This window comes from Colletes latitarsis, unplaced genomic scaffold (genome assembly GCF_051014445.1).
Source record: "Colletes latitarsis isolate SP2378_abdomen unplaced genomic scaffold, iyColLati1 scaffold0018, whole genome shotgun sequence".
Lineage (NCBI taxonomy): Eukaryota > Metazoa > Arthropoda > Insecta > Hymenoptera > Colletidae > Colletes > Colletes latitarsis.
The window spans coordinates 14,126,408-14,198,496 of record NW_027488369.1 but is presented as its reverse complement, the minus strand read 5'-3'; positions in this window follow the sequence as shown (position 1 = coordinate 14,198,496).

Genomic DNA, 72,089 nt, shown 5'->3' with positions numbered 1-72,089 from the left:
CTAAGATATTGATGGAAACCAGGTTTAATTGACTGTTTCAGTGTTGTACTTCATTACTACGTGATGCAATCCAGAAATAGCCCAGTATCTAGCCATGAAGTATGAGAAATATGCGAAAGTATGAGCCTGATGAGGGTAAATCCTAGACCTATCCCAGACCTAACTTGCGTTATCCTCCAAAATATTGATCGAAACCAGGTTTAATTGACTGTTTCAGTGTGGTCCCACATTACTACGTGATCCAAACCTGAAAAAACCCAGGATCCGTTCAACAAGAATGTGAAGAATGCGAAAGTATGAGTCTGATGAGGTCAAATCTTAGACCTAACCCAGACCTAAGATGCGTTAACCTCTAAAATATTTATCCAGACCAGGTTTAATTGAATGTTTCAGTGTGGTACCACGTTACTACGTGATCCAAACTAGAAGAAACCCAGGATCCGTTCAACAAGTATGTGAAGAATGCGATAGTATGAGTCTGATGAGTGAAAATCCCAGGCCTAACCTAGACCTAACATGCGTTATCCTCCAAAATATTGATCGAAACCTGGTTTAATCGACTGTTTCAGTGTGGTACCACATTACTACGTGATCCAAACCAGAAAAAACCCAGGATCCGTTCAACAAGTATGTGAAGAATGCGAAAGTATGAGTCTGATGAGTGAAAATCCCAGGCCTAACCTAGACCTAACATGCGTTATCCTCTAAATTATTGATCCAAACCAAGTTTAATGGACTGTTTCAGTGTGGTACTACACTACTACGTGATGCAATCCAGAAAAAGTCCAGGATCTAGCCATCAAGTATGAGAAATATGCGAAAGAATGAGCCTGATGAGAGCAAATCCCAGACCTAACCTAGACCTAACTTGCGTTGTCCTCTAAGATATTGATCGAAACCAGGTTTAATTGACTGTTTCAGTGTGGTCCCACATTACTACGTGATCCAAACCAGAAAAAACCCAGGATCCGTTCAACAAGAATGTGAAGAATGCGAAAGTATGAGTCTGATGAGGTCAAAACCCAGACATATCCCAGACCTAACTTGCGTTGTCCTCTAAGATATTGATGGAAACCAGGTTTAATTGACTGTTTCAGTGTGGTCCCACATTACTACGTGATCCAAACCAGAAATAACCCAGGATCCGTTCAACAAGTATGTGAAGAATGCGAAAGTATGAGTCTGATGAGTGAAAATCTCAGGCCTTACCTAGACCTAACTTGCGCTGTCGTCTAAAATATTGATTGAAACCAGGTTTCATTGACTGTTTCAGTGTGGTACCACATTACTACGTGATCCAAACCAGAAAAAACCCAGGATCCGTTCAACAAGTATGTGAAGAATGCGAAAGTATGAGTCTGATGAGTGAAAATCCCAGGCCTAACCTAGACCTAACATGCGCTGTACTCTAAAATATTGATGGAAACCAGGTTTCATTGACTGTTTCAGTGTGGTACCACAATACTACGTGATCCAAACCAGAAAAAACCCAGGATCAGTTCGACAAGTATGTGAAGAATGCGAAAGTATGAGTCTGATGAGTGTAATTCCCAGGGCTAACCTAGACCTAACATGCGTTGTCCTCTAAAATATTGATAGAAACCAGGTTTCTTTGACTGTTTCAGTGTGGTACTACATTACTACGCGATGCAATCCAGAAAAAGGCCATGATCTAGCCATCAAGTATGAGAAATATGCGAAACAATGAGCCTGATGAGAGCAAATCCCTGACCTAACCTAGACCTAACATGCGTTATCCTCTAAAATATTGAGCGACACCAGGTTTAATTGACTGTTTCAGCGTGGTACCACATTACTACGTGATACAATCCAGAAACAGCCCAGGATCTAGCCATGAAGTATGAGAAATATGCGAAAGAATGAGCCTGATGAGAGCAAATCCCAGACCTAACCTTGACCTAACATGAATTATTCTCTAAAATATTGATCGAAACCAGGTTTAATTGACCGTTTCAGTGTGGTACCACATTACTACGTGATCCAAACCAGAAAAAACCCAGGATCCGTTCAACAAGTATGTGAAAAGTGCGAAAGTATGAGTCCGATCAGTGAAAATCTCAGGCCTTACCTAGACCTAACATGCGATGTCCTCTAAAATATTGATGGAAACCAGGTTTCATTGTCTGTTTCAGTGTGGTACTACACTACTACGTGATGCAATCCAGAAAAAGCCCAGGATCTAGCCATCAAGTATGAGAAATATGCGAAAGAATGAGCCTGATGAGAGCAAATCCCAGACCTAACCCAGACCTAACTTGCGTTATCCTCTAAAATATTGATCGAATCCAGGTTTAATTGACTGTTTCAGCGTGGTACCACATTACTACGTGATACAATCCAGAAACAGCCCAGCATCTAGCCATGAAGTATGAGAAATATGCGAAAGAATGAGCCTGATGAGAGCAAATACCAGACCTAACCTTGACCTAACATGAATTATTCGCTAAAATATTGATCGAAACCAGGTTTAATTGACTGTTTCAGTGTGGTCCCACATTACTACGTGATCCAAACCAGAAAAAACCCAGGATCCGTTCAACAAGAATGTGAAGAATGCGAAAGTATGAGTCTGATGAGGTCAAAACCCAGACATATCCCAGACCTAACTTGCGTTGTCCTCTAAGATATTGATGGAAACCAGGTTTAATTGACTGTTTCAGTGTTGTACTTCATTACTACGTGATGCAATCCAGAAATAGCCCAGGATCTAGCCATGAAGTATGAGAAATATGCGAAAGTATGAGCCTGATGAGGGCAAATCCTAGACCTATCCCAGACCTAACTTGCGTTATCCTCCAAAATATTGGTCGAAACCAGGTTTAATTGACTGTTTCAGTGTGGTCCCACATTACTACGTGATCCAAACCTGAAAAAACCCAGGATCCGTTCAACAAGAATGTGAAGAATGCGAAAGTATGAGTCTGATGAGGTCAAATCTTAGACCTAACCCAGACCTAAGATGCGTTAACCTCTAAAATATTTATCCAGACCAGGTTTAATTGAATGTTTCAGTGTGGTACCACGTTACTACGTGATCCAAACTAGAAAAAACCCAGGATCCGTTCAACAAGTATGTGAAGAATGCGATAGTATGAGTCTGATGAGTGAAAATCCCAGGCCTAACCTAGACCTAACATGCGTTATCCTCTAAAATATTGATCGAAACCTGGTTTAATCGACTGTTTCAGTGTGGTACCACGTTACTACGTGATCCAAACTAGAAAAAACCCAGGATCCGTTCAACAAGTATGTGAAGAATGCGATAGTATGAGTCTGATGAGTGAAAATCCCAGGCCTAACCTAGACCTAACATGCGTTATCCTCTAAAATATTGATCGAAACCAGGTTTAATGGACTGTTTCAGTGTGGTACTACACTACTACGTGATGCAATCCGGAAAAAGTCCAGGATCTAGCCATCAAGTATGAGAAATATGCGAAAGAATGAGCCTGATGAGAGCAAATCCCAGACCTAACCTAGACCTAACTTGCGTTGTCCTCTAAGATATTGATGGAAACCAGGTTTAATTGACTGTTTCAGTGTGGTCCCACATTACTACGTGATCCAAACCAGAAATAACCCAGGATCCGTTCAACAAGTATGTGAAGAATGCGAAAGTATGAGTCTGATGAGTGAAAATCCCAGGCCTAACCTAGACCTAACTTGCGTTGTCCTCTAAGATATTGATCGAAACCAGGTTTAATCGACTGTTTTAGTCTGGCACCACATTACTACGTGATCCAAACCAGAAAAAACGCAGGATCCGTTCAACAAGAATGTGAAGAATGCGAAAGTATGAGTCTGATGAGGTCAAAACCCAGACATATCCCAGACCTAACTTGCGTTGTCCTCTAAGATATTGATGGAAACCAGGTTTAATTGACTGTTTCAGTGTGGTCCCACATTACTACGTGATCCAAACCAGAAAAAACCCAGGATCCGTTCAACAAGAATGTGAAGAATGCGAAAGTATGAGTCTGATGAGGTCAAAACCCAGACATATCCCAGACCTAACTTGCGTTGTCCTCTAAGATATTGATGGAAACCAGGTTTAATTGACTGTTTCAGTGTGGTCCCACATTACTACGTGATCCAAACCAGAAATAACCCAGGATCCGTTCAACAAGTATGTGAAGAATGCGAAAGTATGAGTCTGATGAGTGTAATTCCCAGGGCTAACCTAGACCTAACATGCGTTATCCTCTAAAATATTGATCGAAACCAGGTTTAATTGACTGTTTCAGTGTGGTCCCACATTACTACGTGATACAATCCAGAAACAGCCCAGGATCTAGCCATGAAGTATGAGAAATATGCGAAAGTATGAGCCTGATGAGGGCAAATCCTAGACCTAACCCAGACCTAACATGCGTTATCCTCTAAAATATTGATCGAAACAAGGTTTAATTGACTGTTTCAGTGTGGTCCCACATTACTACGTGATCCAAACCAGAAAAAACCCAGGATCAGTTCGACAAGTATGTGAAGAATGCGAAAGTATGAGTCTGATGAGTGTAATTCCCAGGGCTAACCTAGACCTAACATGCGTTATCCTCTAAAATATTGATCGAAACCAGGTTTAATTGACTGTTTCAGTGTGGTCCCACATTACTACGTGATCCAAACCAGAAAAAACCCAGGATCAGTTCGACAAGTATGTGAAGAATGCGAAAGTATGAGTCTGATGAGTGTAATTCCCAGGGCTAACCTAGACCTAACATGCGTTGTCCTCTAAAATATTGATAGAAACCAGGTTTCTTTGACTGTTTCAGTGTGGTACTACATTACTACGTGATGCAATCCAGAAAAAGGCCATGATCTAGCCATGAAGTATGAGAAATATGCGAAAGAATGAGCCTGATGAGAGCAAATCCCAGACCTAACCTTGACCTAACATGAATTATTCTCTAAAATATTGATCGAAACCAGGTTTAATTGACCGTTTCAGTGTGGTACCACATTACTACGTGATCCAAACCAGAAAAAACCCAGGATCCGTTCAACAAGTATGTGAAAAGTGCGAAAGTATGAGTCCGATCAGTGAAAATCTCAGGCCTTACCTAGACCTAACATGCGATGTCCTCTAAAATATTGATGGAAACCAGGTTTCATTGTCTGTTTCAGTGTGGTACTACACTACTACGTGATGCAATCCAGAAAAAGCCCAGGATCTAGCCATCAAGTATGAGAAATATGCGAAAGAATGAGCCTGATGAGAGCAAATACCAGACCTAACCTTGACCTAACATGAATTATTCGCTAAAATATTGATCGAAACCAGGTTTAATTGACTGTTTCAGTGTGGTCCCACATTACTACGTGATCCAAACCAGAAAAAACCCAGGATCCGTTCAACAAGAATGTGAAGAATGCGAAAGTATGAGTCTGATGAGGTCAAAACCCAGACATATCCCAGACCAAACTTGCGTTGTCCTCTAAGATATTGATGGAAACCAGGTTTAATTGACTGTTTCAGTGTTGTACTTCATTACTACGTGATGCAATCCAGAAATAGCCCAGGATCTAGCCATGAAGTATGAGAAATATGCGAAAGTATGAGCCTGATGAGGGCAAATCCTAGACCTATCCCAGACCTAACTTGCGTTATCCTCCAAAATATTGATCGAAACCAGGTTTAATTGACTGTTTCAGTGTGGTCCCACATTACTACGTGATCCAAACCTGAAAAAACCCAGGATCCGTTCAACAAGAATGTGAAGAATGCGAAAGTATGAGTCTGATGAGGTCAAATCTTAGACCTAACCCAGACCTAAGATGCGTTAACCTCTAAAATATTTATCCAGACCAGGTTTAATTGAATGTTTCAGTGTGGTACCACGTTACTACGTGATCCAAACTAGAAAAAACCCAGGATCCGTTCAACAAGTATGTGAAGAATGCGATAGTATGAGTCTGATGAGTGAAAATCCCAGGCCTAACCTAGACCTAACATGCGTTATCCTCTAAAATATTGATCGAAACCTGGTTTAATCGACAGTTTCAGTGTGGTACCACATTACTACGTGATCCAAACCAGAAAAAACCCAGGATCCGTTCAACAAGTATGTGAAGAATGCGAAAGTATGAGTCTGATGAGTGAAAATCCCAGGCCTAACCTAGACCTAACATGCGTTATCCTCTAAAATATTGATCCAAACCAGGTTTAATGGACTGTTTCAGTGTGGTACTACACTACTACGTGATGCAATCCAGAAAAAGTCCAGGATCTAGCCATCAAGTATGAGAAATATGCGAAAGAATGAGCCTGATGAGAGCAAATCCCAGACCTAACCTAGACCTAACTTGCGTTGTCCTCTAAGATATTGATCGAAACCAGGTTTAATCTACTGTTTTAGTCTGGCACCACATTACTACGTGATCCAAACCAGAAAAAACCCAGGATCCGTTCAACAAGAATGTGAAGAATGCGAAAGTATGAGTCTGATGAGGTCAAAACCCAGACATATCCCAGACCTAACTTGCGTTGTCCTCTAAGATATTGATGGAAACCAGGTTTAATTGACTGTTTCAGTGTGGTCCCACATTACTACGTGATCCAAACCAGAAAAAACCCAGGATCCGTTCAACAAGAATGTGAAGAATGCGAAAGTATGAGTCTGATGAGGTCAAAACCCAGACATATCCCAGACCTAACTTGCGTTGTCCTCTAAGATATTGATGGAAACCAGGTTTAATTGACTGTTTCAGTGTGGTCCCACATTACTACGTGATCCAAACCAGAAATAACCCAGGATCCGTTCAACAAGTATGTGAAGAATGCGAAAGTATGAGTCTGATGAGTGAAAATCCCAGGCCTAACCTAGACCTAACATGCGTTATCCTCTAAAATATTGATCCAAACCAGGTTTAATGGACTGTTTCAGTGTGGTACTACACTACTACGTGATGCAATCCAGAAAAAGTCCAGGATCTAGCCATCAAGTATGAGAAATATGCGAAAGAATGAGCCTGATGAGAGCAAATCCCAGACCTAACCTAGACCTAACTTGCGTTGTCCTCTAAGATATTGATCGAAACCAGGTTTAATCTACTGTTTTAGTCTGGCACCACATTACTACGTGATCCAAACCAGAAAAAACCCAGGATCCGTTCAACAAGAATGTGAAGAATGCGAAAGTATGAGTCTGATGAGGTCAAAACCCAGACATATCCCAGACCTAACTTGCGTTGTCCTCTAAGATATTGATGGAAACCAGGTTTAATTGACTGTTTCAGTGTGGTCCCACATTACTACGTGATCCAAACCAGAAAAAACCCAGGATCCGTTCAACAAGAATGTGAAGAATGCGAAAGTATGAGTCTGATGAGGTCAAAACCCAGACATATCCCAGACCTAACTTGCGTTGTCCTCTAAGATATTGATGGAAACCAGGTTTAATTGACTGTTTCAGTGTGGTCCCACATTACTACGTGATCCAAACCAGAAATAACCCAGGATCCGTTCAACAAGTATGTGAAGAATGCGAAAGTATGAGTCTGATGAGTGAAAATCCCAGGCCTAACCTAGACCTAACATGCGTTATCCTCTAAAATATTGATCCAAACCAGGTTTAATGGACTGTTTCAGTGTGGTACTACACTACTACGTGATGCAATCCAGAAAAAGTCCAGGATCTAGCCATCAAGTATGAGAAATATGCGAAAGAATGAGCCTGATGAGAGCAAATCCCAGACCTAACCTAGACCTAACATGCGTTATCCTCTAAAATATTGAGCGAAACCAGGATTAATGGACTGTTTCAGTGTGGTACCACACTACTTCGTGATCCAAACCAGAAAAAACCCAGGATCTGTTCAACAAGTATGTGAAAAACGCGAAACTGTGAGCCTGATGAGGGCAAATCTTAGACCTAACCCAGACCTAAGATGCGTTACCCTCTAAAATATTTATCCAGACCAGGTTTCATTGAATGTTTCAGTGTGGTACCACTTTACTTCGTGATCCAATCCAGAAATAGCCCAGGATCTAGCCATGAAGTATGAGAAATATGCGAAAGTAAGAGCCTGATGAGGGCAAATCCTAGACCTATCCCAGACCTAACTTGCGTTATCCTCTAAAATATTGATCGAATCCAGGTTTAATTGACTGTTTCAGCGTGGTACCACATTACTACGTGATACAATCCAGAAACAGCCCAGCATCTAGCCATGAAGTATGAGAAATATGCGAAAGAATGAGCCTGATGAGAGTAAATACCAGACCTAACCTTGACCTAACTTGCGTTGTCCTCTAAGATATTGATCGAAACCAGGTTTAATCGACTGTTTTAGTCTGGCACCACATTACTACGTGATCCAAACCAGAAAAAACCCAGGATCCGTTCAACAAGTATGTAAAGACTGCGAAAGTATGAGTCTGATGAGTGAAAATCCCAGACCTAACCTAGACCTAACATGAATTATTCTCTAAAATATTGATCGAAACCAGGTTTAATTGACTGTTTCAGTGTGGTCCCACATTACTACGTGATCCAAACCAGAAATAACCCACGATCCGTTCAACAAGTATGTAAAGACTGCGAAAGTATGAGCCTGATGAGAGCAAATCCCAGACCTAACCTTGACCTAACATGCGTTATCCTCTAAAATATTGAGCGAAACCAGGTTTAATGGACTGTTTCAGTGTGGTAGCACACTACTTCGTGATCCAAACCAGAAGAAACCCAGGATCTAGCCATCAAGTATGAGTAATATGCGAAAGAATGAGCCTGATGAGAGTAAATCCCAGACCTAACCTAGACCTAACATGCGTTATCCTCTAAAATATTGATCGAAACCAGGTTTAATTGACTGTTTCAGTGTGGTCCCACATTACTACGTGATACAATCCAGAAACAGCCCAGGATCTAGCCATGAAGTATGAGAAATATGCGAAAGTATGAGCCTGATGAGGGCAAATCCTAGACCTAACCCAGACCTAACATGCGTTATCCTCTAAAATATTTATCAAGATCAGGTTTAATTGACCGTTTCGGTGTGGTACCACATTACTACGTGATCCAAACCAGAAAAAACCCAGGATCTAGCCATCAAGTATGAGTAATATGCGAAAGAATGAGCCTGATGAGAGTAAATCCCAGACCTAACCTAGACCTAACATGCGTTATCCTCTAAAATATTGATCGAAACCAGGTTTAATTGACTGTTTCAGTGTGGTCCCACATTACTACGTGATCCAAACCAGAAAAAATCCAGGATCCGTTCAACAAGTATGTGAAGAATGGGAAAGTATCAGTCTGATGAGGTCAAATCCCAGACCATTCCCAGACTTAACTTGCGTTATCCTCCAAAATATTGATCGAAACCAGGTTTAATCGACTGTTTCAGTGTGGTACCACATTACTACGTGATCCAAACCAGAAAAAACCCAGGATCTAGCCATCAAGTATGAGAAATATGCGAAAGAATGAGCCTGATGAGAGCAAATCCCAGACCCAACCAAGACCTTACATGCGTTATCCTCTAAAATATTGAGCGAAACCAGGTTTAATGGACTGTTTCAGTGTGGTACCACACTACTTCGTGATCCAAACCAGAAAAAACCCAGGATCTGTTCAACAAGTATGTGAAAAACGCTAAACTGTGAGCCTGATGACGGCAAATCTTAGACCTAACCCAGACCTAAGATGCGTTATCCTATAAAATATTTATCCAGACCAGGTTTCATTGAATGTTTCAGAGTGGTACCACTTTACTACGTGATCCAATCCAGATATAGCCCAGAATCTAGCCATGAAGTATGAGAAATATGCGAAAGTAAGAGCCTGATGAGGGCAAATCCTAGACCTAACCCAGACCTAACATGCGTTATCCTCTAAAATATTTATCAAGACCAGGTTTAATTGATTGTTTCAGTGTGGTCCCACATTACTACGTGATCCAAACCAGAAAAAACCCAGGATCTGCTCAACATGTATGAGAAATATGCGAAAGAATGAGCCTGATGACAGCAAATCCCAGACCTAACCTAGACCTAACATGAATTATTCTCTAAAATATTGATCGAAACCAGGTTTAATTGACTGTTTCAGTGTGGTCCCACATTACTACATGATCCAAACCAGAAATAACCCAGGATCCGTTCAACAAGTAAGTGAAGAATGCGAAGGTATGAGTCTGATGAGTGAAAATCCCAGGCCTAACCTAGACCTAACATGCGTTATCCTCTAAAATATTGAGCGAAACCAGGTTTAATGGACTGTTTCAGCGTGGTACCACACTACTACGTGATCCAACCCAGAAAAAACCCAGGATCTGTTCAACAAGTATGTGAAAAACCCGAAAGTATGAGCCTGATGAGGGCAAATCCTAGACCTATCCCAGACCTAACTTGCGTTATCCTCTGAAATATTTATCAAGACCAGGTTTAATTGAATGTTTCACTGTGGTACCACATTACTACGTGATCCAAACTAGAAAAAACCCAGGATCCGTTCAACAAGTATGTGAGAAATGCGAAAGTATGAGTCTGATCAGTGAAAATCCCAGGCCTTACCTAGACCTAACTTGCGTTGTCCTCTAAAATATTGATGGAAACCAGGTTTCATTGACTGTTTCAGTGTGGTACTACATTACTATGTGATCCAAACCAGAAAATAACCCAGGATCAGTTCAAGGAGTATGTGAAGTGTGCGAAAGTATGAGTCTGATGAGGTCAAATCCCAGACTTATCCCAGACCTAACTTGCGTTATCCTCAAAAATATTGATCGAAACCAGGTTTACTCGACTGTTTCAGTGTGGTACCACATTACTACGTGATCCAAACCAGAAAAAACCCAGGATCCGTTCAACAAGTATGTGAAGAATGCGAAAGTATGAGTCTGATGAGTGAGAATCCCAGGGCTAACATAGACCTAACATGCGTTATCCTCTAAAATATTGATCGAAACCAGGTTTAATCGACTGTTTCAGTGTGGTACCACATTACTACGTGATCCAAACCAGAAAAAACCCCGGGATCAGTTCAACAAGTATGTGAAGAATGCGAAAGTATGAGTCCGATGAGTGAGAATCCCAGGGCTAACATAGACCTAACATGCGTTATCCTCTAGAATATTGATCGAAACCAGGTTTAATCGACTGTTTCAGTGTGGTACCACATTACTACGTGATCCAAACCAGAAAAAACCCAGGATCAGTTCGACAAGTATGTGAAAAATACGAAAGTATGAGTCCGATCAGTGAAAATCTCAGGCCATACCTAGACCTAACTTGCGTTGTCGTCTAAAATATTGATTGAAACCAGGTTTCATTGACTGTTTCAGTGTGGTACCACATTACTACGTGATCCAAACCAGAAAAAACCCAGGATCCGTTCAACAAGTATGTGAAGAATGCGAAAGTATGAGTCTGATGAGTGAAAATCCCAGGCCTAACCTAGACCTAACATGCGCTGTACTCTAAAATATTGATGGAAACCAGGTTTCATTGACTGTTTCAGTGTGGTACCACAATACTACGTGATCCAAACCAGAAAAAACCCAGGATCAGTTCGACAAGTATGTGAAGAATGCGAAAGTATGAGTCCGATCAGTGAAAATCTCAGGCCTTACCTAGACCTAACATGCGATGTCCTCTAAAATATTGATGGAAACCAGGTTTCATTGTCTGTTTCAGTGTGGTACTACACTACTACGTGATGCAATCCAGAAAAAGCCCAGGATCTAGCCATCAAGTATGAGAAATATGCGAAAGAATGAGCCTGATGAGAGCAAATCCCAGACCTAACCCAGACCTAACTTGCGTTATCCTCTAAAATATTGATCGAATCCAGGTTTAATTGACTGTTTCAGCGTGGTACCACATTACTACGTGATACAATCCAGAAACAGCCCAGCATCTAGCCATGAAGTATGAGAAATATGCGAAAGAATGAGCCTGATGAGAGCAAATACCAGACCTAACCTTGACCTAACATGAATTATTCGCTAAAATATTGATCGAAACCAGGTTTAATTGACTGTTTCAGTGTGGTCCCACATTACTACGTGATCCAAACCAGAAAAAACCCAGGATCCGTTCAACAAGAATGTGAAGAATGCGAAAGTATGAGTCTGATGAGGTCAAAACCCAGACATATCCCAGACCTAACTTGCGTTGTCCTCTAAGATATTGATGGAAACCAGGTTTAATTGACTGTTTCAGTGTTGTACTTCATTACTACGTGATGCAATCCAGAAAAAGCCCAGGATCTAGCCATGAAGTATGAGAAATATGCGAAAGTATGAGCCTGATGAAGGCAAATCCTAGGCCTATCCCAGACCTAACTTGCGTTATCCTCCAAAATATTCATCGAAACCAGGTTTAATTGACTGTTTCAGTGTGGTCCCACATTACTACGTGATCCAAACCAGAAATAACCCAGGATCCGTTCAACAAGTATGTAAAGACTGCGAAAGTATGAGTCTGATGAGTGAAAATCCCAGGCCTAACCTAGACCTAACATGCGTTATCCTCTAAAATATTGATCCAAACCAGGTTTAATGGACTGTTTCAGTGTGGTACTACACTACTACGTGATGCAATCCAGAAAAAGCCCAGGATCTAGCCATCAAGTATGAGAAATATGCGAATGAATGAGCCTGATGAGAGCAAATCCCAGACCTAACCTAGACCTAACATGCGTTATCCTCTAAAATATTGAGCGAAACCAGGTTTAATGGACTGTTTCAGTGGGGTAGCACACTACTTCGTGATCCAAACCAGAAAAAACCCAGGATCTGTTCAAGAAGTATGTGAAAAACCCTAAACTGTGAGCCTGATGAGGGCGAATCGTAGACCTAACCCAGACCTAAGATGCGTTATCCTCTAAAATATTTATCCAGATCAGGTTTCATTAAATGTTTCAGTGTGGTATCACTTTACTACGTGATCCAATCCAGAAATAGTCCAGGATCTAGCCATGAAGTATGAGAAATATGAGAAAGCAAGAGCCTGATGAGGGCAAATCCTAGACCTATCCCAGACCTAACTTGCGTTATCCTCCAAAATATTGATCGAAACCAAGTTTAATTGACTGTTTCAGCGTGGTACTACATTACTACGTGATACAATCCAGAAACAGCCCAGGATCTAGCCATGAAGTATGAGACATATGCGAAAGTATGAGCCTGATGAGGGCAAATCCCAGACCTAACCTAGACCTAACATGCGTTATCCTCTAAAATATTGAGCGAAACCAGGTTTAATGGACTGTTTCAGTGTGGTCCCACATTACTACGTGATCCAAACCAGAAATAACCCACGATCCGTTCAACAAGTATGTAAAGACTGCGAAAGTATGAGCCTGATGAGAGCAAATCCCAGACCTAACCTTGACCTAACATGCGTTATCCTCTAAAATATTGAGCGAAACCAGGTTTAATGGACTGTTTCAGTGTGGTAGCACACTACTTCGTGATCCAAACCAGAAGAAACCCAGGATCTAGCCATCAAGTATGAGTAATATGCGAAAGAATGAGCCTGATGAGAGTAAATCCCAGACCTAACCTAGACCTAACATGCGTTATCCTCTAAAATATTGATCGAAACCAGGTTTAATTGACTGTTTCAGTGTGGTCCCACATTACTACGTGATACAATCCAGAAACAGCCCAGGATCTAGCCATGAAGTATGAGAAATATGCGAAAGTATGAGCCTGATGAGGGCAAATCCTAGACCTAACCCAGACCTAACATGCGTTATCCTCTAAAATATTTATCAAGATCAGGTTTAATTGACCGTTTCGGTGTGGTACCACATTACTACGTGATCCAAACCAGAAAAAATCCAGGATCCGTTCAACAAGTATGTGAAGAATGGGAAAGTATCAGTCTGATGAGGTCAAATCCCAGACCATTCCCAGACTTAACTTGCGTTATCCTCCAAAATATTGATCGAAACCAGGTTTAATCGACTGTTTCAGTGTGGTACCACATTACTACGTGATCCAAACCAGAAAAAACCCAGGATCTAGCCATCAAGTATGAGAAATATGCGAAAGAATGAGCCTGATGAGAGCAAATCCCAGACCCAACCAAGACCTTACATGCGTTATCCTCTAAAATATTGAGCGAAACCAGGTTTAATGGACTGTTTCAGTGTGGTACCACACTACTTCGTGATCCAAACCAGAAAAAACCCAGGATCTGTTCAACAAGTATGTGAAAAACGCTAAACTGTGAGCCTGATGACGGCAAATCTTAGACCTAACCCAGACCTAAGATGCGTTATCCTATAAAATATTTATCCAGACCAGGTTTCATTGAATGTTTCAGAGTGGTACCACTTTACTACGTGATCCAATCCAGATATAGCCCAGAATCTAGCCATGAAGTATGAGAAATATGCGAAAGTAAGAGCCTGATGAGGGCAAATCCTAGACCTAACCCAGACCTAACATGCGTTATCCTCTAAAATATTTATCAAGACCAGGTTTAATTGATTGTTTCAGTGTGGTCCCACATTACTACGTGATCCAAACCAGAAAAAACCCAGGATCTGCTCAACATGTACGAGAAATATGCGAAAGAATGAGCCTGATGACAGCAAATCCCAGACCTAACCTAGACCTAACATGAATTATTCTCTAAAATATTGATCGAAACCAGGTTTAATTGACTGTTTCAGTGTGGTCCCACATTACTACATGATCCAAACCAGAAATAACCCAGGATCCGTTCAACAAGTAAGTGAAGAATGCGAAGGTATGAGTCTGATGAGTGAAAATCCCAGGCCTAACCTAGACCTAACATGCGTTATCCTCTAAAATATTGAGCGAAACCAGGTTTAATGGACTGTTTCAGCGTGGTACCACACTACTACGTGATCCAACCCAGAAAAAACCCAGGATCTGTTCAACAAGTATGTGAAAAACCCGAAAGTATGAGCCTGATGAGGGCAAATCCTAGACCTATCCCAGACCTAACTTGCGTTATCCTCTGAAATATTTATCAAGACCAGGTTTAATTGAATGTTTCACTGTGGTACCACATTACTACGTGATCCAAACTAGAAAAAACCCAGGATCCGTTCAACAAGTATGTGAGAAATGCGAAAGTATGAGTCTGATCAGTGAAAATCCCAGGCCTTACCTAGACCTAACTTGCGTTGTCCTCTAAAATATTGATGGAAACCAGGTTTCATTGACTGTTTCAGTGTGGTACTACATTACTATGTGATCCAAACCAGAAAATAACCCAGGATCAGTTCAAGGAGTATGTGAAGTGTGCGAAAGTATGAGTCTGATGAGGTCAAATCCCAGACTTATCCCAGACCTAACTTGCGTTATCCTCAAAAATATTGATCGAAACCAGGTTTAATCGACTGTTTCAGTGTGGTACCACATTACTACGTGATCCAAACCAGAAAAAACCCAGGATCCGTTCAACAAGTATGTGAAGAATGCGAAAGTATGAGTCTGATGAGTGAGAATCCCAGGGCTAACATAGACCTAACATGCGTTATCCTCTAAAATATTGATCGAAACCAGGTTTAATCGACTGTTTCAGTGTGGTACCACATTACTACGTGATCCAAACCAGAAAAAACCCCGGGATCAGTTCAACAAGTATGTGAAGAATGCGAAAGTATGAGTCCGATGAGTGAGAATCCCAGGGCTAACATAGACCTAACATGCGTTATCCTCTAGAATATTGATCGAAACCAGGTTTAATCGACTGTTTCAGTGTGGTACCACATTACTACGTGATCCAAACCAGAAAAAACCCAGGATCAGTTCGACAAGTATGTGAAAAATACGGAAGTATGAGTCCGATCAGTGAAAATCTCAGGCCTTACCTAGACCTAACTTGCGTTGTCGTCTAAAATATTGATTGAAACCAGGTTTCATTGACTGTTTCAGTGTGGTACCACATTACTACGTGATCCAAACCAGAAAAAACCCAGGATCCGTTCAACAAGTATGTGAAGAATGCGAAAGTATGAGTCTGATGAGTGAAAATCCCAGGCCTAACCTAGACCTAACATGCGCTGTACTCTAAAATATTGATGGAAACCAGGTTTCATTGACTGTTTCAGTGTGGTACCACAATACTACGTGATCCAAACCAGAAAAAACCCAGGATCAGTTCGACAAGTATGTGAAGAATGCGAAAGTATGAGTCTGATGAGTGTAATTCCCAGGGCTAACCTAGACCTAACATGCGTTGTCCTCTAAAATATTGATAGAAACCAGGTTTCTTTGACTGTTTCAGTGTGGTACTACATTACTACGTGATGCAATCCAGAAAAAGGCCATGATCTAGCCATCAAGTATGAGAAATATGCGAAACAATGAGCCTGATGAGAGCAAATCCCTGACCTAACCTAGACCTAACATGCGTTATCCTCTAAAATATTGAGCGACACCAGGTTTAATTGACTGTTTCAGCGTGGTACCACATTACTACGTGATACAATCCAGAAACAGCCCAGGATCTAGCCATGAAGTATGAGAAATATGCGAAAGAATGAGCCTGATGAGAGCAAATCCCAGACCTAACCTTGACCTAACATGAATTATTCTCTAAAATATTGATCGAAACCAGGTTTAATTGACCGTTTCAGTGTGGCACCACATTACTACGTGATCCAAACCAGAAAAAACCCAGGATCCGTTCAACAAGTATGTGAAAAGTTCGAAAGTATGAGTCCGATCAGTGAAAATCTCAGGCCTTACCTAGACCTAACATGCGATGTCCTCTAAAATATTGATGGAAACCAGGTTTCATTGTCTGTTTCAGTGTGGTACTACACTACTACGTGATGCAATCCAGAAAAAGCCCAGGATCTAGCCATCAAGTATGAGAAATATGCGAAAGAATGAGCCTGATGAGAGCAAATCCCAGACCTAACCCAGACCTAACTTGCGTTATCCTCTAAAATATTGATCGAATCCAGGTTTAATTGACTGTTTCAGCGTGGTACCACATTACTACGTGATACAATCCAGAAACAGCCCAGCATCTAGCCATGAAGTATGAGAAATATGCGAAAGAATGAGCCTGATGAGAGCAAATACCAGACCTAACCTTGACCTAACATGAATTATTCGCTAAAATATTGATCGAAACCAGGTTTAATTGACTGTTTCAGTGTGGTCCCACATTACTACGTGATCCAAACCAGAAAAAACCCAGGATCCGTTCAACAAGAATGTGAAGAATGCGAAAGTATGAGTCTGATGAGGTCAAAACCCAGACATATCCCAGACCTAACTTGCGTTGTCCTCTAAGATATTGATGGAAACCAGGTTTAATTGACTGTTTCAGTGTTGTACTTCATTACTACGTGATGCAATCCAGAAAAAGCCCAGGATCTAGCCATGAAGTATGAGAAATATGCGAAAGTATGAGCCTGATGAAGGCAAATCCTAGGCCTATCCCAGACCTAACTTGCGTTATCCTCCAAAATATTGATCGAAACCAGGTTTAATTGACTGTTTCAGTGTGGTCCCACATTACTACGTGATCCAAACCAGAAATAACCCAGGATCCGTTCAACAAGTATGTAAAGACTGCGAAAGTATGAGTCTGATGAGTGAAAATCCCAGGCCTAACCTAGACCTAACATGCGTTATCCTCTAAAATATTGATCCAAACCAGGTTTAATGGACTGTTTCAGTGTGGTACTACACTACTACGTGATGCAATCCAGAAAAAGCCCAGGATCTAGCCATCAAGTATGAGAAATATGCGAATGAATGAGCCTGATGAGAGCAAATCCCAGACCTAACCTAGACCTAACATGCGTTATCCTCTAAAATATTGAGCGAAACCAGGTTTAATGGACTGTTTCAGTGTGGTAGCACACTACTTCGTGATCCAAACCAGAAAAAACCCAGGATCTGTTCAAGAAGTATGTGAAAAACCCTAAACTGTGAGCCTGATGAGGGCGAATCGTAGACCTAACCCAGACCTAAGATGCGTTATCCTCTAAAATATTTATCCAGATCAGGTTTCATTAAATGTTTCAGTGTGGTATCACTTTACTACGTGATCCAATCCAGAAATAGTCCAGGATCTAGCCATGAAGTATGAGAAATATGAGAAAGCAAGAGCCTGATGAGGGCAAATCCTAGACCTATCCCAGACGTTATCCTCCAAAATATTGATCGAAACCAAGTTTAATTGACTGTTTCAGCGTGGTACTACATTACTACGTGATACAATCCAGAAACAGCCCAGGATCTAGCCATGAAGTATGAGAAATATGCGAAAGTATGAGCCTGATGAGGGCAAATCCCAGACCTAACCTAGACCTAACATGCGTTATCCTCTAAAATATTGAGCGAAACCAGGTTTAATGGACTGTTTCAGTGTGGTACCACACTACTTCGTGATCCAAACCACAAAAAACCCAGGATCTGTTGAACAAGTATGTGAAAATCGCGAAACTGTGAGCCTGATGAGGGCAAATCTTAGACCTAACCCAGACCTAAGATGCGTTACCCTCTAAGATATTGATGGAAACCAGGTTTAATTGACTGTTTCAGTGTTGTACTTCATTACTACGTGATGCAATCCAGAAAAAGCCCAGGATCTAGCCATGAAGTATGAGAAATATGCGAAAGTAAGAGCCTGATGAGGGCAAATCCTAGACCTATCCCAGACCTAACTTGCGTTATCCTCTAAAATATCGATCGAATCCAGGTTTAATTGACTGTTTCAGCGTGGTACCACATTACTACGTGATACAATCCGGACACAGCCCAGCATCTAGCCATGAAGTATGAGAAATATGCGAAAGAATGAGCCTGATGAGAGCAAATACCAGACCTAACCTTGACCTAACATGAATTATTCTCTAAAATATTGATCGAAACCAGGTTTAATTGACTGTTTCAGTGTGGTCCCACATTACTACGTGATCCAAACCAGAAAAAACCCAGGATCCGTTCAACAAGAGTGTGAAGAATGCGAAAGTATGAGTCTGATGAGGTCAAAACCCAGACATATCCCAGACCTAACTTGCGTTGTCCTCTAAGATATTGATGGAAACCAGGTTTAATTGACTGTTTCAGTGTTGTACTTCATTACTACGTGATGCAATCCAGAAAAAGCCCAGGATCTAGCCATGAAGTATGAGAAATATGCGAAAGTATGAGCCTGATGAAGGCAAATCCTAGGCCTATCCCAGACCTAACTTGCGTTATCCTCCAAAATATTGATCGAAACCAGGTTTAATTGACTGTTTCAGTGTGGTCCCACATTACTACGTGATCCAAACCAGAAATAACCCAGGATCCGTTCAACAAGTATGTAAAGACTGCGAAAGTATGAGTCTGATGAGTGAAAATCCCAGGCCTAACCTTGACCTTACATGCGTTATCCTCTAAAATATTGAGCCAAACCAGTTTTAATGGACTGTTTCAGCGTGGTACCACACTACTACGTGATCCAAACCAGAAAAAACCCAGGATCTGTTCAACAAGTATGTGAAAAACGCGAAAGTATGAGCCTGATGAGGGCAAATCCCAGACATATCCCAGACCTAACTTGCGTTGTCCTCTAAGATATTGATCGAAACCAGGTTTAATCGACTGTTTTAGTCTGGCACCACATTACTACGTGATCCAAACCAGAAAAAACCCAGGATCTGTTCAACAAGTATGTGAAAAACGCGAAAGTATGAGCCTGATGAAGGCAAATCCTAGGCCTATCCCAGACCTAACTTGCGTTATCCTCCAAAATATTGATCGAAACCAGGTTTAATTGACTGTTTCAGTGTGGTCCCACATTACTACGTGATCCAAACCAGAAATAACCCAGGATCCGTTCAACAAGTATGTGAAGAATGTGAAAGTATGAGTCTGATGAGTGAAAATCCCAGGCCTAACCTAGACCTAACATGCGTTAGCCTCAAAAATATTGATCGAAACCTGGTTTAATCGACTGTTTCAGTGTGGTACCACATTACTATGTGATCCAAACCAGAAAATAACCCAGGATCTGTTCAACGAGTATGTGAAGGGTGCGAAAGTATGAGTCTGATGAGGTCAAATCCCAGACCTATCCCAGACCTAACTTGCGTTATCCACTAAAATATTGATCGAAACCAGGTTTAATCGACTGTTTCAGTGTGGTACCACATTACTACGTGATCCAAACCAGAAAAAACCCAGGATCCGTTCAACAAGTATGTGAAGAATGCGAAAGTATGAGTCTGATGAGTGAAAATCCCAGGCCTAACCTAGACCTAACATGCGTTATCCTCTAAAATATTGATCCAAACCAGGTTTAATGGACTGTTTCAGTGTGGTACTACACTACTACGTGATGCAATCCAGAAAAAGCCCAGGATCTAGCCATCAAGTATGAGAAATATGCGAAAGAGTGAGCCTGATGAGAGCAAATCCCAGACCTAACCTAGACCTAACATGCGTTATCCTCTAAAATATTGAGCGAAACCAGGTTTAATGGACTGTTTCAGCGTGGTACCACACTACTACGTGATCCAAACCAGAAAAAACCCAGGATCTGTTCAACAAGTATGTGAAAAACGCGAAAGTATGAGCCTGATGAGGGCAAATCCCAGACATATCCCAGACCTAACTTGCGTTGTCCTCTAAGATATTGATCGAAACCAGGTTTAATCGACTGTTTTAGTCTGGCACCACATTACTACGTGATCCAAACCAGAAAAAACCCAGGATCCGTTCAACAAGTATGTAAAGACTGCGAAAGTATGAGTCTGATGAGGTCAAATCCCAGACCAATCCCAGACCTAACTTGCCTTATCGTCTAAAATATTGATCGAAACCAGGTTTAATCGACTGTTTCAGTGTGGTACCACATTACTACGTGATCCAAACCAGAAAAAACCCAGGATCCGTTCAACAAGTATGTGAAGAATGCGAAAGTATGAGTCTGATGAGTGAAAATCCCAGGCCTAACCTAGACCTAACTTGCGTTATCCTCCAAAATATTGATCGAAACCAGGTTTAATTGACTGTTTCAGTGTGGTCCCACATTACTACGTGATCCAAACCAGAAATAACCCAGGATCCGTTCAACAAGTATGTAAAGACTGCGAAAGCATGAGTCTGATGAGTGAAACTCCCAGGCCTAACCTAGACCTAACATGCGTTATCCTCTAAAATATTGATCCAAACCAGGTTTAATGGACTGTTTCAGCGTGGTACCACACTACTACGTGATCCAAACCAGAAAAAACCCAGGATCTAGCCATCAAGTATGAGAAATATGCGAAAGAATGAGCCTGATGAGAGCAAATCCCAGACCTAACCTAGACCTAACATGAATTATTCTCTAAAATATTGATCGAAACCAGGTTTAATTGAGTATTTCAGTGTGGTCCCACATTACTACGTGATCCAAACCAGAAAAAACCCAGGATCCGTTCAACAAGTATGTGAAGAATGCGAAAGTATGAGTCTCATGAGTGAAAATCCCAGGCCTAACCTAGACCTAAAACGCGTTATCCTCTAAAATATTGATCGAAACCTGGTTTAATCGACTGTTTCAGTGTGGTACCACATTACTATGTGATCCAAACCAGAAAATAACCCAGGATCTGTTCAAGGAGTATGTGAAGTGTGCGAAAGTGTGAGTCTGATGAGGGCGAATCCCAGTCCTAACCTAGACCTAACATGCTTTATCCTCTAAAATATTGATCCAAACCAGGTTTAATGGACTGTTTCAGTGTGGTACTACACTACTACGTGATGCAATCCAGAAAAAGCCCAGGATCTAGCCATCAAGTATGAGAAATATGCGAATGAATGAGCCTGATGAGAGCAAATCCCAGACCTAACCTAGACCTAACATGCGTTATCCTCTAAAATATTGAGCGAAACCAGGTTTAATGGACTGTTTCAGTGTGGTACCACACTACTTCGTGATCCAAACCAGAAAAAACCCAGGATCTGTTCAACATGTATGAGAAATATGCGAAAGAAAGAGCCTGATGAGAGCAAATCCCAGACCTAACCTAGACCTAACATGAATTATTCTCTAAAATATTGATCGAAACCAGGTTTAATTGACTGTTTCAGTGTGGTACCACACTACTTCGTGATCCAAACCAGACAAAACCCAGGATTTTCAACAAGAAAGTGAAAAACGCGAAACTGTGAGCCTGATGAGGGCAAATCTTAGACCTAACCCAGACCTAAGATGCGTTATCCTCTAAAATATTTATCCAGACCAGGTTTCATTGAATGTTTCAGTGTGGTACCACATTACTATGTGATCCAAACCAGAAAATAACCCAGGATCTGTTCAAGGAGTATGTGAAGTGTGCGAAAGTATGAGTCTGATGAGGTCAAATCCCAGACCTATCCCAGACCTAACTTGCGTTATCCTCTAAAATTTTGATCGAAACCAGGTTTAATCGACTGTTTCAGTGTGGTACCACATTACTACGTGATCCAAACCAGAAAAAACCCAGGATCCGTTCAACAAGTATGTGAAGAATGCGAAAGTATGAGTCTGATGAGTGAAAATCCCAGTCCTAACCTAGACCTAACATGCGTTATCCTCTAAAATATTGATCCAAACCAGGTTTAATGGACTGTTTCAGTGTGGTACCACACTACGACGTGATCCAAACCAGAAAAAACCTAGGATCTAGCCATGAAGTATGAGAAATATGCGAAAGTATGAGCCTGATGAGGGCAAATCCTAGACTTAACCCAACCCTAACATGCGTTATCCTCTCAAATATTTATCAAGATCAGGTTTAATTGAATGTTTCAGTGTGGTACCTCATTACTACGTGAAACAAACCAGAAAAAACCCAGGATCCGTTCAACAAGTATGTGAAGAATGCGAAAGTATGAGTCTGATGAGGGCGAATCCCAGACCTATGCCAGACCTAACTTGCGTTATCCTCTAAAATATTGATCGAAACCAGGTTTAATTGACTGTTTCAGCGTGGTACCACATTACTACGTGATACAATCCAGAAACAGCCCAGGATCTAGCCATCAAGTATGAGAAATATGCGAAAGTATGAGCCTGATGAGGGCAAATCCTAGACTTGACCCAAACCTAACATGCGTTATCCTCTCAAATATTTATCAAGATCAGGTTTAATTGAATGTTTCAGTGTGGTACCACATTACTACGTGAACCGAACCAGAAAAAACCCAGGATCCGTTCAACAAGTATGTGAAGAATGCGAAAGTATGAGTCTGATGAGTGATAATCTCAGGGCTAACCTAGACCTAACATGCGTTATCCTCTAAAATATTGATCCAAACCAGGTTTAATGGACTGTTTCAGTGTGGTACCACTTTACTACGTGATGCAAAGCAGAAAAAACCCTCGATCAGGTTAACATGTATGCTAAAACTGCGAAAGAATGCCCCTGATGAGGGCAAATCCCAGGCCTAACCTAGACCAAGCATGCGTTGTCCTCTAAAATATTGATGGAAACCAGGTTTAATTGACTGTGTCAGTGTTGTACTTCATTACTACGTGATGCAATCCAGAAAAAGCCCAGGATCTAGCCGTCAAGTATGAGAAATATGCGAAAGAATGAGCCTGATGAGAGCAAATCCCAGACCTAACCTAGACCTAACATGAATTATTCTCTAAAATATTGATCAAAACCAGGTTTAATTGACTGTTTCAGTGTGGTACCACATTACTACCTGATCCAATCCAGAAATAGCCCAGGATCCGTTCAACAAGTATGTGAGGAATGCGAAAGTATGAGTCTGATGAGTGAAAATCCCAGACCTAACCTAGACCTAACATGCGTTATCCTCTAAAATATTGATCCAAACCAGGTTTAATGGACTGTTTCAGTGTTGTACTCCATTACTACGTGATGCAATTCAGAAAAAGCCCAGGATCTGTTCAACAAGTATGTGAAAAACGCGGAAGTATGAGTCTGATGAGGGCAAATCCTAGACCTAACCCAGACCTAACATGAATTATTCTCTAAAATATTGATCGAAACCAGGTTTAATTGACTGTTTCAGTGTGGTCCCACATTACTTCGTGATCCAAACCAGAAAAAACCCAGGATCCGTTCAACAAGTATGTGAAGAATGCGAAAGTATGAGCCTGATGAGTGAAAATCCCAGGCCTAACCTAGACCTAACATGCGTTATCCTCTAAAATATTGATCGAAACCTGGTTTGATCGACTGTTTCAGTGTGGTACCACATTACTATGTGATCCAAACCAGAAAATAACCCAGGATCTGTTCAAGGAGTATGTGAAGTGCGCGAAAGTATGAATCTGATGAGGTCAAATCCCAGACCTATCGCAGACCTAACTTGCGTTATCCTCTAAAATATTGATCGAAACCAGGTTTCATTGACTGTTTCAGTGTGGTACTACATTACTACGTGATGCAATCCAGAAAAAGCCCAGGATCTAGCCATGAAGTATGAGAAATATGCGAAAGTAAGAGCCTGATGAGGGCAAATCCTAGACCTATCCCAGACCTAACTTGCGTTATCCTCTAAAATATTGATCGAAACCAGGTTTAATTGACTGTTTCAGCGTGGCAACACACTACTTCGTGATCCAAACTAGTCAAAACCCAGGATCTGTTCAACAAGAATGTGAAAAACGCGAAACTGTGAGCCTGATGAGGGCAAATCTTAGACCTAACCCAGACCTAAGATGCGTTATCCTCTAAAATATTTATCCAGACCAGGTTTGATTGAATGTTTCAGTGTGGTACCACTTTACTACGTGATCCAATCCAGAAATAGCCCAGGATCTAGCCATGAAGTATGAGAAATATGCGAAAGTGAGAGCCTGATGAGGGCAAATCCTAGACCTATCCCAGACCTAACTTGCGTTATCCTCTAAAATATTGATCGAAACCAGGTTTAATTGACTGTTTCAGCGTGGTACCACATTACTACGTGATACAATCCAGAAACAGCCCAGGATCTGTTCAACATGTATGAGAAATATGCGAAAGAAAGAGCCTGATGAGAGCAAATCCCAGACCTAACCTAGACCTAACATGAATTATTCTCTAAAATATTGATCGAAGCCAGGTTTAATTGACTGTTTCAGTGTGGTCCCACATTACTACGTGATCCAAACCAGAAAAAACCCAGGATCAGTTCAACAAGTATGTGAAGAATGCGAAAGTATGAGTCTAATGTGTGAAAATCCCAGGGCTAACCTAGACCTGACATGCGTTATCCACTAAAATATTGATCGAAACCAGGTTTAATCGACAGTTTCAGTGTGGTATCACACTACTACGTGATCCAAACCAGACAAAACCCAGGATCTGTTCAACAAGAATGTGAAAAACGCGAAATTGTGAGCCTGATGAGGGCAAATCTTAGACCTAACCCAGACCTAAGATGCGTCATCCTCTAAAATATTTATCCAGACCAGGTTTCATTGAATGTTTCAGTGTGGTACCACTTTACTACGTGATCCAATCCAGAGAAAGCCCAGGATCTATCCATCAAGTATGAGAAATATGCGAAAGAATGAGCCTGATGAGAGCAAATCCCAGACCTAACCTAGACCTAACATGAATTATTCTCTAAAATATTGATCGAAACCAGGTTTAATTCAGTGTTTCAGTGTTGTACTTCATTACTACGTGATGCAATCCAGAAAAAGCCCAGGATCTAGCCGTCAAGTATGAGAAATATGCGAAAGAATGAGCCTGATGAGAGCAAATCCCAGACCTAACCTAGACCTAACATGAATTATTCTCTAAAATATTGATCGAAACCAGGTTTAATTGACTGTTTCAGTGTGGTCCCACATTACTACGTGATCCAAACCAGAAAAAACCCAGGATCCGTTCGACAAGTATGTGAAGAATGCGAAAGTATGAGTCTGATGAGTGAAAATCCCAGGCCTAACCTAGACCTAACATGCATTATCCTCAAAAATATTGATCGAAACCTGGTTTAATCGACTGTTTCAGTGTGGTACCACATTACTATGTGATCCAAACCAGAAAATAACCCAGGATCTGTTCAAGGAGTATGTGAAGTGTGCGAAAGTATGAGTCTGATGAGGTCAAATCCCAGACCAATCCCAGACCTAACTTGCGTTATCCTCTAAAATATTGATCGAAACTAGGTTTAATCGACTGTTTCAGTGTGGTACCACATTACTACGTGATCCAAACCAGAAAAAACCCAGGATCTGTTCAACAAGTATGTGGAGAATGCGAAAGTATGAGTCTGATGAGTGAAAATCCCTGGGCTAACCTAGACCTAACACGCGTTATCCTCTAAAATATTGATCGAAACCAGGTTTAATCGACTGTTTCAGTGTGGTACCACATTACTACGTGATCCAAACCAGACAAAACCCAGGATCTGTTCAACAAGAATGTGAAAAACGCGAAACTGTGAGCCTGATGAGGGCAAATCTTAGACCTAACCCAGACCTAAGATGCGTTATCCTCTAAACTATTTATCCAGACCAGGTTTCATTGAATGTTTCAGTGTGGTACCACTTTACTACGTGATCCAATCCAGAAATAGCCCAGGATCTAGCCATGAAGTATGAGAAATATGCGAAAGTATGAGCCTGATGAGGGCAAATCCCAGACATATCCCAGACCTAACTTGCGTTGTCCTCTAAGATATTGATGGAAACCAGGTTTAATTGACTGTTTCAGTGTTGTACTTCATTACTACGTGATGCAATCCAGAAAATCCCAGGATCTAGCCATCAAGTATGAGAAATATGCGAAAGAATGAGCCTGATGAGAGCAAATCCCAGACCTAACCTAGGCCTAACATGAATTATTCTCTAAAATATTGATCGAAACCAGGTTTAATTGATTGTTTCAGCGTGGTACCACACTACTTCGTGATCCAAACCAGTCAAAACCCAGGATCTGTTCAACAAGAATGTGAAAAACGCGAAACTGTGAGCCTGATGAGGGCAAATCTTAGACCTAACCCAGACCTAAGATGCGTTATCCTCTAAAATATTTATCCAGACCAGGTTTCATTGAATGTTTCAGTGTGGTACCACTTTACAACGTGATCCAATCCAGAAATAGCCCAGGATCTAGCCATGAAGTATGAGAAATATGCGAAAGTGAGAGCCTGATGAGGGCAAATCCTAGACCTATCCCAGACCTAACTACCGTTATCCTCTAAAATATTGATCGAAACCAGGTTTAATTGACTGTTTCAGCGTGGTACCATATTACTACGTGATACAATCCAGAAGCAGCCCAGGATCTGTTCAACATGTATGAGAAATATGCGAAAGAAAGAGCCTGATGAGAGCAAATCCCAGACCTAACCTAGACCTAACATGAATTATTCTCTAAAATATTGATCGAAACCAGGTTTAATGGACTGTTTCAGTGTGGTACCACATTACTACGTGATCCAAACCAGAAAAAACCCAGGATCCGTCCAACAAGTATGTGAAGAATGCGAAAGTATGAGTCTGATCAGTGAAAATCCCAGGCCTAACGTAGACCTAACATGAGTTATACTCTAAAATATTGATCGAGACCTGGTTTAATCGACTGTTTCAGTGTGGTACCACATTACTATGTGATCCAAACCAGAAAATAACCCAGGATCTGTTCAACGAGTAAGTGAAGTGTGCGAAAGTATGAGTCTGATGAGGTCAAATCCCAGACCTATCCCAGACATAACTTGCGTTATCCTCTAAAATATTGATCGAAACCAGGTTTAATGGACTGTTTCAGTGTGGTACCACATTACTACGTGATCCAAACCAGAAAAAACCCAGGATCAGTTCAACAAGTATGAGAAGAATGCGAAAGTATGAGTCTGATGAGTGAAAATCCCAGGGCTAACCTAGACCTAACATGCGTTATCCTCTAAAATATTGATCCAAACCAGGTTTAATGGACTGTTTCAGTGTGGTACCACACTACTACGTGATACAAACCAGAAAAAACCCAGGATCTGTTCAACAAGTATGTGAAAAACGCGAAAGTATGAGCCTGATGAGGGCAAATCCCAGACCTATCCCAGACCTAACTTGCGTTGTCCTCTAAGATATTGATGGAAACCAGGTTTAATTGACTGTTTCAGTGTTGTACTTCATTACTACGTGATGCAATCCAGAAAAAGCCCAGGATCTAGCCATCAAGTATGAGAAATATGCGAAAGAATGAGTCTCATGAGGGCAAATCCTAGACCTATCCCAGACCTACCATGCGTTATCCTCTAAAATATTGATCCAAACCAGGTTTAGTGGACTGTTTCAGTGTGGTACCACATTACTACGTGATCCAAACCAGAAAATAACCAAGGATCTGTTCAACGAGTATATGAAGAATGCGAAAGTATGAGTCTGATGAGGGCAAATCCTAGACCTATCCCAGACCTACCATGCGTTATCCTCTAAAATATTGATCCAAACCAGGTTTAGTGGACTGTTTCAGTGTGGTACCACTTTACAACGTGATCCAAAGCAGAAAAAACCCTCGATCACGTCAACATGTATGATAAAACTGCGAAAGTATGACCCTGATGAGGGCAAATCCCAGACCTATCCCAGACCTAACATGCGTTATCCTCTAAAATATTGATCCAAACCAGGTTTAATGGACTGTTTCAGTGTGGTACCACACTACTACGTGATCCAAACCAGAAAAAACCCAGGATCTGTTCAACAAGTATGTGAAAACTGCGAAAGTATGAGTCTGATGAGTGTAATTCCCAGGGCTAACCTAGACCTAACATGCGTTATCCTCTAAAATATTGATCGAAACCAGGTTTAATTGACCGTTTCAGTGTGGTACCTCATTACTACGTGATCCAAACCAGAAAAAGGCCAGGATCTGTTCAACAAGTATGTGAAAAACACGAAAGTATGAGCCTAATGAGGGCAAATCCTAGACCTATCCCAGACCTAACATGCGTTATCCTCTAAAATATTTATCAAGACAAGGTTTAATTGACTGTTTCAGCGTGGTACCACGTTACTACGTGATACAGTCCAGAAATAGCCCAGGATCTAGTCATGAAGTATGAGAAATATGCGAAAGTATGAGTCTGATGAGGGCAAATCCCAGACCTATCCCAGACCTAACATGCGTTATCCTCTAAAATATTTATCAAGACCAGGTTTAATTGACTGTTTCAGTGTGGTACCACATTGCTACGTGATCCAAACCAGAAAAAGCCCAGGATCTGTTCAACAAGTATGTGAAAAACACGAAAGTATGAGCCTGGTGAGGGCAAATCCTAGACCTATCCCAGACCTAACATGCGTTATCCTCTAAAATATTTATCAAGACAAGGTTTAATTGACTGTTTCAGTGTGGTACCACATTGCTACGTGATCCAATCCAGAAATACCCCAGGATCTAGCCATGAAGTATGAGAAATATGCGAAAGTATGAGCCTGACGAGGGCAAATCCTACACCTAACGCAGACCTAACATGCGTTATCCTCTAAAATATTTATCAAGACCAGGTTCATTTGATTGTTTCAGTGTGGTCCCACATTACTACGTAATCCAAACCAGAAAAAACACAGGATCCGTTCAACAAGTATGTGAAAAACGCGAAAGTATGAGCCTGATGAGGGCAAATCCCAGACCTATCCCAGACCTAACTTGCGTTATCCTCTAAAATATTGATCGAAACCTGGTTTAATCGACTGTTTCAGTGTGGTACCATATTACTATGTGATCCAAACCAGAAAATAACCCAGGATCCGTTCAACAAGTATGTGAAGAATGCGAAAGAATGAGTCAGATGCGTGAAAATCCCAGGCCTAACCCAGACCTAAAATGCGTTATCCTAAAAAATATTGATCGAAACCTGGTTTAATCGACTGCTTCAGTGTGGTACCACATTACTACGTGACCCAAACCAGAAAAAACCCAGGATCTCTTCAACAAGTATGTGAAAAACGCAAAAGTATGAGCCTGATGAGGGCAAATCCCAGACCTATCCCAGACCCAACTTGCGTTATCCTCTAAAATATTGATCGAAACCAGGTTTAATCGACTGTTTCAGTGTGGTCCCACATTACTACGTGATCCAAACCAGAAAAAACCCAGGATCCGTTCAACAAGTATGTGAAGAATGCGAAAGTATGAGTCTGATGAGGGCTAATCCCAGACCTATCCCAGACCTAACTTGCGTTATCCTCTAAAATAATGATCGAAACCAGGTTTAATTGACTGTTTTAGTTGTGCTACCACTTTACTACGTGATCCAAAGCAGAAAAAACCCTCGATCAGGTCAACATGCATGTTAAAACTGCGAAAGTATGACCCTGATGAGGGCAAATCCTAGACCTAACCCAAACCAAACATGCGTTATCCTCTAAAATAATGATCGAAACCAGGTTTAATTAATTGTTTTAGTTGTGGCACCACATTACTACGTGATCCAAAGCAGAAAAGCCCTCGATCAGGTAAACATGCATGTGAAAACTGCGAAAGTATGACCCTGATGAGGGCAAATCCCAGGACTAACCTAGACCTAACATGCGTTATCTTCTAAAATATTGAGCGAAACCAGGTTTAATTGAATGTTTCAGTGTGGTACAACATTACTACGTGATCCAATCCAGAAATAGCCCAGGATCTAGCCATGAAGTATGAGAAATATGCGAAAGTATGAGCCTGATGAGGGCAAATCCTAGACCTAACCCAGACCTAACATGCGTTGTCCTCTAAAATATTTATCAAGACCAGGTTTAATCGACCGTTTCAGTGTGGTCCCACATTACTACGTGACCCAAACCAGAAAAAACCCGGGATCCGTTCAACAAGTATGTGAAGAATGCGAAAGTATGAGACTGATGAGTGAAAATCCCAGACCTAACCTAGACCTAACATGCGTTATCCTCTAAAATATTGATCCAAACCAGGTTTAATTGACTGTTTCAGCGTGGCAACACACTACTTCGTGATCCAAACTAGTCAAAACCCAGGATCTGTTCAACAAGAATGTGAAAAACGCGAAACTGTGAGCCTGATGAGGGCAAATCTTAGACCTAACCCAGACCTAAGATGCGTTATCCTCTAAAATATTTATCCAGACCAGGTTTGATTGAATGTTTCAGTGTGGTACCACTTTACTACGTGATCCAATCCAGAAATAGCCCAGGATCTAGCCATGAAGTATGAGAAATATGCGAAAGTGAGAGCCTGATGAGGGCAAATCCTAGACCTATCCCAGACCTAACTTGCGTTATCCTCTAAAATATTGATCGAAACCAGGTTTAATTGACTGTTTCAGCGTGGTACCACATTACTACGTGATACAATCCAGAAACAGCCCAGGATCTGTTCAACATGTATGAGAAATATGCGAAAGAAAGAGCCTGATGAGAGCAAATCCCAGACCTAACCTAGACCTAACATGAATTATTCTCTAAAATATTGATCGAAGCCAGGTTTAATTGACTGTTTCAGTGTGGTCCCACATTACTACGTGATCCAAACCAGAAAAAACCCAGGATCAGTTCAACAAGTATGTGAAGAATGCGAAAGTATGAGTCTAATGTGTGAAAATCCCAGGGCTAACCTAGACCTGACATGCGTTATCCACTAAAATATTGATCGAAACCAGGTTTAATCGACAGTTTCAGTGTGGTATCACACTACTACGTGATCCAAACCAGACAAAACCCAGGATCTGTTCAACAAGAATGTGAAAAACGCGAAATTGTGAGCCTGATGAGGGCAAATCTTAGACCTAACCCAGACCTAAGATGCGTCATCCTCTAAAATATTTATCCAGACCAGGTTTCATTGAATGTTTCAGTGTGGTACCACTTTACTACGTGATCCAATCCAGAGAAAGCCCAGGATCTATCCATCAAGTATGAGAAATATGCGAAAGAATGAGCCTGATGAGAGCAAATCCCAGACCTAACCTAGACCTAACATGAATTATTCTCTAAAATATTGATCGAAACCAGGTTTAATTCAGTGTTTCAGTGTTGTACTTCATTACTACGTGATGCAATCCAGAAAAAGCCCAGGATCTAGCCGTCAAGTATGAGAAATATGCGAAAGAATGAGCCTGATGAGAGCAAATCCCAGACCTAACCTAGACCTAACATGAATTATTCTCTAAAATATTGATCGAAACCAGGTTTAATTGACTGTTTCAGTGTGGTCCCACATTACTACGTGATCCAAACCAGAAAAAACCCAGGATCCGTTCGACAAGTATGTGAAGAATGCGAAAGTATGAGTCTGATGAGTGAAAATCCCAGGCCTAACCTAGACCTAACATGCATTATCCTCAAAAATATTGATCGAAACCTGGTTTAATCGACTGTTTCAGTGTGGTACCACATTACTATGTGATCCAAACCAGAAAATAACCCAGGATCTGTTCAAGGAGTATGTGAAGTGTGCGAAAGTATGAGTCTGATGAGGTCAAATCCCAGACCAATCCCAGACCTAACTTGCGTTATCCTCTAAAATATTGATCGAAACTAGGTTTAATCGACTGTTTCAGTGTGGTACCACATTACTACGTGATCCAAACCAGAAAAAACCCAGGATCTGTTCAACAAGTATGTGGAGAATGCGAAAGTATGAGTCTGATGAGTGAAAATCCCTGGGCTAACCTAGACCTAACACGCGTTATCCTCTAAAATATTGATCGAAACCAGGTTTAATCGACTGTTTCAGTGTGGTACCACATTACTACGTGATCCAAACCAGACAAAACCCAGGATCTGTTCAACAAGAATGTGAAAAACGCGAAACTGTGAGCCTGATGAGGGCAAATCTTAGACCTAACCCAGACCTAAGATGCGTTATCCTCTAAACTATTTATCCAGACCAGGTTTCATTGAATGTTTCAGTGTGGTACCACTTTACTACGTGATCCAATCCAGAAATAGCCCAGGATCTAGCCATGAAGTATGAGAAATATGCGAAAGTATGAGCCTGATGAGGGCAAATCCCAGACATATCCCAGACCTAACTTGCGTTGTCCTCTAAGATATTGATGGAAACCAGGTTTAATTGACTGTTTCAGTGTTGTACTTCATTACTACGTGATGCAATCCAGAAAATCCCAGGATCTAGCCATCAAGTATGAGAAATATGCGAAAGAATGAGCCTGATGAGAGCAAATCCCAGACCTAACCTAGGCCTAACATGAATTATTCTCTAAAATATTGATCGAAACCAGGTTTAATTGATTGTTTCAGCGTGGTACCACACTACTTCGTGATCCAAACCAGTCAAAACCCAGGATCTGTTCAACAAGAATGTGAAAAACGCGAAACTGTGAGCCTGATGAGGGCAAATCTTAGACCTAACCCAGACCTAAGATGCGTTATCCTCTAAAATATTTATCCAGACCAGGTTTCATTGAATGTTTCAGTGTGGTACCACTTTACAACGTGATCCAATCCAGAAATAGCCCAGGATCTAGCCATGAAGTATGAGAAATATGCGAAAGTGAGAGCCTGATGAGGGCAAATCCTAGACCTATCCCAGACCTAACTACCGTTATCCTCTAAAATATTGATCGAAACCAGGTTTAATTGACTGTTTCAGCGTGGTACCATATTACTACGTGATACAATCCAGAAGCAGCCCAGGATCTGTTCAACATGTATGAGAAATATGCGAAAGAAAGAGCCTGATGAGAGCAAATCCCAGACCTAACCTAGACCTAACATGAATTATTCTCTAAAATATTGATCGAAACCAGGTTTAATGGACTGTTTCAGTGTGGTACCACATTACTACGTGATCCAAACCAGAAAAAACCCAGGATCCGTCCAACAAGTATGTGAAGAATGCGAAAGTATGAGTCTGATCAGTGAAAATCCCAGGCCTAACGTAGACCTAACATGAGTTATACTCTAAAATATTGATCGAGACCTGGTTTAATCGACTGTTTCAGTGTGGTACCACATTACTATGTGATCCAAACCAGAAAATAACCCAGGATCTGTTCAACGAGTAAGTGAAGTGTGCGAAAGTATGAGTCTGATGAGGTCAAATCCCAGACCTATCCCAGACATAACTTGCGTTATCCTCTAAAATATTGATCGAAACCAGGTTTAATGGACTGTTTCAGTGTGGTACCACATTACTACGTGATCCAAACCAGAAAAAACCCAGGATCAGTTCAACAAGTATGAGAAGAATGCGAAAGTATGAGTCTGATGAGTGAAAATCCCAGGGCTAACCTAGACCTAACATGCGTTATCCTCTAAAATATTGATCCAAACCAGGTTTAATGGACTGTTTCAGTGTGGTACCACACTACTACGTGATACAAACCAGAAAAAACCCAGGATCTGTTCAACAAGTATGTGAAAAACGCGAAAGTATGAGCCTGATGAGGGCAAATCCCAGACCTATCCCAGACCTAACTTGCGTTGTCCTCTAAGATATTGATGGAAACCAGGTTTAATTGACTGTTTCAGTGTTGTACTTCATTACTACGTGATGCAATCCAGAAAAAGCCCAGGATCTAGCCATCAAGTATGAGAAATATGCGAAAGAATGAGTCTCATGAGGGCAAATCCTAGACCTATCCCAGACCTACCATGCGTTATCCTCTAAAATATTGATCCAAACCAGGTTTAGTGGACTGTTTCAGTGTGGTACCACATTACTACGTGATCCAAACCAGAAAATAACCAAGGATCTGTTCAACGAGTATATGAAGAATGCGAAAGTATGAGTCTGATGAGGGCAAATCCTAGACCTATCCCAGACCTACCATGCGTTATCCTCTAAAATATTGATCCAAACCAGGTTTAGTGGACTGTTTCAGTGTGGTACCACTTTACAACGTGATCCAAAGCAGAAAAAACCCTCGATCACGTCAACATGTATGATAAAACTGCGAAAGTATGACCCTGATGAGGGCAAATCCCAGACCTATCCCAGACCTAACATGCGTTATCCTCTAAAATATTGATCCAAACCAGGTTTAATGGACTGTTTCAGTGTGGTACCACACTACTACGTGATCCAAACCAGAAAAAACCCAGGATCTGTTCAACAAGTATGTGAAAACTGCGAAAGTATGAGTCTGATGAGTGTAATTCCCAGGGCTAACCTAGACCTAACATGCGTTATCCTCTAAAATATTGATCGAAACCAGGTTTAATTGACCGTTTCAGTGTGGTACCTCATTACTACGTGATCCAAACCAGAAAAAGGCCAGGATCTGGCCAACAAGTATGCGACAAACGCGAAAGTATGAGGCAGATGATTGCAAATACCAGACCTATCCCAGACCTAACATGCGTTATCCTCTAAAATATTTATCAAGACCACGTTTAATTGACTGTTTCAATGTGGTACCACATTACTATGTGATCCAAACCAGAAAAAGCCCAGGATCTGTTCAACAAGTATGTGAAAAACACGAAAGTATGAGCCTAATGAGGGCAAATCCTAGACCTATCCCAGACCTAACATGCGTTATCCTCTAAAATATTTATCAAGACAAGGTTTAATTGACTGTTTCAGCGTGGTACCACGTTACTACGTGATACAGTCCAGAAATAGCCCAGGATCTAGTCATGAAGTATGAGAAATATGCGAAAGTATGAGTCTGATGAGGGCAAATCCCAGACCTATCCCAGACCTAACATGCGTTATCCTCTAAAATATTTATCAAGACCAGGTTTAATTGACTGTTTCAGTGTGGTACCACATTGCTACGTGATCCAAACCAGAAAAAGCCCAGGATCTGTTCAACAAGTATGTGAAAAACACGAAAGTATGAGCCTGGTGAGGGCAAATCCTAGACCTATCCCAGACCTAACATGCGTTATCCTCTAAAATATTTATCAAGACAAGGTTTAATTGACTGTTTCAGTGTGGTACCACATTGCTACGTGATCCAATCCAGAAATACCCCAGGATCTAGCCATGAAGTATGAGAAATATGCGAAAGTATGAGCCTGACGAGGGCAAATCCTACACCTAACGCAGACCTAACATGCGTTATCCTCTAAAATATTTATCAAGACCAGGTTCATTTGATTGTTTCAGTGTGGTCCCACATTACTACGTAATCCAAACCAGAAAAAACACAGGATCCGTTCAACAAGTATGTGAAAAACGCGAAAGTATGAGCCTGATGAGGGCAAATCCCAGACCTATCCCAGACCTAACTTGCGTTATCCTCTAAAATATTGATCGAAACCTGGTTTAATCGACTGTTTCAGTGTGGTACCATATTACTATGTGATCCAAACCAGAAAATAACCCAGGATCCGTTCAACAAGTATGTGAAGAATGCGAAAGAATGAGTCAGATGCGTGAAAATCCCAGGCCTAACCCAGACCTAAAATGCGTTATCCTAAAAAATATTGATCGAAACCTGGTTTAATCGACTGCTTCAGTGTGGTACCACATTACTACGTGACCCAAACCAGAAAAAACCCAGGATCTCTTCAACAAGTATGTGAAAAACGCAAAAGTATGAGCCTGATGAGGGCAAATCCCAGACCTATCCCAGACCCAACTTGCGTTATCCTCTAAAATATTGATCGAAACCAGGTTTAATCGACTGTTTCAGTGTGGTCCCACATTACTACGTGATCCAAACCAGAAAAAACCCAGGATCCGTTCAACAAGTATGTGAAGAATGCGAAAGTATGAGTCTGATGAGGGCTAATCCCAGACCTATCCCAGACCTAACTTGCGTTATCCTCTAAAATAATGATCGAAACCAGGTTTAATTGACTGTTTTAGTTGTGCTACCACTTTACTACGTGATCCAAAGCAGAAAAAACCCTCGATCAGGTCAACATGCATGTTAAAACTGCGAAAGTATGACCCTGATGAGGGCAAATCCTAGACCTAACCCAAACCAAACATGCGTTATCCTCTAAAATAATGATCGAAACCAGGTTTAATTAATTGTTTTAGTTGTGGCACCACATTACTACGTGATCCAAAGCAGAAAAGCCCTCGATCAGGTAAACATGCATGTGAAAACTGCGAAAGTATGACCCTGATGAGGGCAAATCCCAGGACTAACCTAGACCTAACATGCGTTATCTTCTAAAATATTGAGCGAAACCAGGTTTAATTGAATGTTTCAGTGTGGTACAACATTACTACGTGATCCAATCCAGAAATAGCCCAGGATCTAGCCATGAAGTATGAGAAATATGCGAAAGTATGAGCCTGATGAGGGCAAATCCTAGACCTAACCCAGACCTAACATGCGTTGTCCTCTAAAATATTTATCAAGACCAGGTTTAATCGACCGTTTCAGTGTGGTCCCACATTACTACGTGACCCAAACCAGAAAAAACCCGGGATCCGTTCAACAAGTATGTGAAGAATGCGAAAGTATGAGACTGATGAGTGAAAATCCCAGACCTAACCTAGACCTAACATGCGTTATCCTCTAAAATATTGATCCAAACCAGGTTTAATGGACTGTTTCAGTGTGGTACCACATTACTACGTGATCCAAACCAGAAAAAACCCAGGATCCGTTCAACAAGTATGTGAAGAATGCGAAAGTATGAGACTGATGAGGTCAAATCCCAGACCTGTCCCAGACCTGACATGCGTTATCCTCTAAAATATTGATCCAAACCAGGTTTAATTGACTGTTTCAGTGTGGTCCCACATTACTACGTGATACAATCCAGAAACAGCCCAGGATCTAGCCATGAAGTATGAGAAATATGCGAATGTATGAGCCTGATGATGACAAATTCTAGACCTAACCTAGACCTAACATGCGTTATCCTCTAAAATATTGATCCAAACCAGGTTTAATGGACTGTTTCAGTGTGGTACCACTTTACTACGTGATCCAAAGCAGAAAAAACCCTCGATCAGGTCAAAATGCATGTTAAAACTGCGAAAGTATGACCCTGATGAGGTCAAATCCCAGACCTATCCCAGACCTGACATGCGTTATTCTCTAAAATATTTATCAAGACCAGGTTTACTTGATTGTTTCGGTGTGGTCACACATTACTACGTGATCCAAACCAGAAAAAACCCAGGATCCGTTCAACAAGTATGTGAAGAATGCGAAAGTATGAGACTGATGAGTGAAAATCCCAGACCTAACCTAGACCTAACATGCGTTATCCTCTAAAATATTGATCCAAACCAGGTTTAATGGACTGTTTCAGTGTGGTACCACTTTACTACGTGATCCAAAGCAGAAAATACCCTCGATCAGGTCAACATGCATGTTAAAACTGCGAAAGTATGACCCTGATGAGGTCAAATCCCAGACCTGTCCCAGACCTGACATGCGTTATCCTCTAAAATATTGATCCAAACCAGGTTTAATTGACTGTTTCAGTGTGGTCCCACATTACTACGTGATACAATCCAGAAACAGCCCAGGATCTAGCCATGAAGTATGAGAAATATGCGAATGTATGAGCCTGATGATGACAAATTCTAGACCTAACCCAAACCTAACATGCGTTATCCTCCAAAATATTTATCAAGACCAGGTTTAATTGAATGTTTCAGTGTGGTACCACATTACTACGTGAACCAAACCAGAAAAAACCCACGATCCGTTCAACAAGTATGTGAAGAATGCGAAAGTATGAGTCTGATGAGTGAAAATCCCAGGGCTAACCTAGACCTAACATGTGTTATCCTCTAAAATATTGATCCAAACCAGGTTTAATTGACTGTTTCAGTGTGGTACCAAATTGCTACGTGATCCAAACCAGAGAAAACCCAGGATCAGTTCAACAAGTATGTGAAAAACGCGAAAGTATGAGCCTGATGAGGGCAAATCCGAGACCTATCCCAGACCTAACATGCGTTATCCTCTAAAATATTTATCAAGACCAGTTTTAATTGACTGTTTCAGCGTGGTACCACGTTACTACGTGATATAGTCCAGAAATAGCACAGGATCTAGCCATCAAGTATGAGAAATATGCGAAAGAATGAGCCTGATGAGAGCAAATCCCAGACCTAATCTAGACATAACATGAATTATTCTCTAAAATATTGATCGAAACCAGGTTTAATTGACTGTTTCAGTGTGGTACCACATTACTACGTGATCCAATCCAGAAATAGCCCAGGATCTAGCCATGAAGTATGAGAAATATGCGAAAGTATGAGCCTGACGAGGGCAAATCCTAGACCTAACCCAGACCTAACATGCGTTATCCTCTAAAATATTTATCATGAGCAGGTTTAATTGATTGCTTCAGTGTGGTCCCACATTACTACGTGATCCAAACCAGAAAATAACCCAGGATCTGTTCAACGAGTATGTGAAGTGTGCGAAAGTATGAGTCTGATGGGGGCAAATCCTAGACCTATCCCATACCTAACATGCGTTATCCTCTAAAGTATTTATCAAGACCAGGTTTAATTGTCTGTTTCAGTGTGGTACCACATTGCTACGTGATCCAAACCAGCAAAAACCCAGGATCCGTTCAACAAGTATGTGAAGGATGCGAAAGTATGAGTCTGATGAGGGCAAATCCTAGACCTATCCCAGACCTACCATGCGTTATCCTCTAAAATATTGATCCAAACCAGGTTTAGTGGACTGTTTCAGTGTGGTACCACATTACTACGTGATCCAAACCAGAAAATAACCCAGGATCTGTTCAACGAGTATGTGAAGTGTGCGAAAGTATGAGTCTGATGAGGGCAAATCCCAGACCTATCCCAGACCTAACATGCGTTATCCTCTAAAATATTTATCATGACCAGGTTTAATTGATTGTTTCAGTGTGGTCCCACATTACTACGTGATCCAAACCAGAAAAAACCCAGGATCCGTTCAACAAGTATGTGAAGAATGCGAAAGTATGAGTCTCATGAGGGCAAATCCTAGACCTATCCCAGACCTACCATGCGTTATCCTCTAAAATATTGATCCAAACCAGGTTTAGTGGACTGTTTCAGTGTGGTACCACATTACTACGTGATCCAAACCAGAAAATAACCCAGGATCTGTTCAACGAGTATATGAAGAATGCGAAAGTATGAGTCTGATGAGGGCAAATCCAAGACCTATCCCAGACCTACCATGCGTTATCCTCTAAAATATTGATCCAAACCAGGTTTAGTGGACTGTTTCAGTGTGGTACCACTTTACAACGTGATCCAAAGCAGAAAAAACCCTCGATCACGTCAACATGTATGATAAAACTGCGAAAGTATGACCCTGATGAGGGCAAATCCCAGACCTATCCCAGACCTAACTTGCGTTATCCTCTAAAATATTGATTGAATCCAGGTTTAATTGACTGTTTCAGTGTGGTACCACATTACTACGTGATCCAATCCAGAAATAGCCCAGGATCTAGCAATGAAGTATGAGAAATATGCTTAAGTATGAGCCTGACGAGGGCAAATCCTAGACCTAACCCAGACCTAACATGCGTTATCCTCTAAAATATTTATCATGACCAGGTTTAATTGATTGTTTCAGTGTGGTCCCACATTACTACGTGATCCAAACCAGAAAAAACCCAGGATCCGTTCAACAAGTATGTGAAGAATGCGAAAGTATGATTCTGATGAGGGCAAATCCTAGACCTATCCCAGACCTAACATGCGTTATCCTCTAAAATATTGATCCAAACCAGGTTTAATGGACTGTTTCAGTGTGGTACCACACTACTACGTGATCCAAACCAGAAAAAACCCAGGATCTGTTGAACAAGTATGTGAAAACTGCGAAAGTATGACCCTAATGAGGGCAAATCCCACGCCTAACCTTGACCTAACATGCGTTATCTTCTAAAATATTGATGGAAAACAGGTTTAATTGTCTGTTTCAATGTTGTTCTTCATTACTACGTGATACAATCCAGAAAAAACCCAGGATCTAGCCATCAAGTATGAGAAATATGCGAAAGAATGAGCCTGATGAGAGCATATCCAAGACCTAACATAGACCTAACATGAATTATTCTCTAAAATATTGATCAAAACCAGGTTTAATTGACTGTTTCAGTGTGGTACTACATTACTACGTGATCCAAACCAGTAAAAACCCAGGATCTGTTCAACAAGTATGTGAAGAATGCGCAAGTATGTGTCTGATGAGGGCTAATCCCAGACCTATCCCAGACCTAACTTGCGTTATCCTCTAAAATAATGATCGAAACCAGGTTTAATTGACTGTTTTAGTAGTGGCACCACTTTACTACGTGATCCAAAGCAGAAAAAACCCTCGATCAGGTCAACATGTATGTTAAAACTGCGAAAGTATGACCCTAATGAGGGCAAATCCCAGGCCTAACCTAGGCCTAACATGCGTTATCTTCTAAAATATTGAGCGAAACCAGGTTTAATTGACTGTTTCAGTGTCGTACCACATTACTACGTGATCCAATCCAGAAATAGCCCAGGATCTAGCCATGAAGTATGAGAAATATGCGAAAGTATGAGCCTGATGAGGGCAAATCCCAACCCTAACCCAGAGCTAACATGCGTTGTCCTCTAAAATATTTATCAAGACCAGGTTTAATCGACTGTTTCAGTGTGGTCCCACATTACTACGTGATCCAAACCAGAAAAAACCCAGGATCCGTTCAACAAGTATGTGAAGAATGCGAAAGAATGATTCAGATGCGTGAAAATCCCAGGCCTAACCTAGACCTAAAATGCGTTATCCTAAAAAATATTGATCGAAACCTGGTTTAATCGACTGCTTCAGTGTGGTACCACATTACTACGTGACCCTAACCAGAAAAAACCCAGGATCTCTTCAACAAGTATGTGAAAAACGCAAAAGTATGAGCCTGATGAGGGCAAATCCCAGACCTATCCCAGACCAAACTTGCGTTATCCTCTAAAATATTGATCGAAACCTGGTTTAATCGACTGTTTCAGTGTGGTACCACATTACTATGTGATCCAAACCAGAAAATATCCCAGGATCTGTTCAACGAGTATGTGAAGTGTGCGAAAGTATGAGTCTGATGAGGGCAAATCCTAGACCTATCCCAGACCTAACATGCGTTATCCTCTAAAATATTTATCATGACCACGTTTAATTGACTGTTTCAATGTGGTACCACATTACTATGTGATCCAAACCAAAAAAAGCCCAGGATCTGTTCAACAAGTATGTGAAAAACACGAAAGTATGAGCCTAATGAGGGCAAATCCTAGACCTATCCCAGACCTAACATGCGTTATCCTCTAAAATATTTATCAAGACAAGGTTTAATTGACTGTTTCAGCGTGGTACCACGTTACTACGTGATACAGTCCAGAAATAGCCCAGGATCTAGTCATGAAGTATGAGAAATATGCGAAAGTATGAGTCTGATGAGGGCAAATCCCAGACCTATCCCAGACCTAACATGCGTTATCCTCTAAAATATTTATCAAGACCAGGTTTAATTGACTGTTTCAGTGTGGTACCACATTGCTACGTGATCCAAACCAGAAAAAGCCCAGGATCTGTTCAACAAGTATGTGAAAAACACGAAAGTATGAGTCTGATGAGTGAAAATCCCAGGCCTAACCTAGACCTAACATGCATTATCCTCAAAAATATTGATCGAAACCTGGTTTAATCGACTGTTTCAGTGTGGTACCACATTACTATGTGATCCAAACCAGAAAATAACCCAGGATCCGTTCAACAAGTATGTGAAGAATGCGAAAGTATGAGTCTGATGAGGGCTAATCCCAGACCTACCCCAGACCTAACTTGCGTTATCCTCTAAAATAATGATCGAAACCAGGTTTAATTGACTGTTTTAGTTGTGCTACCACTTTACTACGTGATCCAAAGCAGAAAAAACCCTCGATCAGGTCAACATGCATGTTAAAACTGCGAAAGTATGACCCTGATGAGGTCAAATCCCAGACCTATCCCAGACCTGACATGCGTTATCCTCTAAAATATTGATCCAAACCAGGTTTAATTGACTGTTTCAGTGTGGTCCCACATTACTACGTGATACAATCCAGAAACAGCCCAGGATCTAGCCATGAAGTATGAGAAATATGCGAATGTATGAGCCTGATGATGACAAATTCTAGACCTAACCCAAACCTAACATGCGTTATCCTCCAAAATATTTATCAAGACTAGGTTTAATTAAATGTTTCAGTGTGGTACCACATTACTACGTGAACCAAACCAGAAAAAACCCACGATCCGTTCAACAAGTATGTGAAGAATGCGAAAGTATGTGTCTGATGAGTGAAAATCCCAGGGCTAACCTAGACCTAACATGTGTTATCCTCTAAAATATTGATCCAAACCAGGTTTAATTGACTGTTTCAGCGTGGTACCACGTTACTACGTGATACAATCCAGAAATAGCACAGGATCTAGCCATCAAGTATGAGAAATATGCGAAAGAATGAGCCTGATGAGAGCAAATCCCAGACCTAACCTAGACATAACATGAATTATTCTCTAAAATATTGATCGAAACCAGGTTTAATTGACTGTTTCAGTGTGGTACCACATTACTACGTGATCCAATCCAGAAATAGCCCAGGATCTAGCCATGAAGTATGAGAAATATGCGAAAGTATGAGCCTGACGAGGGCAAATCCTAGACCTAACCCAGACCTAACATGCGTTATCCTCTAAAATATTTATCACGAGCAGGTTTAATTGATTGCTTCAGTGTGGTCCCACATTACTACGTGATCCAAACCAGAAAATAACCCAGGATCTGTTCAACGAGTATGTGAAGTGTGCGAAAGTATGAGTCTGATGGGGGCAAATCCTAGACCTATCCCATGCCTAACATGCGTTATCCTCTAAAATATTGATCCAAACCAGGTTTAATGGACTGTTTCAGTGTGGTACCACACTACTACGTGATCCAAACCAGAAAAAACCCAGGATCTGTTCAACAAGTATGTGAAAACTGCGAAAGTATGACCCTAATGAGGGCAAATCCCAGGCCTAACCTTGACCTAACATGCGTTATCTTCTAAAATATTGATGGAAACCAGGTTTAATTGTCTGTTTCAATGTTGTTCTTCATTACTACGTGATACAATCCAGAAAAAGCCCAGGATCTAGCCATCAAGTATGAGAAATATGCGAAAGAATGAGCCTGATGAGAGCATATCGAAGACCTAACATAGACCTAACATGAATTATTTTCTAAAATATTGATCAAAACCAGGTTTAATTGACTGTTTCAGTGTGGTACTACATTACTACGTGATCCAAACCAGTAAAAACCCAGGATCTGTTCAACAAGTATGTGATGAATGCGAAAGTATGTGTCTGATGAGGGCTAATCCCAGACCTATCCCAGACCTAACTTGCGTTATCCTCTAAAATAATGATCGAAACCAGGTTTAATTGACTGTTTTAGTAGTGGCACCACTTTACTACGTGATCCAAAGCAGAAAAAACCCTCGATCAGGTCAACATGCATGTTAAAACTGCGAAAGTATGACCCTAATGAGGGCAAATCCCAGGCCTAACCTAGACCTAACATGCGTTATCTTCTAAAATATTGAGCGAAACCAGGTTTAATTGACTGTTTCAGTGTCGTACCACACTACTACGTGATCCAATCCAGAAATAGCCCAGGATCTAGCCATGAAGTATGAGAAATATGCGAAAGTATGAGCCTGATGAGGGCAAATCCCAGACCTAACCCAGACCTAACATGCGTTGTCCTCTAAAATATTTATCAAGACCTGGTTTAATCGACTGTTTCAGTGTGGTCCCACATTACTACGTGATCCAAACCAGAAAAAACCCAGGATCCGTTCAACAAGTATGTGAAGAATGCGAAAGAATGAGTCAGATGCGTGAAAATCCCAGGCCTAACCTAGACCTAAAATGCGTTATCCTAAAAAATATTGATCGAAACCTGGTTTAATCGACTGCTTCAGTGTGGTACCACATTACTACGTGACCCAAACCAGAAAAAACCCAGGATCTCTTCAACAAGTATGTGAAAAACGCAAAAGTATGAGCCTGATGAGGGCAAATCCCAGACCTATCCCAGACCAAACTTGCGTTATCCTCTAAAATATTGATCGAAACCTGGTTTAATCGACTGTTTCAGTGTGGTACCACATTACTATGTGATCCAAACCAGAAAATAACCCAGGATCTGTTCAACGAGTATGTGAAGTGTGCGAAAGTGTGAGTCTGATGAGGGCAAATCATAGACCTATCCCAGACCTAACTTGCGTTATCCTCTAAAATAATGATCGAAACCAGGTTTAATTGACTGTTTTAGTAGTGGCACCACTTTACTACGTGATCCAAAGCAGAAAAAACCCTCGATCAGGTCAACATGCATGTTAAAACTGCGAAAGTATGACCCTAATGAGGGCAAATCCCAGGCCTAACCTAGACCTAACATGCGTTATCTTCTAAAATATTGAGCGAAACCAGGTTTAATTGACTGTTTCAGTGTGGTACCACATTACTACGTGATCCAATCCAGAAATATCCCAGGATCTAGCCATGAAGTACGAGAAATATGCGAAAGTATGAGCCTGATGAGGGCAAATCCCAGACCTAACCCAGACCTAACATGCGTTGTCCTCTAAAATATTTATCAAGACCAGGTTTAATCGACTGTTTCAGTGTGGTCCCACATTACTACGTGATCCAAACCAGAAAAAACCCAGGATCCGTTCAACAAGTATGTGAAGAATGCGAAAGAATGAGTCAGATGCGTGAAAATCCCAGGCCTAACCCAGACCTAAAATGCGTTATCCTAAAAAATATTGATCGAAACCTGGTTTAATCGACTGCTTCAGTGTGGTACCACATTACTACGTGACCCAAACCAGAAAAAAACCCAGGATCTCTTCAACAAGTATGTGAAGAATGCGAAAGTATGAGTCTGATGAGGGCTAATCCCAGACCTATCCCAGACCTAACTTGCGTTGTCCTCTAAAATATTGATCCAAACCAGGTTTAATTGACTGTTTCAGTGTGGTCCCACATTAATACGTGATACAATCCAGAAACAGCCCAGGATCTAGCCATGAAGTATGAGAAATATGCGAATGTATGAGCCTGATGATGACAAATTCTAGACCTAACCCAAACCTAACATGCGTTATCCTCCAAAATATTTATCAAGACCAGGTTTAATTAAATGTTTCAGTGTGGTACCACATTACTACGTGAACCAAACCAGAAAAAACCCACGATCCGTTCAACAAGTATGTGAAGAATGCGAAAGTATGAGTCTGATGAGTGAAAATCCCAGGGCTAACCTAGACCTAACATGTGTTATCCTCTAAAATATTGATCCAAACCAGGTTTAATTGACTGTTTCAGCGTGGTACCACGTTACTACGTGATACAATCCAGAAATAGCACAGGATCTAGCCATCAAGTATGAGAAATATGCGAAAGAATGAGCCTGATGAGAGCAAATCCCAGACCTAACCTAGACATAACATGAATTATTCTCTAAAATATTGATCGAAACCAGGTTTAATTGACTGTTTCAGTGTGGTACCACATTACTACGTGATCCAATCCAGAAATAGCCCAGGATCTAGCCATGAAGTATGAGAAATATGCGAAAGTATGAGCCTGACGAGGGCAAATCCTAGACCTAACCCAGACCTAACATGCGTTATCCTCTAAAATATTTATCACGAGCAGGTTTAATTGATTGCTTCAGTGTGGTCCCACATTACTACGTGATCCACACCAGAAAATAACCCAGGATCTGTTCAACGAGTATGTGAAGTGTGCGAAAGTATGAGTCTGATGGGGGCAAATCCTAGACCTATCCCATGCCTAACATGCGTAATCCTCTAAAATATTTATCAAGACCAGGTTTAATTGTCTGTTTCAGTGTGGTACCGCATTGCTACGTGATCCAAACCAGAAAAAACCCAGGATCCGTTCAACAAGTATGTGAAGAATGCGAAAGTATGAGTCTGATGGGGGCAAATCCTAGACCTATCCCATACCTAACATGCGTTATCCTCTAAAATATTTATCAAGACCAGGTTTAATTGTCTGTTTCAGTGTGGTACCACATTGCTACGTGATCCAGACCAGAAAAAACCCAGGATCCGTTCAACAAGTATGTGAAGAATGCGAAAGTATGAGTCTGATGAGGGCAAATCCTAGACCTATCCCAGACCTACCATGCGTTATCCTCTAAAATATTGATCCAAACCAGGTTTAGTGGACTGTTTCAGTGTGGTCCCACATTACTACGTGATCCAAACCAGAAAATAACCCAGGATCTGTTCAACGAGTATGTGAAGTGTGCGAAAGTATGAGTCTGATGGGGGCAAATCCTAGACCTATCCCATGCCTAACATGCGTAATCCTCTAAAATATTTATCAAGACCAGGTTTAATTGTCTGTTTCAGTGTGGTACCGCATTGCTACGTGATCCAAACAAGAAAAAACCCAGGATCCGTTCAACAAGTATGTGAAGAATGCGAAAGTATGAGTCTGATGGGGGCAAATCCTAGACCTATCCCATACCTAACATGCGTTATCCTCTAAAATATTTATCAAGACCAGGTTTAATTGTCTGTTTCAGTGTGGTACCACATTGCTACGTGATCCAAACCAGAAAAAACCCAGGATCCGTTCAACAAGTATGTGAAGAATGCGAAAGTATGAGTCTGATGGGGGCAAATCCTAGACCTATCCCATACCTAACATGCGTTATCCTCTAAAATATTTATCATGACCTGGTTTAATTGATTGTTTCAGTGTGGTCCCACATTTCTACGTGGTCCAAACCAGAAAAAAACCAGGATCCGTTCAACAAGTATGTGAAGAATGCGAAAGTATGAGTCAGATGAGTGAAAATCCCCGGCCTAAAACAGACCTAACATGCGTTATCCTCTAAAATATTGATCCAAACCAGGTTTAGTGGACTGTTTCAGTGTGGTACCACTTTACTACGTGATCCAAAGCAGAAAAAACCCTCGATCACGTCAACATGTATGATAAAACTGCGAAAGTATGACCCTGATGAGGGCAAATCCCAGACCTATCACAGACCTAACTTGCGTTATCCTCTAAAATATTGATTGAATCCAGGTTTAATTGACCGTTTCAGTGTGGTACCACATTACTACGTGATCCAATCCAGAAATAGCCCAGGATCTAGCAATGAAGTATGAGAAATATGCGAAAGTATGAGCCTGACGAGGGCAAATCCTAGACCTAACCCAGACCTAACATGCGTTATCCTCTAAAATATTTATCATGACCAGGTTTAATTGATTGTTTCAGTGTGGTCCCACATTACTAGGTGATCCAAACCAGAAAAAACCCAGGATCCGTTCAACAAGTATGTGAAGAATGCGAAAGTATGAGTCTGATGAGGGCAAATCCTAGACCTATCCCAGACCTAACATGCGTTATCCTCTAAAATATTGATCCAAACCAGGTTTAATGGACTGTTTCAGTGTGGTACCACACTACTACGTGATCCAAACCAGAAAAAACCCAGGATCTGTTCAACAAGTATGTGAAAACTGCGAAAGTATGACCCTAACGAGGGCAAATCCCAGGCCTAACCTTGACCTAACATGCGTTATCTTCTAAAATATTGATGGAAACCAGGTTTAATTGTCTGTTTCAATGTTGTTCTTCATTACTACGTGATACAATCCAGAAAAAGCCCAGGATCTAGCCATCAAGTATGAGAAATATGCGAAAGAATGAGCCTGATGAGAGCATATCCAAGACCTAACATAGACCTAACATGAATTATTTTCTAAAATATTGATCAAAACCAGGTTTAATTGACTGTTTCAGTGTGGTACTACATTACTACGTGATGCAAACCAGTAAAAACCCAGGATCTGTTCAACAAGTATGTGAAGAATGCGAAAGTATGTGTCTGATGAGGGCTAATCCCAGACCTATCCCAGACCTAACTTGCGTTATCCTCTAAAATAATGATCGAAACCAGGTTTAATTGACTGTTTTAGTAGTGGCACCACTTTACTACGTGATCCAAAGCAGAAAAAACCCTCGATCAGGTCAACATGCATGTTAAAACTGCGAAAGTATGACCCTAATGAGGGCAAATCCCAGGCCTAACCTAGACCTAACATGCGTTATCTTCTAAAATATTGAGCGAAACCAGGTTTAATTGACTGTTTCAGTGTCGTACCACAGTTCTACGTGATCCAATCCAGAAATAGCCCAGGATCTAGCCATGAAGTATGAGAAATATGCGAAAGTATGACCCTGATGAGGGCAAATCCCAGACCTAACCCAGACCTAACATGCGTTGTCCTCTAAAATATTTATCAAGACCAGGTTTAATCGACTGTTTCAGTGTGGTCCCACATTACTACGTGATCCAAACCAGAAAAAACCCAGGATCCGTTCAACAAGTATGTGAAGAATGCGAAGGAATGAGTCAGATGCGTGAAAATCCCAGGCCTAACCTAGACCTAAAATGCGTTATCCTAAAAAATATTGATCGAAACCTGGTTTAATCGACTGCTTCAGTGTGGTACCACATTACTACGTGACCCAAACCAGAAAAAACCCAGGATCTCTTCAACAAGTATGTGAAAAACGCAAAAGTATGAGCCTGATGTGGGCAAATCCCAAACCTATCCCAGACCAAACTTGCGTTATCCTCTAAAATATTGATCGAAACCTGGTTTAATCGACTGTTTCAGTGTGGTACCACATTACTATGTGATCCAAACCAGAAAATAACCCAGGATCTGTTCAACGAGTATGTGAAGTGTGCGAAAGTATGAGTCTGATGAGGGCAAATCATAGACCTATCCCAGATCTAACATGCGTTATCCTCCAAAATATTTATCAAGACCAGGTTTAATTAAATGTTTCAGTGTGGTACCACATTACTACGTGAACCAAACCAAAAAAAACCCACGATCCGTTCAACAAGTATGTGAAGAATGCGAAAGTATGAGTCTGATGAGTGAAAATCCCAGGGCTAACCTAGACCTAACATGTGTTATCCTCTAAAATATTGATCCAAACCAGGTTTAATTGACTGTTTCAGTGTGGTACCACATTGCTACGTGATCCAAACCAGAAAAAACCCAGGATCAGTTCAACAAGTATGTGAAAAACGCGAAAGTATGAGCCTGATGAGGGCAAATCCGAGACCTAGCCCAGACCTAACATGCGTTATCCTCTAAAATATTTATCAAGACCAGGTTTAATTGACTGTTTCAGCGTGGTACCACGTTACTACGTGATACAATCCAGAAATAGCACAGGATCTAGCCATGAAGTATGAGAAATATGCGAAAGTATGAGCCTGACGAGGGCAAATCCTAGACCTAACCCAGACCTAACATGCGTTATCCTCTAAAATATTTATCATGAGCAGGTTTAATTGATTGCTTCAGTGTGGTCCCACATTACTACGTGATCCAAACCAGAAAATAACCCAGGATCTGTTTAACGAGTATGTGAAGTGTGCGAAAGTATGAGTCTGATGGGGGCAAATCCTAGACCTATCCCATACCTAACATGCGTTATCCTCTAAAATGTTTATCAAGACCAGGTTTAATTGTCTGTTTCAGTGTGGTACCACATTGCTACGTGATCCAAACCAGAAAAAACCCAGGATCCGTTCAACAAGTATGTGAAGAATGCGAAAGTATGAGTCTGATGGGGGCAAATCCTAGACCTATCCCATACCTAACATGCGTTATCCTCTAAAATATTTATCAAGACCAGGTTTAATTGTCTGTTTCAGTGTGGTACCACATTGCTACGTGATCCAAACCAGAAAAAACCCAGGATCCGTTCAACAAGTATGTGAAGAATGCGAAAGTATGAGTCTGATGAGGGCAAATCCTAGACCTATCCCAGACCTACCATGCGTTATCCTCTAAAATATTGATCCAAACCAGGTTTAGTGGACTGTTTCAGTGTGGTACCACATTACTACGTGATCCAAACCAGAAAATAACCCAGGATCTGTTCAACGAGTATGTGAAGTGTGCGAAAGTATGAGTCTGATGAGGGCAAATCCCAGACCTATCCCAGACCTAACATGCGTTATCCTCTAAAATATTTATCATGACCAGGTTTAATTGATTGTTTCAGTGTGGTCCCACATTACTACGTGATCCAAACCAGAAAAAACCCAGGATCCGTTCAACAAGTATGTGAAGAATGCGAAAGTATGAGTCAGATCAGTGAAAATCCCCGGCCTAAAACAGACCTAACATGCGTTATCCTCTAAAATATTGATCCAAACCAGGTTTAGTGGACTGTTTCAGTGTGGTACCACTTTACAACGTGATCCAAAGCAGAAAAAACCCTCGATCACGTCAACATGTATGATAAAACTGCGAAAGTATGACCCTGATGAGGGCAAATCCCAGACCTATCCCAGACCTAACTTGCGTTATCCTCTAAAATATTGATTGAATCCAGGTTTAATTGACTGTTTCAGTGTGGTACCACATTACTACGTGATCCAATCCAGAAATAGCCCAGGATCTAGCAATGAAGTATGAGAAATATGCGAAAGTATGAGCCTGACGAGGGCAAATCCTAGACCTAACCCAGACCTAACATGCGTTGTCCTCTAAAATATTTATCAAGACCAGGTTTAATCGACTGTTTCAGTGTGGTCCCACATTACTACGTGATCCAAACCAGAAAAAACCCAGGATCCGTTCAACAAGTATGTGAAGAATGCGAAAGAATGAGTCAGATGCGTGAAAATCCCAGGCCTAACCCAGACCTAAAATGCGTTATCCTAAAAAATATTGATCGAAACCTGGTTTAATCGACTGCTTCAGTGTGGTACCACATTACTACGTGACCCAAACCAGAAAAAACCCAGGATCTCTTCAACAAGTATGTGAAAAACGCAAAAGTATGAGCCTGATGAGGGCAAATCCCAGACCTATCCCAGACCCAACTTGCGTTATCCTCTAAAATATTGATCGAAACCAGGTTTAATCGACTGTTTCAGTGTGGTCCCACATTACTACGTGATCCAAACCAGAAAAAACCCAGGATCCGTTCAACAAGTATGTGAAGAATGCGAAATTATGAGTCTGATGAGGGCTAATCCCAGACCTATCCCAGACCTAACTTGCGTTATCCTCTAAAATAATGATCGAAACCGGGTTTAATTGACTGTTTTAGTTGTGCTACCACTTTACTACGTGATCCAAAGCAGAAAAAACCCTCGATCAGGTCAACATGCATGTTAAAACTGCGAAAGTATGACCCTGATGCGGGCAAATCCTAGACCTATCCCATACCTAACATGCGTTATCCTCTAAAATATTTATCAAGACCAGGTTCAATTGTCTGTTTCAGTGTGGTACCACATTGCTACGTGATCCAAACCAGAAAAAACCCAGGATCCGTTCAACAAGTATGTGAAGAATGCGAAAGTATGAGTCTGATGAGGGCAAATCCTAGACCTATCCCAGACCTACCATGCGTTATCCTCTAAAATATTGATCCAAACCAGGTTTAGTGGACTGTTTCAGTGTGGTACAACATTACTACGTGATCCAAACCAGAAAATAACCCAGGATCTGTTCAACGAGTATGTGAAGTGTGCGAAAGTATGAGTCTGATGAGGGCAAATCCCAGACCTATCCCAGACCTAACATGCGTTATCCTCTAAAATATTTATCATGACCAGGTTTAATTGATTGTTTCAGTGTGGTCCCACATTACTACGTGATCCAAACCAGAAAAAACCCAGGATCCGTTCAACAAGTATGTGAAGAATGCGAAAGTATGAGTCAGATGAGTGAAAATCCCCGGCCTAAAACAGACCTAACACGCGTTATCCTCTAAAATATTGATCCAAACCAGGTTTAGTGGACTGTTTCAGTGTGGTACCACTTTACAACGTGATCCAAAGCAGAAAAAACCCTCGATCACGTCAACATGTATGATAAAACTGCGAAAGTATGACCCTGATGAGGGCAAATCCCAGACCTATCCCAGACCTAACTTGCGTTATCCTCTAAAATATTGATTGAATCCAGGTTTAATTGACTGTTTCAGTGTGGTACCACATTACTACGTGATCCAATCCAGAAATAGCCCAGGATCTAGCAATGAAGTATGAGAAATATGCGAAAGTATGAGCCTGACGAGGGCAAATCCTAGACCTAACCCAGACCTAACATGCGTTATCCTCTAAAATATTTATCATGACCAGGTTTAATTGATTGTTTCAGTGTGGTCCCACATTACTACGTGATCCAAACCAGAAAAAACCCAGGATCCGTTCTACAAGTATGTGAAGAATGCGAAAGTATGAGTCTGATGAGGGCAAATCCTAGACCTATCCCAGACCTAACATGCGTTATCCTCTAAAATATTGATCCAAACCAGGTTTAATGGACTGTTTCAGTGTGGTACCACACTACTACGTGATCCAAACCAGAAAAAACCCAGGATCTGTTCAACAAGTATGTGAAAACTGCGAAAGTATGACCCTAATGAGGGCAAATCCCAGGCCTAACCTTGACCTAACATGCGTTACCTTCTAAAATATTGATGGAAACCAGGTTTAATTGTCTGTTTCAATGTTGTTCTTCATTACTACGTGATACAATCCAGAAAAAGCCCAGGATCTAGCCATCAAGTATGAGAAATATGCGAAAGAATGAGCCTGATGAGAGCAAATCCAAGACCTAACATAGACCTAACATGAATTATTCTCTAAAATATTGATCAAAACCAGGTTTAATTGACTGTTTCAGTGTGGTACTACATTACTACGTGATCCAAACCAGTAAAAACCCAGGATCTGTTCAACAAGTATGTGAAGAATGCGAAAGTATGTGTCTGATGAGGGCTAATCCCAGACCTATCCCAGACCTAACTTGCGTTATCCTCTAAAATAATGATCGAAACTAGGTTTAATTGACTGTTTTAGTAGTGGCACCACTTTACTACGTGATCCAAAGCAGAAAAAACCCTCGATCAGGTCAACATGCATGTTAAAACTGCGAAAGTATGACCCTAGTGAGGGCAAATCCCAGGCCTAACCTAGACCTAACATGCGTTATCTTCTAAAATATTGAGCGAAACCAGGTTTAATTGACTGTTTCAGTGTGGTACCACATTACTACGTGATCCAATCCAGAAATAGCCCAGGATCTAGCCATGAAGTATGAGAAATATGCGAAAGTATGACCCTGATGAGGGCAAATCCCAGACCTAACCCAGACCTAACATGCGTTGTCCTCTAAAATATTTATCAAGACCAGCTTTAATCGACTGTTTCAGTGTGGTCCCACACTACTACGTGATCCAAACCAGAAAAAACCCAGGATCCGTTCAATAAGTATGTGAAGAATGCGAAAGAATGAGTCAGATGCGTGAAAATCCCAGGCCTAACCTGGACCTAAAATGCGTTATCCTAAAAAATATTGATCGAAACCTGGTTTAATCGACTGCTTCAGTGTGGTACCACATTACTACGTGACCCAAACCAGAAAAAACCCAGGATCAGGTCAAAATGCATGTTAAAACTGCGAAAGTATGACCCTGATGAGGTCAAATCCCAGACCTATCCCAGACCTAACTTGCGTTATCCTCTAAAATAATGATCGAAACCAGGTTTAATTGACTGTTTTAGTTGTGCTACCACTTTACTACGTGATCCAAAGCAGAAAAAACCCTCGATCAGGTCAACATGCATGTTAAAACTGCGAAAGTATGACCCTGATGAGGTCAAATCCCAGACCTATCCCAGACCTGACATGCGTTATCGTCTAAAATATTGATCCAAACCAGGTATAATGGACTGTTTCAGTGTGGTACCACCTTACTACGTGAACCAAACCAGAAAAAACCCAGGATCCGTTCAACAATTATGTGAAGAATGCGAAAGTATGAGTCTGATGAGTGTAAATCCCAGGGCTAACCTAGACCTAACATGCGTTATCCTCTAAAATATTGATCCAAACCAGGTTTAATTGACTGTTTTAGTTGTGGTACCACTTTACTACGTGATCCAAAGCAGAAAAAACCGTCGATCAGGTCAACATGCATGTTAAAACTGCGAAAGTATGACCCTGATGAGATCAACTCCCAGACCTATGCCAGACCTGACATGCGTTATCCTAAAAAATATTGATCGAAACCAGGTTTAATTGAATGCTTCAGTGTGGTACCACTTTACTACGTGATCCAAAGCAGAAAAAACCCTCGATCAGGTCAACATGCATGTTAAAACTGCGAAAGTATGACCCTGATGAGGTCAAATCCCAGACCTATCCCCGACCTGACATGCGTTATCCTCTAAAATATTGATCCAAACCAGGTTTAATTGACTGTTTCAGTGTGGTCCCACATTACTACGTGATACAATCCAGAAACAGCCCAGGATCTAGCCATCAAGTATGAGAAATATGCGAATGTATGAGCCTGATGAGGACAAATCCTAGACCTAACCCAAACCTAACATGCGTTATCCTCCAAAATATTTATCAAGACCAGGTTTAATTGAATGTTTCGGTGTGGTACCACATTACTACGTGAACCAAACCAGAAAAAACCCTCGATCAGGTCAACATGCATGTTAAAACTGCGAAACTATGACCCCAGTGAGGGCAAATCCCAGGCCTAACCTAGACCTAACATGCGTTATCTTCTAAAATATTGAGCGAAACCAGGTTTAATTGACTGTTTCAGTGTGGTACCACATTACTACGTGATCCAATCCAGAAATAGCCCAGGATCTAGCCATGAAGTATGAGAAATATGCGAAAGTATGACCCTGATGAGGGCAAATCCCAGACCTAACCCAGACCTAACATGCGTTGTCCTCTAAAATATTTATCAAGACCAGGTTTAATCGACTGTTTCAGTGTGGTCCCACACTACTACGTGATCCAAACCAGAAAAAACCCAGGATCCGCTCAACAAGTATGTGAAGAATGCGAAAGTATGAGTCTGATGAGTGAAAATCCCTGACCTAACCTAGACCTAACATGAATTATTCTCTAAAATATTGATCGAAACCTGGTTTAATCTATTGTTTCAGTGTGGTACCACATTACTATTAGATCCAAACCAGAAAATAACCCAGGATCCGTTCTACGAGTACGTGAAGTGTGCGAAAGTATGAGTCTGATGAGGTCAAATCCCTGACCTATCCCAGACCTAGCTTGCGTTATCCTCAAAAATATTGATCGAAACCAGGTTTAATTGACTGTTTCAGCGTGGTACCACATTACTACGTGATACAATCCAGAAACAGCCAAGGATCTAGCCATAAAGTATGAGAAATATGCGAATGTATGAGCCTGATGAGGACAAATCCTAGACCTTACCCAAACCTAACATGCGTTATCCTCTAAAATATTTATCAAGACCAGGTTTAATTGAATGTTTCAGTGTGGTACCACATTACTACGTGAACCAAACCAGAAAAAACCCAGGATCCGTTCAACAAGTATGTGAAGAATGCGAAAGTATGAGTCTGATGAGTGAAAATCCCAGGTCTAACCCAGACCTAACTTGCGTTATCCTCTAAAATATTGATCCAAACCAGGTTTAATGGACCGTTTCAGTGTGGTACCACTTTACTACGTGATCCAAAGCATTAAGAATCCTCGATCAGGTCAACATGTATGTTAAAACTGCGAAAGTATGACCCTGATGAGGGCAAATCCCAGGCCTTACCTAGACCTAACTTGCGTTATCCTCAAAAATGTTGATCGAAACCAAGTTTAATTGACTGTTTCAGCGTGGTACCACATTACTACGTGATACAATCCAGAAACAGCCAAGGATCTAGCCATGAAGTATGAGAAATATGCGAATGTATGAGCCTGATGAGGACAAATCCTAGGCCTAACCCAAACCTAACATGCGTTATCCTCTAAAATATTTATCAAGACCAGGTTTATTTGAATGTTTCAGTGTGGTACCACGTTACTACGTGAACCAAACCAGAAAAAACCCAGGATCCGTTCAACAAGTATGTGAAGAATGCGAAAGTATGAGTCTGATGAGTGAAAATCCCAGGTCTAACCCAGACCTAACATGCGTTATCCTCTAAAATATTGATCCAAACCAGGTTTAATGGACTGTTTCAGTGTGGTACCACTTTACTACGTGATCCAAAGCATTAAGAATCCTCGATCAGGTCAACATGTATGTTAAAACTGCGAAAGTATGACCCTGATGAGGGCAAATCCCAGGCCTTACCTAGACCTAACATGCGTTGTCCTCTAAAATATTGATGGAAACCAGGTTTAGTTGACAGTTTCAGTGTTGTACTTCATTACTACGTGATGCAATCCAGAAATAGCCCAGGATCTAGCCGTGAAGTATGAGAAATATGCGAAAGTATGAGTCTGACGAGGGCAAATCCTAGACCTAACCCAGACCTAACATGCGTTATCCTCTAAAATATTTATCATGACCAGGTTTAATTGATTGTTTCAGTGTGGTCCCACATTACTACGTGATCCAAACCAGAAAAAACCCAGGATCCGTTTAAGAAGTATGTGAAGAATGCGAAAGTATGAGTCTGATGAGTGAAAATCCCAGGCCTAACCTAGACCTAACATGCGTTATCCTCAAAAATATTGATCGAAACCAGGTTTAATTGACTGTTTCAGTGTGGTACCACATTACTATGTGATCCAATCCAGAAATAGCCCAGGATCTAGCCGTGAAGTATGAGAAATATGCGAAAGTATGAGTCTGACGAGGGCAAATCCTAGACCTAACTCAGACCTAACATGCGTTATCCTCTAAAATATTTATCATGACCAGGTTTAATTGATTGTTTCAGTGTGGTCCCACATTACTACGTAATCCAAACCAGAAAAAACCCAGGATCCGTTTAACAAGTATGTGAAGAATGCGAAAGTATGAGTCTGATGAGTGAAAATCCCCGGCCTAGCCTAGACCTAACATGCGTTATCCTCAAAAATATTGATCAAAACCAGGTTTAATTGACTGTTTCAGTGTTGTACTTCATTACTACGTGACGCAATCCAGAAAAAGCCCAGGATCTAGCCATCAAGTATGAGAAATATGCGAAAGCATGAGCCTGATGAGAGCAAATCCCAGACCTAACCTAGACCTAACATGAATTATTCTCTAAAATATTGATCAAAACCAGGTTTAATTGACTGTTTCAGTGTGGTACCACATTACTACGTGATCTGATCCAGAAATAGCCCAGGATCTCGCCATGAAGTATGAGAAATATGCGAAAGTATGAGCCTGACGAGGGCAAATCCTAGACCTAACCCAGACCTAACTTGCGTTATCCTCTAAAATATTTATCAAGACCAGGTTTAATTGATCGTTTCAGTGTGGTCCGACATTACTACGTGATCCGAACCAGAGAAAACCCAGGATCCGTTCAACAAGTATGAGAAATATGCGAAAGTATGAGCCTGATGTGGGCAAATCCCAGGCCTAACCTAGACCTAACATGCGTTGTCCTCTAAAATATTGATGGAAACCAGGTTTAATTGACTGTTTCAGTGTTGTACTTCATTACTACGTGACGCAATCCAGAAAAAGCCCAGGATCTAGCCATCAAGTATGAGAAATATGCGAAAGAATGAGCCTGATGAGAGCAAATCCCAGACCTAACCTAGACCTAACATGAATTATTCTCTAAAATATTGATGAAAACCAGGTTTAATTGACTGTTTCAGTGTGGTACCACATTACTACGTGATCTAGTCCAGAAATAGCCCAGGATCTAGCCATGAAGTATGAGAAATATGCGAAAGTATGACCCTGACGAGGGCAAATCCTAGACCTAACCCAGACCTAACTTGCGTTATCCTCTAAAATATTTATCAAGACCAGGTTTAATTGATTGTTTCAGTGTGTTCCGACATTACTACGTGATCAAAACCAGAAAAAACCCAGGATCCGTTCAACAAGTATGTGAAGAATGCGAAAGTATGAGTCTGATGAGTGAAAATCCCAGGCCTAACCTAGACCTAACATGCGTTATCCTCAAAAATATTGGTCGAAACCTGGTTTAATCGACTGTTTCAGTGTGGTACCACATTACTATGTGATCCAAACCAGAAAATAACCCAGGATCTGTTCAACGGGTATGTGAAGTGTGCGAAAGTATGAGTCTGATGAGGGCAAATCCTAGACCTATCCCAGACCTAACATGCGTTATCCTCTAAAATATTGATCGAAACCAGGTTTAATTGACTGTTTCAGCGTGGTACCACATTACTACGTGATACAATCCAGAAACAGCCCAGGGTCTAGCCATGAAGTATGAGAAATATGCGAAAGTATGAGCCTGATGAGGGCGAATCCCAGACCTATCCCAGACCTAACTTGCGTTATCCTCTAAAATATTGATCGAAATCAGGTTTAATTGACTGTTTCAGCGTGGTACCACATTACTACGTGATACAATCCAGAAACAGCCCAGGGTCTAGCCATGAAGTATGAGAGATATGCGAAAGTATGAGTCTGATGAAGGCAAATCCAAGACCTAACCCAAACCTAACATGAGTTATCCTCTAAAATATTTATCATGACCAGGTTTAATTGAATGTTTCAGTGTGGTACCACATTACTACGTGAACCAAACCAGAAAAAACCCTGTATCCGTTCAACAAGTATGTGAAGAATGCGAAAGTATGAGTCTGATGAGTGAAAGTCCCAGGGCTAACCTAGACCTAACAAGCGTTATCCTCTAAAATATTCATCCAAACCAGGTTTAATGGACTGTTTCAGTGTGGTACCACTTTACTGCGTGATCCAAAGCAGAAGAAACCCTCGATCAGGTCAACATGTATGTTAAAACTGCGAAAGTATACCCTGGTGTGGGCAAATCCCATGCCTAACCTAGACCTAACATGCGTTGTCCTCTAAAATATTGATGGAAACCAGGTTTAATTGACTGTTTCAGTGTTGCACTTCATTACTACGTGATGCATACCAGTAAAAACCCAGGATCCGTTCAACAAGTATGTGAAGAATGCGAAAGTATGAGTGTGGTGAGTGAAAAACCCCGGCCTAACCTGGACCTAACATGAATTATTCTCTAAAATATTGATCGAAACCTGGTTTAATCGTCGGTTTCAGTGTGTTACCACATTACTACGTGATCCAATCCAGAAAATAACCCAGGATCTGTTCAACGAGTATGTGAAGTGTGCGAAAGTATGAGTCTGATGAGGTCAAATCCCTGACCTATCCCAGACCTAACATGCGTTATCCTCAAAAATATTGATCGAAACCAGGTTTAATTGACTGTTTCAGCGTGGTACCACATTACTACGTGATACAATCCAGAAACAGCCAAGGATCTAGCCATGAAGTATGAGAAATATGCGAATGTATGAGCCTGATGAGGACAAATCCTAGACCTAACCCAAACCTAACATGCGTTATCCTCTAAAATATTTATCAAGACCAGGTTTAATTGAATGTTTCAGTGTGGTACCACATTACTACGTGAACCAAACCAGAAAAAACGCAGGATCCGTTCAACAAGTATGTGAAGAATGCGAAAGTATGAGTCTGATGAGTGAAAATCCCAGGTCTAACCCAGACCTAACATGCGTTATCGTCTAAAATAATGATCGAAACCAGGTTTAATTGACTGTTTTAGTTGTGGTACCACTTTACCACGTGATCCAAAGCAGAGAAAACCCTCGATCAGGTCAACATGCATGTTAAAACTGCGAAAGTATGACCCTGATGAGGTCAAATCCCAGACTTATCCCAGACCTGACATGCGTCATCCTCTAAAATAGTTATCAAGACCAGGTTTAATTGATTGTTTCAGTGTGGTACCACTTTACTACGTGATCCAAAGCAGAAAAAACCCTCGATCAGGTCAACATGCATGTTAAAACTGCGAAAGTATGACCCTGATGAGGTCAAATCCCAGACCTATCCCAGACCTGACATGCGTTATCCTCTAAAATATTGATCCAAACCAGGTTTAATTGACTGTTTCAGTGTGGTCCCACATTACTACGTGATACAATCCAGAAACAGCCCAGGATCTAGCCATGAAGTATGAGAAATATGCGAATGTATGAGCCTGATGAGGACAAATCCTAGACCTAACCCAAACCTAACATGCGTTATCCTCCAAAATATTTATCAAGACCAGGTTTAATTGAATGTTTCAGTGTGGTACCACATTACTACGTGAACCAAACCAGAAAAAACCCAGGATCCGTTCAACAAGTATGTGAAGAATGCGAAAGTATGAGTCTGATGAGTGAAAATCCCAGGGCTAACCTAGACCTAACATGCGAAATACTCTAAAATATTGATCCAAACCAGGTTTAATGGACTGTTTCAGTGTGGTACCACTTTACTACGTGATCCAAAGCATTAAGAACCCTCGATCAGGTCAACATGTATGTTAAAACTGCGAAAGTATGACCCTGATGAGGGCAAATCCCAGGCCTTACCTAGACCTAACATGCGTTGTCCTCTAAAATATTGATGGAAACCAGGTTTAATTGACTGTTTCAGTGTTGTACTTCATTACCACGTGATGCGATCCAGAAAAAGCGCAGGATCTAGCCATCAAGTATGAGAAATATGCGAAAGTATGAGCCTGACGAGGGCAAATACTAGACCTTACCCAGACCTAACAGGCGTTATCCTCTAAAATATTTATCATAAGCAGGTTTAATTGATTGTTTCAGTGTGGTCCCACATTACTACGTGATCCAAACCAGAAAAAACCCAGGATCCGTTCAACAAGTATGTGAAGAATGCGAAAGTATGAGTCTGATGAGGGCTAATCCCAGACCTATCCCAGACCTAACTTGCGTTATCGTCTAAAATAATGATCGAAACCAGGTTTAATTGACTGTTTTAGTTGTGGTACCACTTTACCACGTGATCCAAAGCAGAAAAAACCCTCGATCAGGTCAACATGCATGTTAAAACTGCGAAAGTATGACCCTGATGAGGTCAAATCCCAGACTTATCCCAGACCTGACATGCGTTATCCTCTAAAATAGTTATCAAGAGCAGGTTTAATTGATTGTTTCGGTGTGGTCCCACATTACTACGTAATCCAAACCAGAAAAAACCCAGGATCCGTTCAACAAGTATGTGAAGAATGCGAAAGTATGAGTCTGATGAGTGAAAATCCCAGACATAACCTAGACCTAACATGCGTTATCCTCTAAAATATTGATCCAAACCAGGTTTAATGGACTGTTTCAGTGGGGTACCACATTACTATTAGATCCAAACCAGAAAATAACCCAGGATCTGTTCAACGAGTATGTGAAGAATGCGAAAGTATGAGTCTGATGAGTGAAGATCCCAGGCCTAACCTAGACCTAACATGAATTATTCTCTAAAATATTGATCGAAACCTGGTTTAATCTATTGTTTCAGTGTGGTACCACATTACTATTAGATCCAAACCAGAAAATAACCCAGGATCCGTTCTACGAGTACGTGAAGTGTGCGAAAGTATGAGTCTGATGAGGTCAAATCCCTGACCTATCCCAGACCTAGCTTGCGTTATCCTCAAAAATATTGATCGAAACCAGGCTTAATTGACTGTTTCAGCGTGGTACCACATTACTACGTGATACAATCCAGAAACAGCCAAGGATCTAGCCATAAAGTATGAGAAATATGCGAATGTATGAGCCTGATGAGGACAAATCCTAGACCTTACCCAAACCTAACATGCGTTATCCTCTAAAATATTTATCAAGACCAGGTTTAATTGAATGTTTCAGTGTGGTACCACGTTACGACGTGAACCAAACCAGAAAAAACCCAGGATCCGTTCAACAAGTATGTGAAGAATGCGAAAGTATGAGTCTGATGAGTGAAAATCCCAGGTCTAACCCAGACCTAACTTGCGTTATCCTCTAAAATATTGATCCAAACCAGGTTTAATGGACCGTTTCAGTGTGGTACCACTTTACTACGTGATCCAAAGCATTAAGAATCCTCGATCAGGTCAACATGTATGTTAAAACTGCGAAAGTATGACCCTGATGAGGGCAAATCCCAGGCCTTACCTAGACCTAACTTGCGTTATCCTCAAAAATATTGATCGAAACCAAGTTTAATTGACTGTTTCAGCGTGGTACCACATTACTACGTGATACAATCCAGAAACAGCCAAGGATCTAGCCATGAAGTATGAGAAATATGCGAATGTATGAGCCTGATGAGGACAAATCCTAGGCCTAACCCAAACCTAACATGCGTTATCCTCTAAAATATTTATCAAGACCAGGTTTATTTGAATGTTTCAGTGTGGTACCACGTTACTACGTGAACCAAACCAGAAAAAACCCAGGATCCGTTCAACAAGTATGTGAAGAATGCGAAAGTATGAGTCTGATGAGTGAAAATCCCAGGTCTAACCCAGACCTAACATGGGTTATCCTCTAAAATATTGATCCAAACCAGGTTTAATGGACTGTTTCAGTGTGGTACCACTTTACTACGTGATCCAAAGCATTAAGAATCCTCGATCAGGTCAACATGTATGTTAAAACTGCGAAAGTATGACCCTGATGAGGGCAAATCCCAGGCCTTACCTAGACCTAACATGCGTTGTCCTCTAAAATATTGATGGAAACCAGGTTTAGTTGACTGTTTCAGTGTTGTACTTCATTACTACGTGATGCAATCCAGAAATAGCCCAGGATCTAGCCGTGAAGTATGAGAAATATGCGAAAGTATGAGTCTGACGAGGGCAAATCCTAGACCTAACCCAGACCTAACATGCGTTATCCTCTAAAATATTTATCATGACCAGGTTTAATTGATTGTTTCAGTGTGGTCCCACATTACTACGTGATCCAAACCAGAAAAAACCCAGGATCCGTTTAAGAAGTATGTGAAGAATGCGAAAGTATGAGTCTGATGAGTGAAAATCCCAGGCCTAACCTAGACCTAACATGCGTTATCCTCAAAAATATTGATCGAAACCAGGTTTAATGGACTGTTTCAGTGTGGTACCACTTTACTACGTGATCCAAAGCATTAAGAATCCTCGATCAGGTCAACATGTATGTTAAAACTGCGAAAGTATGACCCTGATGAGGGCAAATCCCAGGCCTTACCTAGACCTAACATGCGTTGTCCTCTAAAATATTGATGGAAACCAGGTTTAGTTGACTGTTTCAGTGTTGTACTTCATTACTACGTGATGCAATCCAGAAATAGCCCAGGATCTAGCCGTGAAGTATGAGAAATATGCGAAAGTATGAGTCTGACGAGGGCAAATCCTAGACCTAACCCAGACCTAACATGCGTTATCCTCTAAAATATTTATCATGACCAGGTTTAATTGATTGTTTCAGTGTGGTCCCACATTACTACGTGATCCAAACCAGAAAAAACCCAGGATCCGTTTAAGAAGTATGTGAAGAATGCGAAAGTATGAGTCTGATGAGTGAAAATCCCAGGCCTAACCTAGACCTAACATGCGTTATCCTCAAAAATATTGATCGAAACCAGGTTTAATTGACTGTTTCAGTGTGGTACCACATTACTATGTGATCCAATCCAGAAATAGCCCAGGATCTAACCGTGAAGTATGAGAAATATGCGAAAGTATGAGTCTGACGAGGGCAAATCCTAGACCTAACTCAGACCTAACATGCGTTATCCTCTAAAATATTTATCATGACCAGGTTTAATTGATTGTTTCAGTGTGGTCCCACATTACTACGTAATCCAAACCAGAAAAAACCCAGGATCCGTTTAACAAGTATGTGAAGAATGCGAAAGTATGAGTCTGATGGGTGAAAATCCCCGGCCTAGCCTAGACCTAACATGCGTTATCCTCAAAAATATTGATCAAAACCAGGTTTAATTGACTGTTTCAGTGTTGTACTTCATTACTACGTGACGCAATCCAGAAAAAGCCCAGGATCTAGCCATCAAGTATGAGAAATATGCGAAAGCATGAGCCTGATGAGAGCAAATCCCAGACCTAACCTAGACCTAACATGAATTATTCTCTAAAATATTCATCAAAACCAGGTTTAATTGACTGTTTCAGTGTGGTACCACATTACTACGTGATCTGATCCAGAAATAGCCCAGGATCTCGCCATGAAGTATGAGAAATATGCGAAAGTATGAGCCTGACGAGGGCAAATCCTAGACCTAACCCAGACCTAACTTGCGTTATCCTCTAAAATATTTATCAAGACCAGGTTTAATTGATCGTTTCAGTGTGGTCCGACATTACTACGTGATCCGAACCAGAGAAAACCCAGGATCCGTTCAACAAGTATGAGAAATATGCGAAAGTATGAGCCTGATGTGGGCAAATCCCAGGCCTAACCTAGACCTAACATGCGTTGTCCTCTAAAATATTGATGGAAACCAGGTTTAATTGACTGTTTCAGTGTTGTACTTCATTACTACGTGACGCAATCCAGAAAAAGCCCAGGATCTAGCCATCAAGTATGAGAAATATGCGAAAGAATGAGCCTGATGAGAGCAAATCCCAGACCTAACCTAGACCTAACATGAATTATTCTCTAAAATATTGATGAAAACCAGGTTTAATTGACTGTTTCAGTGTGGTACCACATTACTACGTGATCTAGTCCAGAAATAGCCCAGGATCTAGCCATGAAGTATGAGAAATATGCGAAAGTATGACCCTGACGAGGGCAAATCCTAGACCTAACCCAGACCTAACTTGCGTTATCCTCTAAAATATTTATCAAGACCAGGTTTAATTGATTGTTTCAGTGTGGTCCGACATTACTACGTGATCAAAACCAGAAAAAACCCAGGATCCGTTCAACATGTATGTGAAGAATGCGAAAGTATGAGTCTGATGAGTGAAAATCCCAGGCCTAACCTAGACCTAACATGCGTTATCCTCAAAAATATTGGTCGAAACCTGGTTTAATCGACTGTTTCAGTGTGGTACCACATTACTATGTGATCCAAACCAGAAAATAACCCAGGATCTGTTCAACGGGTATGTGAAGTGTGCGAAAGTATGAGTCTGATGAGGGCAAATCCTAGACCTATCCCAGACCTAACATGCGTTATCCTCTAAAATATTGATCGAAACCAGGTTTAATTGACTGTTTCAGCGTGGTACCACATTACTACGTGATACAATCCAGAAACAGCCCAGGGTCTAGCCATGAAGTATGAGAAATATGCGAAAGTATGAGCCTGATGAGGGCGAATCCCAGACCTATCCCAGACCTAACTTGCGTTATCCTCTAAAATATTGATCGAAATCAGGTTTAATTGACTGTTTCAGCGTGGTACCACATTACTACGTGATACAATCCAGAAACAGCCCAGGGTCTAGCCATGAAGTATGAGAGATATGCGAAAGTATGAGTCTGATGAAGGCAAATCCAAGACCTAACCCAAACCTAACATGAGTTATCCTCTAAAATATTTATCATGACCAGGTTTAATTGAATGTTTCAGTGTGGTACAACATTACTACGTGAACCAAACCAGAAAAAACCCTGTATCCGTTCAACAAGTATGTGAAGAATGCGAAAGTATGAGTCTGATGAGTGAAAGTCCCAGGGCTAACCTAGACCTAACAAGCGTTATCCTCTAAAATATTCATCCAAACCAGGTTTAATGGACTGTTTCAGTGTGGTACCACTTTACTGCGTGATCCAAAGCAGAAGAAACCCTCGATCAGGTCAACATGTATGTTAAAACTGCGAAAGTATACCCTGGTGTGGGCAAATCCCATGCCTAACCTAGACCTAACATGCGTTGTCCTCTAAAATATTGATGGAAACCAGGTTTAATTGACTGTTTCAGTGTTGCACTTCATTACTACGTGATGCATACCAGTAAAAACCCAGGATCCGTTCAACAAGTATGTGAAGAATGCGAAAGTATGAGTGTGGTGAGTGAAAAACCCCGGCCTAACCTGGACCTAACATGCGTTATCCTCAAATATATTGATCGAAACCTGGTTTAATCGTCGGTTTCAGTGTGTTACCACATTACTACGTGATCCAATCCAGAAATAGCCCAGGATCTAGCCATGAAATATGAGAAATATGCGAAAGTATGAGCCTGACGAGGGCAAATCCTAGACCTAACCCAGACCTAACATGCGTTATCCTCTAAAATATTTATCAAGACCAGGTTTAATTGATTGTTTCAGTGTGGTCCCACATTACTACGTGATCCAAACCAGAAAAAACCCAGGTTCCGTTCAACAAGTATGTGAAGAATGCGAAAGTATGAGTCTGATGAGTGAAAATCCCCGGCCTAACCTAGACCTAACATGCGTTATCCTCAAAAATATTGATCGAAACCAGGTTTAATCGACTGTTTCAGTGTGGTACCACACTACTACGTGATACAATCCAGAAACAGCCCAGGATCTAGCCATGAAGTATGTGAAATATGCGAAAGTATGAGCCTGACGAGGGCAAATCCTAGACCTAACCCAGACCAAACATGCGTTATCCTCAAAAATATTGATCGAAACCAGGTTTAATCGACTATTTCAGTGTGGTACCACATTACTACGTGATCCAAACCAGAGAATGACCCAGGATCTGTTCAACGAGTATGTGAAGTGTGCGAAAGTAGAGGTCTGATGAGGGCAAATCCCAGACCTATCCGAGACCTAACATGCATTATCCTCTAAAATATTTATCAAGACCAGGTTTAATTGAATGTTTCAGTGTGGTACCACATTACTACGTGATCCAATCCAGAAATAGCCCAGGATCCAGCCATGAAGTATGAGAAATATGCGAAAGTATGAGCCTGATGAGGGCAAATCCTAGAACTAACCCAGACCTAACATGCGTTATCCTCTAAAATATTGATCGAAACCAGGTTTAATCGACTGTTTCAGTGTGGTACCACACTACTACGTGACCCAAACCGGGAAAAACCCAGGATCCGTTCAACAAGTATGTGAAAACGCGAAAGTATGAGCCTGATGAGGGCAAATCCCAGACCTATCCCAGACCTAACTTGCGTTATCCTCAAAAATATTGATAGAAACCTGGTTTAATCGACTGTTTCAGTGTGGTACCACATTACTACGTGACCCAATCCAGAAATAGCCGAGGATCTAGCCATGAAGTATGAGAAATATGCGAAAGTATGAGCCTGACGAGGACAAATCCTAGACCTAACCCAGACCAAACATGCGATATCCTCAAAAATATTAATCGAAACCGGGTTTAATCGACTGTTTCAGAGTGGTACCACATTACTACGTGATCCAAACCAGAAAAAACCCAGGATCCGTTCAACAAGTATGTGAAGAATGCGAAAGTATGAGTCTGATGAGTGAAAATCCCAGGCCTAACCTAGACCTAACAAGCGTTATCCTCAAAAATATTGATCAAAACCTGGTTTAATCGACTGTTTCAGTGAGGTACCACTTTACTATGTGATCCAAACCAGAAAATAACCCAGGATCTGTTCAACGAGTATGTGAAGTGTGCGAAAGTATGAGTATGATGAGGGCAAATCCCAGACCTATCCCAGACCTAACATGCGTTATCCTCTAAAATATTTATCAAGACCAGGTTTAGTTGACTGTTTCAGTGTGGTCCCACATTACTACGTGATCCAATCCAGAAAAAACCCAGGATCCGTTGAACAAGTATGTGAAGAATGCGAAAGTATGAGTCTGATGAGTGAAATTCCCCGTCCTAACCTGGACCTAACATGCGTTATCCTCAAAAATATTGATCGAAACCAGGTTTAATCGACTGTTTCAGTGTGGTACCACACTACTACGTGACCCAAACCGGAAAAAACCCAGGATCTGTTCAACAAGTATGTGAAAACGCGAAAGTATGAGCCTGATGAGGGCAAATCCCAGACCTATCCCAGACCTAACTTGCGTTATCCTCAAAAATATTGATAGAAACCTGGTTTAATCGACTGTTTCAGTGTGGTACCACATTACTACGTGATCCAATCCAGAAATAGCCCAGGATCTAGCCATGAGATATGAGAAATATGCGAAAGTATGAGCCTGACGAGGGCAAACCCTAGACCTAACCCAGACCTAACATGCGTTATACTCTAAAATATTTATCAAGACCAGGTTTAATTGATTGCTTCAGTGTGGTCCCACATTACTACGTGATCCAAACCAGAAAAAACCCAGGATCCGTTCAACAAATATGTGAAGAATGCGAAAGTATGAGTCTGATGAGTGAAAATCCCAGACCTATCCCAGACCTAACATGCGTTATCCTGTAAAATATTTATCAAGACCAGGTTTAATTGAATGTTTCAGTGTGGTCCCACATTACTACGTGATCCAATCCAGAAAAAACCCAGGATCCGTTCAACAAATATGTGAAGAATGCGAAAGTATGAGTCTGATGAGTGAAAATCCCAGACCTTTCCCAGACCTAACATGCGTTATCCTGTAAAATATTTATCAAGACCAGGTTTAATTGAATGTTTCAGTGTGGTACCACATTACTACGTGAACCAAACCAGTAAAAACCCAGGATCCGTTCAACAAGTATGTGGAGAATGCGAAAGTATGAGTTTGATGAGTGAAAATCCTCGGCCTAACCTAGACCTAACATTTGTTATCCTCATAAATATTGATCGAAACCAGGTTTAATCGACTGTTTCAGTGTGGTACCACATTACTACGTGATCCAAACCAGTAAAAACCCAGGATCCGTTCAACAAGTATGTGGAGAATGCGAAAGTATGAGTCTGATGAGTGAAAATCCTCGGCCTAACCTAGACCTAACATGCGTTGTCCTCTAAAATATTGATCGAAACCAGGTTTAATTGACTGTTTCAGTGTTGCACTTCATTACTACGTGATCCAAACCAGTAAAAACCCAGGATCCGTTCAACAAGTATGTGAAGAATGCGAAAGTATGAGTGTGATGAGTGAAAAACCCCGGCCTAACCTAGACCTAACATGCGTTATCCTCAAAAATATTGATCGAAACCTGGTTTAATCGTCTGTTTCAGTGTGGTGCCACATTACTATGTGATCCAGACCAGAAAAAACCCTGTATCTGTTCAACAAGTATGTGAAAACGCGAAAGTATGAGCCTGATGAGGGCAAATCCCAGACCTATCCCAGACCTAACTTGCGTTATCCTCAAAAATATTGATAGAAACCTGGTTTAATCGACTGTTTCAGTGTGGTACCACATTACTACGTGACCCAATCCAGAAATAGCCGAGGATCTAGCCATGAAGTATGAGAAATATGCGAAAGTATGAGCCTGATGAGGGCAAATCCTAGAACTAACCCAGACCTAACATGCGTTATCCTCTAAAATATTGATCGAAACCAGGTTTAATCGACTGTTTCAGTGTGGTACCACACTACTACGTGACCCAAACCGGGAAAAACCCAGGATCCGTTCAACAAGTATGTGAAAACGCGAAAGTATGAGCCTGATGAGGGCAAATCCCAGACCTATCCCAGACCTAACTTGCGTTATCCTCAAAAATATTGATAGAAACCTGGTTTAATCGACTGTTTCAGTGTGGTACCACATTACTACGTGACCCAATCCAGAAATAGCCGAGGATCTAGCCATGAAGTATGAGAAATATGCGAAAGTATGAGCCTGACGAGGACAAATCCTAGACCTAACCCAGACCAAACATGCGATATCCTCAAAAATATTGATCGAAACCGGGTTTAATCGACTGTTTCAGAGTGGTACCACATTACTACGTGATCCAAACCAGAAAAAACCCAGGATCCGTTCAACAAGTATGTGAAGAATGCGAAAGTATGAGTCTGATGAGTGAAAATCCCAGGCCTAACCTAGACCTAACAAGCGTTATCCTCAAAAATATTGATCAAAACCTGGTTTAATCGACTGTTTCAGTGAGGTACCACTTTACTATGTGATCCAAACCAGAAAATAACCCAGGATCTGTTCAACGAGTATGTGAAGTGTGCGAAAGTATGAGTATGATGAGGGCAAATCCCAGACCTATCCCAGACCTAACATGCGTGATCCTCTAAAATATTTATCAAGACCAGGTTTAGTTGACTGTTTCAGTGTGGTCCCACATTACTACGTGATCCAAACCAGAAAAAACCCAGGATCCGTTGAACAAGTATGTGAAGAATGCGAAAGTATGAGTCTGATGAGTGAAATTCCCCGTCCTAACCTGGACCTAACATGCGTTATCCTCAAAAATATTGATCGAAACCAGGTTTAATCGACTGTTTCAGTGTGGTACCACACTACTACGTGACCCAAACCGGAAAAAACCCAGGATCTGTTCAACAAGTATGTGAAAACGCGAAAGTATGAGCCTGATGAGGGCAAATCCCAGACCTATCCCAGACCTAACTTGCGTTATCCTCAAAAATATTGATAGAAACCTGGTTTAATCGACTGTTTCAGTGTGGTACCACATTACTACGTGATCCAATCCAGAAATAGCCCAGGATCTAGCCATGAGATATGAGAAATATGCGAAAGTATGAGCCTGACGAGGGCAAACCCTAGACCTAACCCAGACCTAACATGCGTTATACTCTAAAATATTTATCAAGACCAGGTTTAATTGATTGCTTCAGTGTGGTCCCACATTACTACGTGATCCAAACCAGAAAAAACCCAGGATCCATTCAACAAATATGTGAAGAATGCGAAAGTATGAGTCTGATGAGTGAAAATCCCAGACCTATCCCAGACCTAACATGCGTTATCCTGTAAAATATTTATCAAGACCAGGTTTAATTGAATGTTTCAGTGTGGTACCACATTACTACGTGAAACAAACCAGTAAAAACCCAGGATCCGTTCAACAAATATGTGAAGAATGCGAAAGTATGAGTCTGATGAGTGAAAATCCCAGACCTATCCCAGACCTAACATGCGTTATCCTGTAAAATATTTATCAAGACCAGGTTTAATTGATTGTTTCTGTGTGGGCCCACATTAATACGTGACACAATTCAGAAACAGCCCAGGATCTAGCCATGAAGTAAGAGAAATATGCGAAAGTATGAGCCTGATGAGGGCAAATCCTAGACCTAACCCAAACCTAACATGCGTTATCCTCTAAAATATTTATCAAGACCAGGTTTAATTGATTGTTTCTGTGTGGGCCCACATTAATACGTGACACAATTCAGAAACAGCCCAGGATCTAGCCATGAAGTAAGAGAAATATGCGAAAGTATGAGCCTGATGAGGGCAAATCCTAGACCTAACCCAAACCTAACATGCGTTATCCTCTAAAATATTTATCAAGACCAGGTTTAATTGAATGTTTCAGTGTGGTCCCACATTACTACGTGATCCAATCCA